This window comes from Solea solea, chromosome 20, assembly GCF_958295425.1.
Source record: "Solea solea chromosome 20, fSolSol10.1, whole genome shotgun sequence".
In the NCBI taxonomy this organism is placed as follows: Eukaryota; Metazoa; Chordata; class Actinopteri; order Pleuronectiformes; family Soleidae; genus Solea; species Solea solea.
The window spans coordinates 11937114-12009202 of record NC_081153.1 but is presented as its reverse complement, the minus strand read 5'-3'; the positions used below and the strand labels follow the sequence as shown (position 1 = coordinate 12009202).

Genomic DNA, 72089 nt, shown 5'->3' with positions numbered 1-72089 from the left:
TGTACAGTGTACGTTCCATAAAGACTGTTTGTCTCTCTGATTTGTTGCACACCTGCCACTCATCATGGGTAGATGCTCATGGAAGAGAAGGATTGTGGGAAAACCCAGGGCCCTGGGGTTGGTGTGTCATCATTGCTCAGTGTCTTTATACACACACACACACACACATGCAGGAAGACATGCGCACACACACACAAATGTCCCAGCAATCAGTTTGTGTGTGACATCACAGTTCTTGACAAAGACAAGCTGGCTCGGCAGTCTCAATTTTAACAAGCTCCAGCTGAGGGTGATCATAGGCCAATGTGTGTGTGTGTGTGTGTGTGTGAGGGAGTTGTGTTGGTACCCACAATGGCACAAGGCAGCCTGTATGTGTGTCTACTCCTTCATTTCCTGCTCCTGTGAGGCAGACCTTTCCTCTTACAGAACATGGCAGCTCACCATTGGGGGGGCAAATATTCCTGTTGTGCGAGTGTTGTGCGTGTGTGCGCGTGTGCGTGTGTGTGTGCGTTCTCTTACTAGTGGGAATGAAATGTCACACACACACACACACACACACAAAGAGGAATCAGTCGTACTTGTTGCTGATTGAGCAATGGCTCCACCCCCTCGTTCTCCTACCTCTACCTCTAATCCCTCCTCCTTTTCAAGTTCTCCTCAGCTGTGAGTGATTAAGTTGATCCAGTGGGTCGGGTGGGATGGGGGACAGGGGGGTGGTGGGGGGGAAACAGGGTACTCACTCACTGGCTGAGTAATGGCTTCCAGAGAACCCCGACTCCCTGGCTCTGTGCAGCACGAGGGCTAATCAGGAGTGACGGCTCGGCCCGTTTGGACAGTGTAAAGGCAGCCCTGCTCCTGTCAGGCACAGACATTGACAGCCCCCCCCCCCCTTTCCCTTCGCCACAGGACCCCCACTGCTAGACTGCTAGTTCCTGCCACAACCATCTGATGGTGAAATGTTAGGTAAAAAAAAGAGGACAGAAAGAAGAGGAAAAGCAAGAAGAGAGTATAATTCAAACAGATTTGAGGCTGAGAAAAAGAAAATGGAGCCAAAGACTATGGCGCACAGGGAGATACATGCAAGGTTCCGTACAGTGGTGTGGTTGGGGCGATGTGTTGGTTTCATGTTTGTGTGTCACATTGACTGTGTGTGTTTAATGGAACCTCTGAGCGGCTGGGGAAGCCCATCATGTTCATTTAACAGTATAGATCTCAGGCAAAAGCAATACTGGGGTTACCATGCCTATTTGTGGGTGTGTGCGTCAGTGTGTGTGTGTGTGCGTGCGTACTGTATGTGTTTGTTGTCGAGGTTTATGATGCGGTCTGCTGATTCGTGCTATTTCCACGGTGATTGGTTTCCATCACGCATCCGAGGGCTGAACCAATCGACAGTGCTCCCTCCTTCGCTGCGACCTGACTTCTTTTCATTTTTCAATTTCACTTTCATCAACCGTTGCTGCCTGTTTTTTCATTTTTCTATTTGCCGCTGATGACAGAAAATGTGTGAAGTGTGAAATTAGAAAGGGCGTGTGTAAATAATGGCGTGTAACACCGAGCACACACACACACACACACACACACACACACACACACGTGAACAAATGCATACGAACATGCGGACGCTGTTGCATAAGCCCGGAGACAAAACTCATTACCCTCAAACTGAGCGATGGGAAAAAGTGAACAAAATAAATAGACTGGCCTCCAAGTGACATAATTACAAACAGGGGATGATAGTGTGTATTTTTCTGTTGTGCAAAACATGCAAAAATCGGCCTGTGTTACTTTAAAGCACAGACCCAGACATTATGAGCAGAGTTTAAGTGTGTTATTTCATCCTTTTAGTTCTCTCTGTGAAGGAGCCCCTGTTCTGTGTCGCTCTTCGGCTCATACACACACACACACACACAGAAATACACATCTTGTCTCCCCCCCACCTGGATTTAACTGTCTGACAGAGTGAGATGTCGGCGTGGTGGAGGGCTGGAGAAGGAGGTCAGGGGCGCAAGGGCAATCAGGTCCCTCAGACGTCCATCAAAATGACAGCTACCCCTGCCTCATAACTCCCTGACCCACACCAAAACCTAGTTTCCCTCCTTTTCGCAGACACACACATTCACATGTGGGAACACACATACTGAAATACCAGGCCTAAAAAGTAGCCCCGCAGCGAAGGAGACCAGCTCTCCGCAATTAGGACATTCTGCGGTCATGAAATCATTCTGAAAATTAGCTCCAGGAAGCGAGAGGAGGGAGACGGAGTCCTAAAGAGAGACAAAAAGAAAGGGAAAAGAAATGAGAGTGAAAGAAAAAAGGGTGAAGTTAGGGGAGGAAGAAAGTGTTCTGGATCTCCTCAGCAGTCAAACGGACTGGCCACATGTGCTGGCGAAATGAGAATGAAAGAATTTAAAATGATCCCAGATAATGACGGCTGTAAAGATTAACAATTAATCCTCCGGCCTCCTGACATGTTAGATTTGGATCTGAAAGGGCTCTAAAGGGTCCGAAAGGGCTTCAACAAGCACTCCGTGAGCTAAATGACTCTGCGTGCATCTGTGTGCGTCTTAGCGTGTGTACCTCCGGTGGCTGACAGTGTCCAGGCCCCGAATCCTGACAGGAGAAGGAACCAGGGTTCGGATCTCAGCTCACGACTGAAGAGACCTGCTCTATGTTCACCATTCTTCCTCCACTTGGCTACAACGTCTGTTCTATTTTCTGCAGATCTGCAGTGCTCCTGTCACCACCGGTTTACCCTGCTTTGACCTTCTGCCATTACACAAACAGCATCTGCCAGCGATCAGCCCCTGACAAGCTCTAAGTAACACTGGGACAACATAACCCAGTGCCACCCACCCTCAGGCCATGCTGTCTCTATAAGCTAAGCATTTAAGAGATAGACTCGGAGTTCACTTGCTGCCGGCCAAATCTACTAACTTTAAAATAAATGGATGTGTGTCTAAGTGTGTGTGTGTGGACCCAGCTGTGGGCTGTTAGTGGCAAACTCTGCTCAGTAGGGAAGGGGCACCAGATGGTTGGCGGGATGGAACGATTGAAAGTTGAAAGGGAGAGGTGTAAATCGCAATTAGAGAAGACGAGGAAAAGCCTGCAGACTGGGGAAACTGCAGAGTGCAGCACCGCAGACATGATCCAAAGTACAACTTTTCCATCACCTCAATCCAGAAGTATCCTGCTGAGACGCACAAGCAATCACATCCAAGTAGACGCACAGTTGCTATGCAGTCAGTACACAGCAGCTCTACAAAGAGAAGTACTGTGGGCATGTATGTGAGGGCATGTGTGCCCGCGCTCATGCACCGCTGCAACTGCAAATGAAATCAGATCCTGAAATGTTCTACCCCCAGCAAGTTGCACAATTTCCTGACCGTTCCCATGCACGTCTGCTCGTCCGTGGGGGGGGGGGGGGGGGTGGGGTATTGGCAGGACACGCTGTTGCAAGGCATTTTAATTCAGATCTTGTATCGTTACAACAACGCATGTTTTTCTCGACGTGGGGAAACTTGACAGTCGAGCGAGGATCGCACGACCGGGGTGAGCTGCTAATCAAGCGATTGGAGAGGTTGGGAATTCCTTGGGAAAAGCAGACAATGGAGGCCATGCAGTGTTTTTTTGTGGTATCTGGAGCAGCAGGCGTTGGGAAATGAAGTTCAGCTGAAACCCCCCTCCCCCTACCACCACACACACACTGGCCAGAGAAGTTCTTGTCTTGATTAAAGGCCGTGCTCTTGTGGGATGTATGTTTCCGCTGATGACATGTCTCTTTCCCAGTCTTGTCAGCGCGTATAGACATGTTAACTTTTCTTCTGTGTGATGTTTTTGTGTGTATGTCCCCTTTTTGATTAGCTGCTGTTTCTTTCAGGTGTCCCTCGTTCCTCCTTGCTCTTTAATCAGAGTTCAGGCCCCTGTCGTAGCAGGAAGGAAACCCTGGTCTAGGAAGTGCCTGTCTGATACTGTGCAGCTGGCCTCGCTGTGGCCCCAGCGCCAATCGGACATCTATTCTTCTGAGGAAAAGGAAAACTGCCATTCCCATCCTTGGCTGTTCCCAAATCCAGTCGCTGTAGAATCCTGTCCTATAATGGAAGGTGTGGTTTCAGTGATTGACGTCTTGTTGATGGATGTGACAGAAACATACACAAGTTGCAGTCAATGACTCAACACCCCTGCATAAAATTTCCCATGGAATGTTTTTTGGAAGTCAAACTCGAGTTGCATTTGAAGTGCACCATGGGTCGCCAAGCCTCCACTTAGGCGCTGAGTGATGATGTCATACTTAGGAAACCACCACTGGGACAGCAGAAGGAAAATAAGAGCTGTTGCATGAAAAGAGGGGGAAAGACAGAGATTGGAGGCGACGGTTGTGATGGGAAAGCGTGTTTCTGGGCGTCGTGGCAGAGAGTGTGCAGTGCGGTTGCTGGCCAACTGAGGGTTTTTAATAAACGGCCTGTTGAAACATGACAGGAATATTAGGTGAAATCATGGTTGTTTTACTCTGATGACTGCACTGACTCCCTGAACCTAGCCCTTAGAGACAACGTAGATCAGGACAGGGTAAAAGCTCACACATGACACAGTTGGTTCCACAACATTTCCACAAGCTAGTGGGTTCATTCATGGCCATCAAAAACCCTCTCATTTCTTATATAAGCTTCCTGTTTGAGAGACAAGGGTGATTTGAGCAAAGGGCCTGTTTGATGATCAACCGGCATCTTAAAACCTTAACCACCAAAGCCGTAATCACACAAACAAATACTGTATCTTTCATGTGTATCCAGGCCTGATGAGCTTGTAATTGTGTTAGGATTAGTAGAACTGCTGGCAGAACAAGAAAGCTGAATCACAAGTAGAGCTTCATAAAAGATGTAAAAGTTTAAATGGCTTGACAAAATAACTGCAAAACCAAAAAAAAATATTCATGTAAATCCAGGTCAAATTGACCTTATTCCTAAGGTTCATATACTGTGAAGAAATTTAGAATCAAGCTTTGCAGGAGCATTAAAACAAAGGGTTTTCAAAGTTCTAATTTGAATGTCTCATTTATATTGGGTTCTTGATTAAAAGGAGAGAGCAGGCAGGAGGTTAGAGCCAGAGGCCACGCCCCCCCACCCCCACCCAGCAGCACATGCAGGCAAGAAAATAAACTAATAAGGGATGAAGCGGAACACAAGGAGAAATAAGGAGTGTGTAAATGAATTGAGTGGTTGTGATGTTTTCTAATTTGATTGTCGTTTTTGCTTGACTTCTTTGCACAGATTTGGTTGCTTAAATGTATTTTACCCTGCATTTGTGTGTTAGTAACAGCCCAAAACTAGAGTGTCCTGGAAAGTCACACACAACAGAAATTGTCTGTGCCACAGGTGCGTTCACAACAGCAGGAGAAAGTTGGAAATATCCAAGTGAGATGCTGCGCCTAGTTTGAGCATAGAGAAGGCTAGACGATTTTCAAATCTGATTGGATTTTAAAAAAACGTAGGAGACGACAGACGCGACAAACTTTGTCACCGATTTTCGACGTTTTAATCCTGAGAAAGCACAGGCTAAATGATCCAGTGAAGAGGCAGGACCTCACACTTGGCGTTTAATCAAACAATTTCAGGGAGGAGGTTCCAGGGATTTGGAGTCTCACAAAAAGTCACATGATTTAACGTGACTTCAGATTGTTAACAGACTCGGAGGCGGGCTGTCGGTGTCGTCAAGTAGCTGTTGTGTGTTGCGATGCTTTATGTTGAGAAATGCAAAAAAAAAAAAAAATTGTGGACGAAATCAAGGCCGAGAAGACAGAATCAACTCAGCTTGTACAATCACCGTGTTGAATACTTACGATTTAAGACTCTGATGACGTAAAATGTCATCTGTTAACCCTCACACTACAGGATAATTTGGCCAGATAATCTGTCAAATCAGCCTCAAATCTAAAGTCACCCACGGTTGTCGGAAGGGCCAGATCGGGATCGAATTATCCTCTTCTGTGGAGTGGGCTTAACCCACTTGTTTTGCTGCTATATCCTCACAATGACCTTTTGGACATCATCTGGAAATCTGACTATGGATGATCATGTCTGCAGTGACTTTCAAACATTTGTATCCTCACATAGTCCTTCCACATCATTTCAAGAAAATGCCTGTACATCAGTGCATTTCTCGGAAAACAGCTTTAAAAAGTTAAAGATCTTTCTTCAGGTCCCTCGTGGACTCTACTGATTCATCTACTGCAATCAGAAATCCTTGGAATAAATGCAGTTGTTCAGGGAAACCTTGTCAACAATGCAGATGCACCTTTGGTTAATTTAACATCATTTAAATTCTGCGGCTGTGGATGTTTTTTCCACCGCGCCACCTGTTCGGTCTGACCACGCCCTCAGGATCACAGATTTCATGCGTTTCACGCAGTGAGGGTGTCTCAGTCGAGCGACTGCTGAAACCATGGAAAACAGAACAAAACTGGGTATATACCACCACCACCCACACCACCCCCCCATGGCATGCTGCGTTTTCAAAGGCAATTTGGAGGACAGAGAGGATGCTGATGCGAGCAGAATGCAGCCTTGCCTCCTACCCCCGATCCCTAAACAGACGTATTATGCTGCTGTTAAGGTGAAGGGTGAGAGGTCAGAGGTGAGGTGAGGGTGTGGTGCTGCGGGGGGTGGGGGGGGGGAGACTTGCCTCTGGATGACAGCTCTCTCCTTCATCCGTAAGCCAGCTGCTGTATGTACACACACACACACACACGCATGCTGATATTCATGCATAAGCACACGCTATACATTAACCCACTCAGCCTCTGTCCCCTCAAGCTCCAATCACTTCAAACCGTTCTCAACGCAGACTTTTTCACAGTACGATGCATTATTCTCTGCAGGTGCCTCATGTCTTTACCAGATCTGTCCCGCAGACACACTCTGACATTTACTCACTCTGCTGCTCCCTCCATGAAGGCTGATGTATTTTATTAAACACGCACTGGCCCGTGGTTGATTGTGGTGCCACGCTGAGCCAAAATGGCACTTGAGTTGCAGCTGATAAGGGCCGTTATCAGTGCCACTGCAGGGCATCATGGATCTGAACTGTTAAGGGTGCTGAAAGGCTGTGAGAGGTACAGGCCTGAGGGGCAGATGTTAAACACACTGTGACTGAGGGGAGACAGAGCGAGAGACAAGGCTACTGTCAGAGCCTGACGGCAGCTCAAGCCTGGAGGAAAGGCTTCAGGACCTGCCATGGACAATGTGGGGATGAAGGAAGGAGGAATGATTTTGTTGTTTTATAGAGAACGAGTTCATCTTTCAAGATTGGGCCTCAAAGTGTTGAAACATCTGCACACTGCATCAAGTCTAATCAAGCTGTGATCAAAGATCTCACATCTCTGGAAAAGAAATTCTTGGAAATTTTGTGAAAAGAGGCCATAATCCTGAAACATTCCCCCCGGTGGTGTGATGTAGGTCTGAGCCATCAAGGTGATGAATATGAGCCTCGGCGCTGATCCGTGGGCCTGATCGACACGTGTGCTGGCCCGTGAGTGCTCCGAAGATCTCCCCTTCGCCTTCTCCTTCTCTGTCATCTCTCCGTCTCTCCCATGGTTTCCTCCCATGGTTTATTATTACGGTTTAATCGTTTCCATCTGCCTGTCAAGCCACCGGGTAGACTGCGCTCAGGAACAAAAGACAGCAATAGCAAGACAGAAAAAAGGCAGGAGGGATTTTTCCTTCCAACACAAACACATCTCCTCCCTCCCTTTTTCTGCTCTCCCAGTCTCTCGTCAGACCAAATCAAAATGCTGCAGAGTCACTTTTCTCTTTCGGTCCAGGATATTATAATTCAGCATGACTTCTGGATAGTTTCATGCACAATTTGGAATTCAGCCTCTCCAGGCAAGAAAATGGGATTCAAAATAGTGCCGTATTATTTTACTGTTTACTTATCAACGCTCTTGCCATCTCACACTCTCTCAGTTTCTTTTTGAGTCTTTGGACGCGTGAATGCACTTACACACAATGCACTTACGCGAGGAATTGGAAATGCTGTATACGCGTAGCGTTCTCAGAGAAGAAGAGGCTAACGGCATATAAACAGGAAAGCTTGTGTAACTTTGCTCCCAAATCGCACAGCGACGACCGGTAGCAATCAGCTGTGTTACAAAGGAACACGTTTGATGTGAACATCTCGGGTCAGTGGAGGGGCGAGGGAATACTCACTCAAACAAACCACACAGGACCCCCGAGATCTCTGATCTGGAATCAGATTAGTCCATCGCACCAATTACAGCCAATCAGAGCCGATTAAATCCAATTATGACCAATTATGGGTAATTAGAATGCCCCCGAGATTGATAGCTCAGAGAGATGGGGCAGCAGGCTGTCACTTTCAAGTAAGCGTGATACTCATCGTCATTGCTCCTTTGATCTCTCACTCCATCTTTGTCCAAAACATAGAGCTGGATCTTTTTTTAAAGGAGGCCTTCTGACTTCAAAAAGACTTCATGATAAGCAGAAAACCCATAAAAAATATAAATAACTCATCTCTATTCTCTTCTCGATTGCGTCCAAATTACGAAAGGTTCCTCAAGAGTGCAACACTGAAATGAACGACCAGCAATCTGCAGTGTGCCGTTACCACTTCCAGCTCAAAATGGTTTTCCTCGGCTGCTTTTCTAAGATGTATGACCACTCTGATTGTCAACCCTTTACCACAACACAATCCGCTCTTTCCACAGTTGGGTATTTTGGTAATGTGGTTTGCAAGCCTCAAGTAAGACGACGAAAAGACTTGCTTTTATTCCCGTCTCCATATCCTTTTCACGAGTAATATTCGTAAGACATCGAACGCCATACCCTCGCATATTTGTTGGTGTCCCTAAATGAATATTTTCACAATAGTTCAAGTCCTCTCACTGGGCGCTATGGAATGTCTGTGTCTTGTGTTGTCCTATGGATTTGAGTTTCTGACTGCCAGAGTGTTGATGTTTGACTTGGGTTTGATACGCGGCGTATGGACACATAACTCCGTCTCTTAGACTGTGCGCAGACGTGGAGAAATGTGGAAAACGAAGCTCGATTTCAGTTTAAACTCCAGCTGACATTCTTGAGCCCTGCAGGTCCATTGCCCTTGTCCATCAAGCCGCCGCGCTCCTGTCAGTCGAAAGTTCAACCCGCTGACCATGTCCCGTCCACCCTCTTGTTATCGGTCAGTCCACTTAAGGAAGTTATAACATGGCCTTTCATTTCAACAATTCTGTTTTCCATTCCACAGAGCAACTGATGTTATCATTCTGATTAAAATCGCTGCGCAGATATTCGGCTCTAATGGCTGACAGAGAATAACGAGGCCTGTTCCAGAAAAAGGCCTGCCAAGATAAAGTGAGTAAAGTGCAGAGCATAGTCTTTTGCCTTTTTGAACATTCTGAAGATTTAGATAATTACTACAAAATGCTCACATAAAAAGCCTCCCTCTGTTTCACTTCTGTCAGATTTCCAAGATAGTACCTGCAGGGTTTTCTTTGTGGATGTGAGCTCAGCACAATTGAAATACCCTCAGCCACAAATGCTACATGACGTGACCTAACTTTGCATGAACCTCATCATCAGATGAAAGTTGTTTTTGTTTTTTTTTTTTTACCATAATTAGTCCTGTTTCTGTGCTTGTCCCTTGACCTCTGACACATGCACGCTCAACATTTTCCTGCATTTTCCTTTTTTTTTGGGTCATATAAGTTCATATACTATCCGAGTGTGTTTGGACTTGGGGGGTTCAAAGGAAACACGGAGAATAAACAAACAGACTCGCAGAACCGTAGAAGGCTATGCACTGATTGCTTGGCTTAGTTTCGACTCTGCCCTGGTTTATTTGTCTATGTCACCGAGATAAACATCACAGTAAACCTTTGACAAGAAAAATGAACCCTAAAGGAAAGGAAGAATGCTCACACTGGTGAGCAGGAACCACTCACACATATACATGTGTTCACATGTGAAAACGCACCCACAAACACGCAGAGTCCCTCTACTTTACATAAGCACAAACACACACACACACACACACACACACACACATTCCTTCATGCTCTCCCCCCGGCCCCTGCAATGAAGAGAGCTCTTTAAGGGCTGTCAGTCAATGCTGGTCACCATGGAAGGGATTTGAGCTCGCAACAAAGACCCTTAAGAGTTTCTCACAAGGCAAAGCGAAGGCACACGGAGCAAAACAACAAAGACGGAGACAGGAACAGACAGTCAGAGACACATCGGAGCTCGTGAGGCACAGAGATTGACTGACTGAGCAAGTGAGATGCCACGCAGATGAAGATGGACTGAAAGGATGTGATGGACAAATGAGACAGAAACATATTGAGATAAAGAGGCTGGGAGGCAGAGTTGAAGGAGATTAGGCAAAGAGGGGAGAGATGCAACGGAGAGTCATTTTTCTGCTATCACCAGCGCAAGCCTCATTAAGCCCTGTTGGAAAACCTCTCCTCGCTAGCACATGCGTTTATGTCCAAAATAGCAAGTGAACACGCAGATCTGCAGTGCACAAAAACAAGCTTTTCCATTTTTCTTGTGTGAGTGGCGTTTGGTGGTTGGATGAGGTGGCAAAATAAAGGCAGAGGGAGCGTGGGACAGTGGGTCAAGAGGTGAGGGGTCAAGGGGTAGAAAGGGGGCCAGGGCAACAGGCCTGTGGTTCCAGGGTCACATGGGTGTGTGGGCCTTGGGCATAGTGCCAGGCTGAAAGGCACTTGGGTGGGCTGCAGAGAGAGGAGCATGGAGCGTGTGGTTGGAGGTCCGGGGGGTAAGGGTGGAGATACACACTGGAGGATTTCCTAAAGCCAACTGAGCATTAAAGTAACCCATCCATGTAATGTTTCAAAAATGTGATGCTCCAATAAAATCTCACTCCAAACCTTTGCCAAGAAACCTCAGCATCCGAGAGGAATTGCTCTGCGATGAGCAGAGAGACTTTTTTCTTTCAGGAAATGTTCAGGTGCAGAGAACGAGAAGAGTAGAGATTTATGCTCAGCACAAACAGTTTGACATAAAAATACCACCCTGAAGCTACTTCTGCTACTCAACTTGGTACTAAACTCAGTTTTTCTCTCAAACTGAGTTTCCTCTCGCACAACCTTTTTGACCAAGCAGAACTGAGAGGCAGTCAAGCTGTTTCTTCAGACTCACTGACACGGTGATAGAAAACAGCACAGAGCAGTGACAGACAGAGTGAAAAGGGAGAAAGAGAGGGGAGGAGGAGAGAGTTTGAAAAAAGGCAGAGGCTTTTCAGTGGGGGCGAAAAATACCCACAGAGAGACACAGAAAAAGAGCGAGACTTGTCGAAAAAAAAAGAGGGTGAGAAGATGAGGGAGAGCCAAACAGAGGGAAAGGAGAGGCCTGGCCAAGGAGAAGGAGAAAGAGTGAAGAGCAGTGCGGAAAAAGAGAAAGAGAATGAGTTAAAGAGATTACTTTCAGGTTCAGAGACGCTCTTTCTGGCTGCTTACTGGCTGTCACTCTGTGCCTTGCTCCAAGGGGGAGGGACGGCTGGCTCTCATTGGTGTCATTCACCTGTCAATTGGCCTGACAGGCGGACCACAGGGCCCCATGTTGTGGTGCGGAAACTGTCTGTCAGCCGCGCAGCAGCTGCACATGACATCATCCAAGATCAGGTTTGGAAAACTCATGCACGATGTGTGTGACAGAACATATGCGCACGCATGTTACATTTGGAGATTCAGAATACGGTAACGACACACCATCAGACCTCTGTGAGGCGATCGACGCACAGGTACAGTCGGCTTGACTCCCTGTGGACCACACCTCAAGGCCTTGCCAGTCTCCTGGCTGTCCTCCCCTCCACTTTGCTCCTATAAAGCCCTTGTTACTGGCAGGACAACAACCCGAGGACATCTGGACACCAGAATACAATCACACACACACACGCACGCGTATATCTGCGCATACGACAGCTGGACAGTTAGGCAGCCAAAGAGGAAAATGGAAGTGTTGTGCATTCATCTCAGCTGTAATTAGCCACACACACACACACACACATACATATGAAAAAGGAGACGAGTACATGAATAAACCCTGTCTTTGCTCACCTACACACACACAGGCACCAACAGGACACACACATACTGTAGCTCTCACTGCTGAGGGGAAAAAAACTGGCATCAAGACAGCACCCATCTGTTTTGAGCTAATTTAACATGGTCACTAAAACAAAAGAGACAAAGTCCCATCTTGTGAATAATGATGAAGTGACTGACCAGTGAAAAAACACTCTGAGTGCTTGTGTTTCCTTCTCTATTGGCTCACACTGAAGTGCTTTGGTTGGAACACTGGCACACATGAGCCTCAGTGATGTGAGCTCATTGGTTTATAGAGAGTGTGTGTGTGTGTGTGTGTGTGTGTGTGTACAGTATGTGTTGTGGAGTTTTCCTGCATGGGGCAAGAAAATGAATACACACTGGGATGTGTAGTGTCAGTGATGGTATGTATCGCAGTAGGAAGAATGATTTCTCACAGTCACACTGTCCAAAAGTCATTCTTAATGTCACTTTTCACACAATGACGAGTCACCCTTGCCGTGGTGCCGTTCATATGTGATGAAGGCAGCGGGAACTTTTCCTCACAACAGCAGGGAGAAGACGGAGCTTTGACACTTGTCTGTTCACCTGCTGCTTTCTCACATACAGCCTGTTTGAAAAAGCTCCAGAGAATTACTATTGCAACAGCACATCATCAGTAGGGTAAAACTAACCTGTAATTCAAGAAAAAATAAATAAATCAACACGTGAATTAAGCAGTATTGAGAGTATTCGTACTAATTAGATCATCAATAGTTTATAACCTAATGTTTGTGAGGTTATAAACAGGAAGGGCGTCCTCTGATAAACAAATCTGTTTTCACTTGCTGGACTTTTTCCTCTAATCTTTGATTTTTCGGTGAGAAATTGGATCAGTACATTAAGATGAACTGGAAACATGTGAGTCGCTGAAATGGAAAAACGCAATATTTAGTTGAGCTGTTGACAACTTATATTCACATCAAACTGCAGAAGTTGAAAAGAAAATTCAGCAATGTTAGATTTCAAGTTTGTTATATCATCCATTGAATAAACTCTTCATCTCAAAGTGTAACTGAACCCCCTTCTTCTGCAGATAACTCCTCCCAATGCCTAATTTAGAAGAATGCAGAAATCTGACAGTGAGTGGCAGCTGCTCGCACCGTGCGTCACATGGCGGAAAGAGAAAGGTAACAGAGCGGAAACAGACAACAGACGAAAGCATGGACTAAGGACGTTTGAATGCAGTAGCTGGTGTTTGACCAGAGAGACAGTCGATACGCCGATTGTTTATCACAACATGTATCATTTCAAACCCTACATTAAACTGTGGTCAACAAATGACATTACTCGATACCCTTACGCACTGGTTCTCACCTGTCAAACAGCTGAAGAGGAAGTATTCAAATCAAACATGTGCATGTGCCTCAAACATTGACTTGTCAGTTTTTGAGGAGCAATAACAAGAATGTATAGATCACTTATAGCTCCACTTCAGCCAAGTGCAAGATAAAAAATTATATATTAAAAAAAAAGAAAAGAAAACATTCTGTTAAAAGTACACTGTAATTTTACCATGACTTTGTTTGGAATATATATATATATATATATATATATATATATATATATATTTGTTTTTAAATAATTCTTTTCACTTTATACTTTCACTTGACAACACAGAGTCAGATTTATGTAACAGCTTTCGTCATTTGTTACTTTGATACTCTATACAATAGAGATACTATAACCTGTCTACGGTATATGATGTACTAATATAAAATGAACTGCTCACTAGTATTGAGATAGAAGTATTTTTATTTCGGTCTATATAACACACACACACACACACACACAGAGCAGACGAGGAAGCAGGAACTGTTGAACCATATCACAGTGACAGATATTATGACAGATGACTGTATCATCTGAGAGAGGAAATCCTTTTATCTTCTCTCTCTCTGTCTCTCTCTCTCTGTCTGTCTGTCTCTCTCTCTCTCTCTCTCTGTCTCACTGGTTTGTGTTTTTGTATTGGGGTCAAAAGGTGATATTGCAAAGGTTGTGGCAGAAAATAAAACAACACATTCTTACACTGACAGATGTAAGATGGACCTATTGATAACCTATCAGGTATTTCAATCTTGTGTTTTTTTTCAAACAAAAACAAGGGCAAAAATCAAAACAATGACGAATGCATAATTTTTTGAGAGTAAAAAAAAGAAGAAGTTTTCCGACGTTTGTCCAACTGTTGATATTAGAGGGCAAATGTTTATTGTCTTTTTATAACCTTGTTGACCTTTGCTTTATACCAATCACACACCACGCATGCAGACATTCTTGGTGGAGAACAGGCTGCTCTGCTGAATGTCCCCCCCCTCGGTCTGTGATGTGTTGCCTGCTGACAGATTTGTCCATTGGCGAGAGCGGCCAGGAGGCTGTCCATACACCATGACAGTCCCCAGATTCTCCGAGTGCCTTGCATGGACGCTCAGAGGGTTCAGAATGGTTGCCCGGACACTGTTGCTCACAGTGACATCTCACTCAAATCACATAAAGATGCTGCTCACAGAAGGACACCCGGCTATTTATATGAGGCTATATGTAACTTTCGAATGGAACGGCTTGATGTATGAGCAGAATGCGATCGGGCTGATGACTGTAAATTTGTGCTCTTATGGCAGTAACCTTTTGGAGTAATAAAAATGATACACGGCGCGGACAAAACCAGCAGTTTTTCGTTAGAACTGCTGAGTATGATTATTCCACTGTGGACACGAGCAGATAGCGCAAACCTTTTGTACAGATTTCTTTCGTTTTTTTTTGTTCTTTTTCTTCTTCTGTCTTCCCCTCATCTGTTTTTCCTCCTCGGTTCTGCAGCTTAGCATTATGCTGTTATTCCAGATGGCTTGGTGCTACATGAATAACAGACAGGAAGAATACTTCACTGAAAGTATGTCAGCATGCGGACATCATTATGGCAGCCTAGATCATTTAAGCTCCCCTAAAATTACCTCCAGGCCTCACAGAGAAAAATAATAAATGTGTGTGTGTGTGTGTGTGTGTGTGAGTGTGTGAAGGCTCACATGAATATGCTTCTGCATTTAGTATGGAACTCAGAATTTACCCGTTTCTGCGAACTCTCAACAACAAATCATACGTTTTGCGGCAACAATTACGTCCACATCAGGTTTGTGTGCCGGACTCTGTCGAGAGAAATAGATCAATTCAAAAAAAAACAAAAAACAAACTGAGACAGAGTCTCCGGGGTCGGGACAGACCACACGAGTGAAATATATGTTTTACATTCCTCTTCTGCTCACACTTTTATATCACTCAGATTGGTGGGGGGGAGTTCGCCTCCATGTGGGGCTCAGTCTCTCCCTAAATCTGTCTCCGGCGGGTCCTGAAAGTGCCCCTGTGCCAAATGAGCAGTGTAAAGCATGCCCCAAGGCATGGCCCACAACGACACCCAAACAGCATAGCTGTCAGCCCATGAGCCAATGCACTAAAACATGAGTGCAGCCGAACTGTTGGGTTTTATAGCCTACAACTCCTAGTCACAAGCCCTCTAATGCCCTGTTTAACAAGCTGAAAATCCTCCATTTATTCCCACTCCATCTCCCTTTAGGAGCTCCTCTATTACCCTTCACAAACAAAGACGGACTGAAATACATGGAGACGTGTAGCATCTATAGACGTGGGCACCGTCGCATGCTTGTAGTGTATTCATGCGACGCTGAGTGATTTTATAATTGGCAGCAAAGAGAAAAAAAACAAAACACCTCCTTAAAGGCACTTAGATCATAAATTGGCAACACAAGGCCAGTTTAATCCAGCCTGTAATATCCTTACAGGGAAACAAATGACCCTAAATCACTAAATAGAAGTGCAACATCATGAATTAGTTTTAAAGCAAAGGACAGTGAGTCTATTTAGCTTGACTCCCAAAATGGAACTGTACACATTTTAAAAGGTGCAAAGGTCCTGTTAAAGCATTTACCTGATGAAACACAGCTTGACCTTTAACCCTTCAACACCGAACGTATCACAGACGACACGTTTGTGCAAGCGCACTTTGCAATACCGTACTGACGTGACGGTTTGTGCTACCGGAAGAAAATCCAGCGGTTTCTGAAAGCTGAGAAGTTGCACGTCAAAGCCGACATGTGGTTATTACGGTACTGTCACTCGTGCTGTTGCAGGAAGCCGGCGAATCAGTGTCTTTGTCACCTGAGAGGAGAGAGAGTTTAAAAAGGAATTCAGTTTTTTGGTCTGTTTTTGCACATTGAGACAAAGACTCAAGCAAATGTTATTTATGTTTATTATGTGTCATACTGTGTATAAACCTTTTGGTTTTTCTTCGTTTTAAATTGTTAACACACTATTTTAACATGCAGTAAATTGTAAATAGCTACCAGATAGCGACGGTTATTCTGGAAAAACTTGTGTGTGAAAGGGTTCATTTGAGGTTTAGTGCAATTTGTCAGTGAGGGGACCAGTTACAGATTAAAAAAAAACAACATATTGCAATCTCTTTGTTCAGATTCACTAAAACTTGTTTTGCATATTGCTCATAAAGATGGTTTCAGTTAAAATGGAATTGGATGTGAATGGCCCTTAAATTTGCTAACTTCGTCTATCATCGTGGCACACTAAAAAAGCTACACAAACATCTATTGTTAATGACGCCGATTGAGCAACTTTCTATGGTTGGATGTGTTTCTGAACAGGCCGAGTGCATTAAATACAGTAAACTGTGCATGATGATGACGCACTTTTGGGTTAAAGCAGGAGAAGAAGGAAGTGATGGGGGGGAGGGAGACGAGGAGCGAAGAAAGGAGATAGCACTCTCTGCTGGGGTCTGCTGAGGATAGGGGTCACTCTCTCTCTGGACACAACAGATTGGATGAAGTCTTCATCGGCGTTACGCTCCACCAGTCACAGCTCAGTGAAACCAGCACCGTGTCCCCAGCACTCCCGCATCCCTCCTCCCCCCGTTCCACCAACAGTGTCACTCATGGAGGCTGAAGGGACCCAGGGAGTGCTTCATCATGGCTATTAGCTATGGGGATCAGTTGCTTTAAACAGGAGAGGCGGGGTATGTTTTTACAGCCTATCATGTAACAACTGCAAACGACTACCTTTGAAGTTTTGTCTCTATTGGTCCGATGTACGTCTCATTCGGCACAAATACCTAAATTACCTCGGCCTTGTGAACTATATGCATGAAAAAAAATAAAAAAAAATCTCCTATTGTATACGACTGTTTGGTTTTATGTTCATCATAGATTTCAAAGCGCTCTTTCCACTTCATTTCACTTTACAAGACATACTGTGGGGTCCCGGTTTACCATCGCTGGGAGAAGAAATGAAATCAATCTCGAATGCACGACACAACAAAACAATGAAAGCCCTGTGTTAAGCAGATCTGGCTCGCCGAGATGTTATAGTTTCCAACGAGGTTTTGTTTGCTTGTTTGTTCAGCCCTTTTTTCCGTGCTGAAACATAGGCAGTGGAAACATACAAACTGCACCGTCTCTGTGGCGTAACGAACCAGTGGTTGGAGTGGGGAGCAGGTTTTGGAAGCCAAATTGTTTTTCCCTCATAACGCCATCTGTTTTCTACTTCTCGACCATGGCAAATCGGGGGTCATCATCATTAATATGCGCGTTTGCTAGAAAGTCCTGCTCCTCGATTGCCACGAGTCCCAATCCATTTAACTTTATGTGAATGAATTAACACTTTCAAGTGAACTCGCTGTGCATCAAACTTTTTTTTTTTAGAATTTCGAAAGTCTCTCAAAGGGGAAAAGTATCATCAGACTTGAAGCTGAAAACTAAAAGATGGCCCAAATGGGAGCTTTAAAGTTTCAATTCCCCAAAGGTGTGTGGCAATTCTTGAAATCCTCACCATCATGTTTAAGGATGAGCCGCAACCCAAAACACAGACCGGAGTAGGCGAGCAAATCTTCACCAATACACCTCCAGAATGTTTTCTTTGTGCATGTGTTTACGACTTTGGGAAGACATGTTTATGTTCCACACCGTGACGGGACCAAAACCCTCATGAGTGCTATGATGTGGACAGGAAACTCTGAATCTCTCTCCCTCACAAACCTCATACACATTTTCCCCTCTCCTCACCCAGTTCTCTAAAAAAAACAGCCTTGACACGATCTGTGCCGAGGTGCTGGTAACTCGAGAGCAGACGGCCCGAACGCGGAGCGCCCGCGGAATCCCATGGCTGTGAAAGAGAGCCAGTCAGGGATCCAGTCCACACTGAAGTGGGTGGAAATCAATGGGATGGATGGTGGAGGGGGCCCACACAGGACCCACTTGGCCTGGGCCCCTGGCATGATAGACCCAGGCCATCTGGATAAGGGGCCAATGAGACTGACAGGGGAGCCCAGTGTTTGGGTTTTTGTGCCACAGCAAAGAGGGGCATTCACCACCCATCCGTTAAATTGGAGATTGAGTGGACTCTGGGTTTTTTTTTTTAATGGTGCTGGTGGTCAGGAGTTGTAGCGCGAGCACGCATGTACACCCGCAAAATCCTCCTCTCTTCTTATGGTCACACAAGTGCAGTATGGCTTCTGTAAACATCTGTCAGCCATTGCGCCTCCATTGTCCACCCCTCCTCCCCAGACCCCAGCAATTCACTCTGCTCTTTGACCTTCAGCCGAAGAGAGAGCAACTGTGACTTTTTGCCAATAGACTTCAATTCTCTGACAACAAAAGGCCAAGTCTGTTAATGGATACACTTGTGTTATCAAAACAGCAAATACTTGACTGGCCAATGCTTCATAGTCCAGGAAAGACTACATTAGTGACTAATGCAGAATGTAAGTGGAAAACCCCTCAGGTTATTTTTTAAAAAAAAGTACTATTTTCTTCTAACTCAATTTAAACTATGCCATATGCAGTTAAAATACTTTTTAACTGCATATGGCAGCTAGGAAACTCTACATAAACAAACTACAAAGCGATTACATAAACAGGTATAATTTTTAATCAATGAGGATGCTCTTTGTTCCAGATTAGTGAGCAATTTCTGCTGAACTAATGGGATTTGTCTGTGGTTTAGAGCAGCGGTTTTGTAAGTATTGCAACCCAATTCCCAATAAAAGTCAGTCAATATTTATTTTTGAAGGGGTGAACCAGGAGATATACTGTGTGTTTGATAAGTGACTCCTTTGACGTGTATATCATTTAAATACTTATATATAAATGTGACCAAATAAAAACATTTAGGTGGAGTTGATATGATTGCAGATATGAATCTTAAGTGAATGTTTTTCGTGACCCCCCCAGTCCTGACCCAGTCTCTGGGAATAACTGATTTAGACAATTCAATCTTTGATCTTTGATTAGCCACACTCATCTCACTCATTCTACCTCCCAAAGGTCCCAGAACCAGTGCCACCATGGACCACGAGGATACAGACCAGAGTCAGCTCATCAGCTATTTCACTCCAGCCTTTCTCTCTGGGGCCTCAGGTTTCCCCTCCAGCCCCGCTATGTTTCCCAAAAGCAGCCCCTGTAGGCCCTCCTCCCTCCCCACATCAATTACAGCCTTTCCCCTGTAGTGCAAACCCCTCCTTCTATGACCCCCGGGGGTTACAGAGTCAGGGAGGTCAGAGGTCGTTCTCCCCACAGCTACCCCAGGCATCTCTCAGAAGTTTCCGGCCTTGTGTCTGAAACCCTGCAGCCCTGCAGGGCAGCACCCACACGACCCTCGGGCTCCCTCTCTCCCGCTTTTAGCCAACAATGGTCTGATCCTGTCTGTCCTGTCTGTCAGGCTAATTGTTTTTCCTGGAAGAATTTGAATTTTCATCTGCATTTATGCATTCATGATGTATGATGCGTATGGCTCGGCCTGCTCAGTAATCTCCCAACAAAACTCTGCTATTGTTAGGCAATCACTGCTGTGATGCCACGAACAGAGAAAACTCATGATCCATTTTGTAGATTTCTACCAATAAAGGTCTTTGTTGAAACGTTAAAGGGCCACTTCACCCAAAAAATATTCTGTTCTTCTTTTTTACTGATTTACAGAGATAAATGTGTTTTGGATCATCAGACAGCGGCTCTGAGATACAAGTCACAATCCCACAGCAACAGAGAAAGACAAATTTCTTCCCTTTACAGAAACTAAAAGCCCTACACGTCTCTTCACTGTGTTTCTGTCAAATATAACAAAAAAATCTGTAAAAAAAAAAACAGGCTAAATTGAATCCAACTCTGTAATAGAATATGAATATAAACAAATGCAGAAGCAAGTTTATTCTTCACCATTTGTCAAATTCAGTGTGTTTGTAGATCAAAAACACACCCGATGTCACATTTATAGGACATATTTAATCAGAGTGATTAAATGATGGTGATGGTAAAAATTGATGGCCAATGGGAGAAAAGGGTTTATAGACCAGATCAGTTTCCTGGAAAAACAAATGTCTTATTGAGTAAAAGTGCCAAAACAGTCGAATGTCTAAATAGCGACTGCATGCATGTAATAGCAACCTTTATTTACCTTACACCTTTTAACATGTATTATTCATTTTTTCCAAAGACATGAGAGAAGATGTAGAGCTGCTTCTGAAATCAATTGCTCCGACTCAGTTGTAAATCGCGAATGGCCGCCAACGAGACGATGTAACGCTGCGCAGTGAACCCGGTTAAACAGCAAGTCGATGACTCAGGTCGCTTAGTTGACCGTGGAGTTTTGACGTGGAACTCGGCCTCACCGAGCACAACTGTGTTTCTGTCATAGTAGCCAGAACTCGCACTGTCAATACCAGACGCATTATCTCTAATGGGAGAGTCTGAGGGTGGAGGGAAGAGGAGACAGGGAATGAGAGGGAGGAAGAGAGAGAGAGGGAGAGATGCACACAGAGAGATTAGAGAGACGGTATCTCTATTGATTAACTGGAAGAGGACCTCCACTCCACCCTCTCCTGTCCAGACACACGGGGTAATAAGGACCACTCTTTTGCACTGCCCCCCCCCCCCCCCCCATCTCCTCTTCTCTCTCCTCTCTTCTTCCCTCACCCCAGCTAGAAAGCCTTTTAATCAGTTCCCTGGGGGAAACATAGATATGATATGGGAAAGAAAAAAAAGAGGGGAAGAAAGAGGGAGAAAAGGGAGACAGGGTGAGAGGAGTCCATTAGTGAAGTAGACACAATAGCTACAGGAACAGAGTGGACATGGGGAGGTTTCCTCTGGGCACAGGGGGGAAAAAAAGAGGCAGGAGCCATGATAAGCCTGAAAACATACACATCCTGTGTGCTTGTATATGTGTAATATAAGTTTTATCATTGCACATGAGGAGTATTTCAACATCCTTGCAGCACTATGATGGTGTGCACATGGAGTGTGTGTGTGTGTGTGTGTGTGTGTGTGTGTGTGTGTGTGTGTGTGTGTGTGCTGACCACGTCTGGGCTGACACAGTTCCAAAGTTACCAGGTCACATCATACAGAGCTGTTTTTTCTGCTTGGCCGGGGCCATTTTTCCCTCTGTTTATGTAGGGCCGTTCTGTTTTCTTTTCCAAAGGAGAAGGCTGCCAATCTCAGCAAGCCAGACCGACTTTATCAAGGCAGTCATCTCAGACTCTGACATCAAATCCATGACTGCTTCTCAGGCTGAAAAAAAAGAGGAAAATCTGTCAGCGCCTGCCTCTCTCTCCCTACTGCTGGCCTCTCAGTCTCTGGATTTGATATGAATGGTGAGAGAAAAGTAAAAACAGGGAGGAGAGAGTGAAGAAGAGATGTAAAAGCTGTTTGAGATTGAAGCAGCTTTTGATTATTTTTTTTAAAAATCTAATTGAGATATCACCGATCATAATCATGTCTCCACTCAGACAGAGGACCGTGAGGAGCTTCAGCGTTTCAATTAGTGAACAGTAAAAGTCAGGCCGTGTGATTCCCGAAGCTTAGACAGTGGCGCCCCCTTGTGTCCAAATACTACAGCACTTTTAACCAACCTTGCAAAATGACATGAGATATTTAAGACGGAGTTTGGAAATAAATGTCAGTGTTCTATATTTTACATGATTTAATATGCTTGTTTTGATACTGTCCATATTATCAAGCCAAACAAAAACTCTTTTTAAGGGGGTAATTTAATATTAAATATCGGTATATTTCGTCATTATTTCAATTCAGAACGATTCTGATGTAAAATCACTTCAATATGCTTCCACTGCGGGGCGCCACCGAGTCTGCCAGAGCGGCAACCATCATTCTTCTTATAATGGTGATTTGCGCTCTGTGATTGGTCTGTCGTGGCTGCTCAAGCTGGCGCGCTGAACTAATCGGAGCCCAGGACTGGAATACCTGCGTGTGATTGGCTCAGAGCAGATGTCAATCAAGCAGAGATGGGGTCTGGAGGAAGAAAGCGGCCAGTCTGTTGTTTTTCTCTCTGGAGGACAGAGCTCCGCTGTAGTTAACGCCGTACAGACACACACACACACACACACACACACAAACACAAACACACACACATTTGATAAGTTAAATTACATAATATTGAAATTAAATATAATTACTATTTATATTGCGTCCAAAAATACAATTCATATTTCTCTACTTCAATCAACGTAAAATCTAAAAAAAAAACGTTGGGTACGTTGAGTTATAATAAACCGTCATGTTCTTGCTTTAATTCACCAAAAGCCAAATTATGGAAAAGAAAAACACATTTATGTAGGCCTATTGTAATAATAATAATTATTATTATATAATTATATTATATAATTATATTATAATAATAATTATTATTATTATTATAATAATACTATTAATAATATATCAAATAAAAATGATGCATTTACCCTCTATGGATATACAATTATTATTAGTATATTATATATATATGATAGCTAATAGTATTAGGAAATCGAAAACAATTACCATAATGATGATACTTCTAATTGCATTTTGCGTTCATTAAATACAGCTGAATAACTTCTCACTTTAAAATATATCCAGTTATGTGTAAATATTTTATACATATATATATATATATATATATTTTTAAAGCAAATACAAACTAATTTAATTATAGGCTATTTATTAATAGTTGTAAAATTGCATTAGAACATGTTTACAATTTAGTTTGAACTAACAAAAATTAATTAATTCTCAATAGACAAATTTGCCAATCCTTACATAGATTATAAAAATGTTATTTTTTTCAAAAAATTCAGTTAAACAAAATACTAGTACAAGGGCAGGTTATACATATCTTTATTTATTCAAATGTCATTTTGAAGCATCTTTTGTGTTTTTTCACCGTTGAGATGTCTGTTTAATTAAAGGTTAGGTAAGTGGGTCAAATTAATTATGATTCAGTGGCACCCTGAAGAGAAAAGTGAAATATGTCTCAAATAATTTAGAAAGTAGTTAAATAAGAATAGGCAATAATAATAATAACAATAATAATAATAATAATAAAATAATAATAATACATAAATATATTTAATAATACATATTTTTTTTGTTTTTTAGGAATGACGTTAACTCATCACATCTAAAATATGGCCGAAATTTTAAACGTGATTAAATAAACCGATTGAAGGTGAGTTTATTGTGATTTCGTCGCTGGAAATACAGAGAACGAGAACAAAATAGTCCCATGGAAATCGCCTTGAGTTCCACTCCAAGATTTCCCGTGAGTCTTTGCGCGGCCCCAAATTTGTGTGCGCACGCGCAGTCGACTCCTCCACATATGGTAGAGCTGGACCAATCAGCTTCGTCCTCGGAGGAGCGTGAGGGGCTGATTTAAGAGATCTCCCCCAATAAATCTGTCACAACTTCACAAAGTTGATTTAAACGTGTTTCACGTCGTTATGAAAATACTTGTGGATTAATCAAAGGACTGCGCGCTGGCGTCACATCAGCTGGAGCAGATTACTCTTCACAGCTTTGTTAACGCGACTGATGGGATTCCTCTTTTTCCTTTCTTTCTTTTCCCCTCTCCTCGAACCACCAAGTGGATCCATGAAGCGCACCGCAGAGTGACACAGAGTGATTGTTAGGGGGGCTTTCTGTGATGTCTCTGTAACCATTACTAAGACTTAGACTACAATTATAAAGTTGTTTACTGTGTTGTCAGTGTAACATTTGTGCTGCTGCTGCTGCTGCTGGTGTGTAACAGTGTTACAGCTGCTTCCTGCAAGAACTGTGTATGTGTGCTGCAGCCATGTGACAGATGCTGAGGCTTCTGCAGCAGCACCACCACCACCACTTTCTTTCTATCCGTCTCTGTGTCTTTCTGTCTGTATGCATGTCTATGTGTCTTTCTGTATGTCTGTGTGTCTATGTGTCTTTCTGTATGTCTGTGTGTCTATGTGTCTTCCTGTATGTCTGTGTGTCTTTCTGTATGTCTGTGTGTCTGTCTGTCCTGCAGGATCACTCGCCTGAACTTGTTGTATTAGACATATAAAGATTTAAAGTGGCTATTTCTCAGGTAAAATCCTCATCCTACGTTGACAACGTGGTGTTTTGTCTATAGCTATTTAACAACGAAACGCAAAGAAATATACACCTTTCTTGTTAAATACATTATATTAAGTTATTACCTGTTATACGTGTTATGTTATGCTCGTAAATGTCAACATAAGTTAAATAATTTAGAATGATTTATATTTCTTTATGTATATTTGCATTTCGTCTATATTTTCTTGTATTTTATGATGTAAGATCTATCTATCTATCTATCTATCTATCTATCTATCTATCTATCTATCTATCTATCTTTTTCATTATCGTTGTTACCACCATTCGACAGCAGATGTCGCAATTGAGTCAGGTTACAAACTAAGTACTCACATTACATGTGGGCTGGGTTTCTTTTTTTGCATCATAGTCTACCACCCCTAGTGGAATGAAGCACATTTAGATTCTTATAATCTGAAGCAAGAATAACCTCACCTTAACCAAACTTCAGCGTTTAAATTCTGCATGAAGATATTACTAACAACAACAAAAATAATAATAATAAGCTCAGTGCATAATGAATACTTTTCTGGAATATATAAGATATATTTTAGTTTTTATTCAATTAAATGAATGCTTTTTGAAGCACTACTTGATATTAATTAGGCTAATGAATGCATTTTATATTTTTCTGTTTCAATAAAGGTAAAAACAAACAAACCGTGAGACCATTGTTTGTGTTAAATATTGTCTTGTGTGTGTTTGCGGTGTCTTCTGGGTCTGTTCTTGTGCTTTACCTCAAGGCTTTGCACAGGCCTTGGATGATTAGATATCAGCAATTGAGGGTCAGTGTGGACAGAAACACTGTGTGTATCAATGCATGCATGTTGTAAAATCACCCCTTTTTGAAGTTCTCTTTATTAATATTATTATTATTATCATTATTAATAATAATAATAATAATAATAATAATAATGATAATAATAATAATAAAATCATTATTATTATCATTGTTATTATTATCTCAGAGGGCCAATTGAAGCATAGCTAGCAACAACCAAAACAAATAAAAATAGACACAAACAACAATTACAATGACAGTGACGAGACAAGCAGCGACAGAAATGACTCATTCAGAGCATAATGGCAGCAACGACAAAATAATTCTCAAATCCAACCTGAATTCATCTACCATAGGATGACTGGGGTCAGCATAAACTGACCTGACCTTTAAAACCCTGAGCTTGTACATGTGAGTGAGATTATGACCAGTTTATATGCCACATATAAACTGGTCCTGTTCTCCTGAAGTGAAGGTTAAAACTAAATAAATTAAACATTTTCATAAAAGTTCGGTCAACACCAAAGTTGTGAAGCTTGTGAGGAAAGTACAAGCACTGGTGGGCTTTCTTGCAAACGGTGTCAGTGTGAAAGTCAAAGGTCAGTTTATTAGTTTATATAGTTGTCTTCATAGGAATACTATTATTTACTTCTTTTTTTTTATCTTCGTACCTTCTTCCAGGATTTTTGGTCATGGTTGTTGTCTACAGGAGGGATTCTGATTACATTTTCTGGAAGTGTAGGTTATGGCCAAAGTAAAATATGATCAGATTATCCACCGAAATCTTACCCAAAATCTGATCATAAGCACCCTTGAGTGTATTGACACTGTGGGAAGACTTGGTGGAGCTATGCACACTCAAGTTGTTTACAGTTTTTCTCAGTCGCTTTGGGGCTTTTCTCACATCACTATTAACATTTGCACAGCAATTAAAACAATTAGTGCAAACTGCAAAACCTAGTGGATAACCTGCAAAAGCACAAACATCACAACGGATATCATCCCTATGCAATGCAGCGAGGAAAGTATCTCCTGGAGTGGCAAATCCACCCTCTGCATGACTCGTCACATGCTGCATCCATGCTAGCTGAGAGCAATAGTTCAATTTAGGAGACATTTCCAGGAATTTGCTTGACAGAATTTGATAACTAGTTCAACAATTTTGTATGTAATGACTCAAGAAATGAAATGAAGATTAGTTTTATTGGGAACGCCTATTTAGCATCCATAACTATAGTTCATTTTGACTGACATGACATAAGGAAATGATAATGTTATAAAACAGCAGAGAATTCAATGAAAGCAACTGATACATGTCCAAAAGCATTTGCAATTTGTTCAGAGGAAGGAGAAATTGCTCCAATGATGTGCACAAATGACTAAATGTTGTGGAGGTTGAACTAATAGTTATGAGAATTTTCATTCTGATCTGAGAAAAGCACCAAAGCGACTGAGGAAAACGGTAATGTTGCAGTAGAATCTTAACTGTGTAGGATCCATATAAACATACAGTAGATATCAGTTTTCCTCAGAGGGTGCAACCCCTAAATGTTATCAATCAAAATTGTTTGAACATGCAAGCAAAGAAAATCCAATATAAAGCAATTATTGTCCGTTGAAAAGGCCAGTGATTTTAAACAATATCAGACTAGACTACAAAACAAATCCTGAAATAGGTTGACTCAAGGCCAAAGATAAGATGACCTAAGTAATGCAACATGTTTGTCTGAGAGGGACTTACATTTACATCTAATCATTAATTAAAAGTGTGTTTTGTGAACAATGTCCCTTCTATCTTTAAACTACAGTACAGAGATTACAAATTATACCCAAAATGTAACTTTTGAAAGATAAAATCCCCTCTTTTTCTTCTATTAACTATTGTGATAACTTAACTGAAATATAACATTGCCACACCATAAATATGCTCATAATAAAGTTAGTTAGATACATCACAGCCACATTGTATGAAAAGTGCTATACACATAGTCTAAATTGATTTGGTTTATATAATTGTATAATGATGCCATGTCTACATAATTTTAATTTTGAAATTGACCCATGTCATAGTTAACTTAATCTGGAAAGAAGCAAACTGTACTTAATAATAGACAATTAACAGATGTTTTAGATGTTCTGGGGGTAAAATGATGTGAAGATGACTGCCCTTTGTTGTCATGAACAGGTTTAACCAGGCAAACTACTGTAAGTTACCTCTAGGTGTCTGAGCCAAAGGGTCTGAGCACGAGGCAAATACCGCAATTACAGCCATATCCCATAACAATTCTTATAGCATCACTTAATTGCCGGAAACAAGACAGTACTTATAAGAATAATAGTATTTCAGTAGATTTAACGTTATTTTCTGATATTCTTCATGCAAAATAGGTAGACGTCATAAAAGAGGTGGGGCTTCCGGTAAGTAACAGCTGTGCCCTGCTCTCATTGGTCACATTTATGACTGACTGTCTTGTTGTCAAATCACGTTCTCGTGCGGTGAACGTTGGGGTCCAATCTGCATGAGTTACGCAAATCTGAAACCAAGTTTCCCCAGTAGCAGCAAGTAGGTGACAGGGTCTAGCCTTTCGATTTCTCTTTAAATCTCCAACCAAGTAATAGCACCAGGGAAGTTTTAATAGCGAGGAATCACCAGCGATTAATCCATCCACTGTAGCGGACTCAAGGGCAACGTGTTCGTCATGTTTGCGTCAAGAGGTTTCCGTTAATGGGTAATTAAAGCCGGTAGCTAACTGCTAAGCGCTAGCATAGCTATCTAAGCATTTCGCCGGTACAGGCGGACCTCTTTGTCTGACAGGGGAAGGCGTGCTCTTTTGTTCGGCTTTTCCTTTGTCCAGTGAGGGAAAGAGGAACTGTTTGGTCAGGATTTCACGACTATCCGCATTTCCGAAAGCATTTGGAAAATGCAAAAGGCTAAAAAATATTTCACAGAAGGCCTTATTCAGTTAACTATCTTACTGAGTTTGATTGGAGTGCGTGTGGACATCGACAGCTACTTAAGCGGCTACTACTCACCATTGATTGAAATTAACTTGGGTCCTAGCTCAGCCTACACCCAGACACCCTTTCATAATTTGAGAGACACTCTTGACGGATATAGTGTGCACCCCAAATGTCCCGAGTTGGACTATTTCTTTGCAAGCCGTCGGCTGCTAGACGAGGTGAGGACACTTGGCTCTCCCCGGTTCCCCACACAGTTGAGCGCATGGCTGGTTCACCAAGTATCTGCCGCTGACCAGGCTGACTGTGGGCCTTCAACAAACAACAACAACAACAACAGTAACAGTAGCAGCAGCAGTTCAGGGTTACAAAGCCCCGGGGATGGCGTCGGGGATGACCGTGAACACCTGCCTGACCCTGGCCAAGAGGTGTACCAAACTACTCATGAACTCGGACATGGGCCCTGTAGCGCTGGAGCCTGTGTGTTTCTTAAAGAGGCAAGTGTGTGAGTGTATACGGAGTGAAATATAAAGTTAAACAGACTGCATTAATCCACGTAAAATGACTGATAAACAAATGGATAAATCAGAATTCCAACTTCCCCAGTGATTACACGAACAGCTAATGTTATCACTAGCTAGCTAGCCACAACAGCCCAGGTTGCATAATAATATGGTGTCTTTCCAACAAACAGTTAATTATGTTGTCGCATTTCCTGATGAACAGCGTGATAGCACATACAATGTGCATTTACTTTCACATTTGTATGATTGCCTTCATGTCCTGTGTCTCAGCATGAAGTGCTTAGCTGTCTGCGGCACCTGTCACATTAAACAATGGAGGCTTAAGTGAAGAGACCAATGTTTTTGAGTTGCCCCACACTAGCACTTAAATACCTCACTTAACCCACATATTTTGATTGTAAATTGGAACATATGTGCACATTATGTTGTGTAAATGTCTGCACATTTATTGTAACTGCATTCTGTGTGACAGCCATTTTGTGTTTTTAAGTCTCTAATCACATCCAGACGTTTATGTTCAGTTCGAGTAATAATCCAGTTTTTCTTGCTCGGGGGTATAAACAGCTGCGTGGTGGCAGTTGTTGAAGACAATTGTGTAACTGTATCTCCTCTCTTCAGCCTCAACTGCCAGCTGTGAGCTTAGAGAGGTAGAAAGGCAAAGCCTAGATCCACACCCTCGTTGCTGACACAAAAGTGATAGTCCATATTTGAACACTGGCCTCTCCGAGGGTTTTTGTTCACATTGATACCATGATCTTAACAACTTTTATTCTTTACCCCTACTTTGTAAATTGAGTGACTACTAAAATGCTTGTAATTGTGTGGGTGGAATTGAGCTATGATATTTGACAGGGAAAAACAGTTTGTCTCCATTTAGTGGGCCAGCTGAAGCTGCTCCAGTCAGATTCAACATGCTCAGACAGAGCTTAAACAGAACTGTACTCGTGTGGTGTATATTTTGCAACTCACATTTATGTTTCAAAATTGATCCAGCAGTCATTTTCCTTTCAAATGAATTATAATGTTTTTGTGGCAGACTGCTGGTGACCAACATTATGTTGCACTGTATGTATCAGTATTGAATTGAGTAATCTTTTAAGAGGTATAGCCTCATTTATCATATACCAAATAAAAGTAAAGAAAAAAAAAATGTATTAGTCCAACTAAAACCGGTAAACTGAAGTCAGTCTGACTTTCTAAAAGTGAACACTCTTGAGACTCTGAGAGAATCCGAGTGGGAGTTGAGCTATTACTGCATGTATACCTACAGTCAAATCCTTGAGACTAAAGCTGGCCCAGGGGTTCTGTGCATGTGCTACAGTTCCTACACACAGGTAATACCAGGAAATAATTGAAGAAGCCAATGCAAAGAAGAATAAGACAATCCCAAAGTTCAGGCCGGCACATTTTTGGCCTAAGGAGGAGGTGGATTGTACACTTGAACATTTGCATATTCTAAAGTTAATAGACAGGATAGTGAGGAAGACTTGGACGAGTCATTGATGTGCTGACAGCCACATGGTAATCTGGAAACTGCCTCATACTAACAAGCTGGTCATGGGCATTTGACCACCTAGTTGAGTAGAGGTGGGCACACTAAAGTCAATAAATCAAATTTCCACCACTGCTTGTAAACAAGGACAATGGCTGTAGTCCAGTTGCTGTTCAACTGGACTACAGCCATTGTCCTTGTTTACAATCCTTGAGACTAAAGCTGGCCCAGGGGTTCTGTGCATGTGCTACAGTTCCTACACACAGGTAATACCAGGAAATAATTGAAGAAGCCAATGCAAAGAAGAATAAGACAATCCCAAAGTTCAGGCCGGCACATTTTTGGCCTAAGGAGGAGGTGGATTGTACACTTGAACATTTGCATATTCTAAAGTTAATAGACAGGATAGTGAGGAAGACTTGGACGAGTCATTGATGTGCTGACAGCCACATGGTAATCTGGAAACTGCCTCATACTAACAAGCTGGTCATGGGCATTTGACCACCTAGTTGAGTAGAGGTGGGCACACTAAAGTCAATAAATCAAATTTCCACCACTGCTTGTAAACAAGGACAATGGCTGTAGTCCAGTTGAACAGCATAGTCAAAATATAACCATAGCTCGACTTAGCTGTGCATGGAAATGTACCTACTTTCATTTTCTATGTAAATGCACCAACTCCTATATTTCTAATTTGTCCCAAAGGTATTTTTTTTTGACCTTTTGTTAATTTGAGTTCACTTCCTTCTGTGGTTAAAATTACTTTGTTTTAATAGAACACTAATCATTGTTTGATATATTCGGAATGGCTAGACTTTGGTCAGTGAGTCAAAAATGAACTGTAATTCAGGGTCTTTTGTGTGTTGACTAACAAACTGTCTGATTTGTTTTGTTTTTTCCTGTCAGGAAAATGATGTTAAAGTTAAAGAGGAGGAAGAACCTGCTCCAATCACTCAGCACACTCACAGTTCCACACTGGAACAAGAGGTATGATCCTGTTTGTCACAGCTCCCTTCGTCAGGTGCTTTGTAGCGTTGAAAAGTTGTTGTGACACTGCTGAAAATTGTTATACCAGAGGTTCAGTCTCACATGACTGTATCACACCTTGAACCAGTCTGATCCCAGTGCACTTTATGATTAGGTAAACCACATAATTACCATCTTGCACAGACTGCTTTTTTAGCCTCTTAAATTCAATAATAAAAAGCACATAATTATATTATTTAGTATTGCGTCAGTCTCTGATACTTGTTGCTAACAAATGCTGTGAATTTTGTGTTTTGTTTCAGAGTCTTTTTGAAGACATCACTGCGCTGTCCAACCCAGTTATCCACCATCCTCCTCCTATTGATATCGACCAGCACTGGAGCAATTTGCTCTCTCTGTCTGTCACCGACCTTGATGTAAGTTTGCTGTTCGTGTTTGTCACATCTTACAGTAATTTAGATGTTCTATGGTTCCATTCACATGTAGTCTCTTTTGCGGCCACATTTATTTTAAACGATGTTGTTATGACGTGCTTCTGCTCTGACACTTGTTTTTCTAGGCATGTCAGTAGCTCATTCAACGTACATTTGGTGAATCAACATTGACTTGTCATGTCTACAGCTCTCTCTTCCATGCAAATGTTTTTAGAAGCTAAATTTGAATGGCAGTAGTGTCTCATGGTGTTCCATGTGCTGTTTTTGCGTAGCTAAACTGTACGTCTCATTCTCAGGACTTGGACTCCCTTGTTGCGGATACAGACATCACAAGCGCAATCAGCCAGAATGTCAGTCTGCATGATGCTATGGTCACCTCTGCTGGGGTGTCTGGTGTGGCATCAGAAAGAGGAGAGGCCAGGCTAGTCACCCAACAAGGAACACTATTCCGACTGGAATCAATAGGCTCCTCCCACTCCGACGTCTCACCAGGGATGGCCCTGGGCCTGGCTGCTCTGCCATTTGCTTCAGTATGTAATTTAACTGAAAATGAGTCATCTCATAGTGCACTGGGTGGATGTCTGGATGAGGCAGTGTTTGACCAGATCAATCAGCTAGGTTTAGAAGGCCTAGACTCCATGGACTCTCAACTAATGAGCAGTTTTGGGAACATAGCCCCACATGCTCTTGAGGACCTGGACTCGGACTCTGGTCTCTCCTTGGAGAGCAGCTCTGGAGGCCCAATTTCCCCAGGTTGGTTAAAATCTCATAAAATACTTGTAGATTGCATCAATTCATACTTGCATACAGTTGTTATACATACATACAACACAATCATTATCTCTTCTCTTGTTCAGGGTCATCTGAAATGTCATCATCATCATCCAGCTCATACTGTGAGGATGAGTGTGGAGCAACTGGTTACAGTAGTGATGCGGATCTAGTCCCTTCAAAAGGCATTGCAGGCTACACGACAGCATGGTCACCTTTTGATCTGAGTGAGAGTGTGTGGCATGACCACAGCTATTCATCAACTGCTTTCCTGAACCAGCCTGCAGTCACACTGCACCACAAAGGCATCAAAGAGGAGCCTCTTAGCGACAGCGATGAGCAAACGCTAGATGACCGGGATATGAGTCGCGATGAGCTGCGTGCCCGTGCCATGTACATCCCATTCTCTGTTCTGCAGATTGTCAACATGCCTGTAGAGGAGTTTCTTGAGGTTCTTGATGGTCATGGCTTCTCTCCTGAACAGGTGAACCTCCTCAGGGACATCCGCAGGCGGGGGAAAAATAAATTGGCGGCACAAAATTGCCGCAAGCGCAAATTAGATGCCATTACAGGACTCCAGGAGGAGGTGGAAATGCTGCAAGCTCAAAGAGACAGGCTGCTAAGGGACAAGCAGGTTACAGCTAAGACTATGGGTGCTGTGAGCCAACAGATTAAGCAGCTGACCAGAGACGTTCTGGCGCGACTGAGAGATGGTTCAGGACAGCCTCTGAATCCAGAAAGATTCACCCTGCAGTGCGGGGCTAACGGTAGAGTAGCAGTTCAGCCATTAAGAAGACCTACTGTCACCACCTCAGCTGGCAACAAAACAGACAAGAGGAAGAAGGACAAAAGGCAGTGATGCTGTATTGCCAGCTAAGACTTAAAATTTCGAGATTTTTTTTTTTTGGAGGTTTCTGAACTTCTTTGCCTTACTCCAGTTTTGGGATCTCCTTTTATTAAAAGTGGGTGTGGATTCACCACTGTTGGGAGCCTAAGGGGCAAAAGGTGCAAAAAAAAATCTCTGTAAATAAAACATCTCATGGGGAAAATGTAGCTCAGACACTGGACATGCTTTACTCACCAAAGGTGATTGAAGGGAACAACTAAGCTGCTGGCAATGCTGACAGTCTCTTTTTGTGCCTGCTAAACATTAAAACCATTGTGTTTTTTTGTTTCTACTTTTAGACACTCGCATCTAAAATGTAACATCATCGGCCAGCATTGTGTCAGTTACTAAATAGAAATCTAGGAGGAGGATCTGTTGTTGTTTTTTTTCCACGTTATCTCACTTCTCAAGGTAATCAGTTTAGGAAGTGTGATTTGTATTTATTTAAGTTTTTGAGGTCCTGAAATGCTTATATGAACCACACAGCTGTCAATGGCAGTATCTTTTTTTCACAATGGAAACTTTATCTCAAAGTTCTAAGATTATTGTGACATAAAGTAAAGTTTACATATTTTTTCTCATTTTTGAGGGCATGTAGTGTGACGGTTTGTTCCTTTCTTTAAAGTTTGGTATGCCAATGATTGAATTGACAATAGCCTTCATTTGCATTTGATTTTGGTTGTTGTGTGTATATACATGCACATAACTAACAATATTTACAAGGCAACCATTTAATGTTTAAATTTAACATTGAGTAATTAACCCATAAGTAAAGTATTACGAGTTCTGACAAGATTATATTCTACCTCTTGCCTTAGTTAATAGATTTGGCTCAAATAGAACTGACCCTTTTGTAGGGGAGCTAAGTTGCACTCTTGCTAATGAATCTCTCGTTTTTAAAATGGCCCTCAATTGACCTAAACCACATTGTTCCTGAAAAAGAAAAAAAAAATACAATCACCAATTCTATTTAATAAGGTTTGAATGTTTCTTTTTATGTATTTGAGATTATCTGAGACTTTAAGCATTTAGTAGAAGTTGCCACAGACACATTGCTTTATACAGTAAGCAGATTGAGTGAATGAAATGGGGGAAGTTGCTTGCATGAAGTTGTTAATAATGTGGCTCCAATAATTTTCCTCCCAGTCCCTAACAAATGTGTATTAAAATCTACGGTTTGACCAAAAGTTTACTGTTTCTATACAAGCGTAGGGAACATTTTTTTTGCAGGTGTTCTTTCTGATTTGAAAATAAATAAAGTTATTCAATTGTGTCTCTCTTGTGCCACTACTTTGGCTTGGGTACCTTCCCATCTCAAACCCAGTGAGACACCCAGATCTGTGTTTGGGTGTTTTACATGTTCAAGATGAGATAAGATAGTCTTTTATTTGTCCACCAGTGGGCGAATTTACATTGTTACAGCAGCAAAGAACGTTTCAGTTATTCTGTTTTTAAAAGTCATGCATTTATGTCAGATGCTCATTAATATGTTCTGGTACAATATAAAATTCGTGCTATGGAAAGCGTGAGATTTTAAATCTGGCCTTGAGTCTTCTCCAAGGACTACATACCATAAGCACGGCATATACAACGAAGCGCGTTTTCCTCCGGGCTTCCGTAGGGGACTCAAGAATATAGCCGAAGTTTTCGCGCCCGTCCCCTGGACCTGCATACGAGAGATAAAGAGGAGGCAGACCGCGTGGTAAGGATCTGTGTTGTGCAATTTTTTTTTTTTGCATCAGTTAGTTAAAGTTTGAACCAGTTAACCGAACGACGGCAGCCTTGTCTTACAAGAGGACGTGTGTGGTGGAAGTCGCATAATGCAAAGAAAGAGTGAGTTTTTTTGCGTGAACACAGCGCTAGCTGCTTGCTATGTTTTCTTTACGACCGCGTACATTAGTTCATAGTCGGCGGATGCAAACATGTCTCAACAGTAACCTGCACTGCCCATGTCATGTTAACTTAAGCTAGCTATAATTAGAAGCGCCTATGTGACTAAATCATACTCGCAGGCCTGTAAAATACTCCTTGTGTTTTTTGTGTCGTGTCATGCCCGGTGATAGCTTTTCTGTTTATTTAAAAATACTGAGTGCATCTTGAAGTTTACTTTTTACACTGCTTGACTAACAGTAACGATGTGTTGCATATTGTAGAGACAAAGAAATGTTCTGTTATTATTCAGGCCTTGATGATATCGTCTTCAGTTAGCATCGCGGCTAACCTGCTAGCTCCCGTGGTGCACAGCGCTCGGCTAACTGACAATTCTTCACCCGGCATGTAAATAGTATCTTTGCAAGTTTAAACGAGCGCATTCTTGTAAATTACCGGGAAATTGTTATTGCCGTTATGGCAACGTCCTCTGTTGGAGGTTTAGGCCATGCTGGTGTCGTGTTTGTCCAATACTATATGGATTAACCCAGCCTCTGTGTGTCGGTGAGTCTGTATGCACTACACAAGCCTTATTTTTAATTTAATACTTGTGTTCTTGTTTTAGATCAAAACATGGGTAAAAAACAGAATATCAAGACCAGAAAGGATGGAGTGGAAACTCAGGAGGAACCTGAAGAATTTGTTGTTGAAAAAGTCTTGGACCAGCGTATTGTCAATGGGAAAGTTGAATTCTTCCTGAAGTGGAAAGGATTTACTGAGTGAGTTGCCTGGGACATCTGCTCCCCCTCCTGCTGAGCTGGAAGTACTTCCCTGGTATGGGGTTGTGACATGCTTTTGTCAATAATCTTTAATCCCGTTCAGTCCTGGTATTAATATTCACCCCGAATGTCTTGAATTGGTATTCATGTCTGATCAAAAACACATTGGTAAATGGTTTAGAGATGCATTTCCTTTTATGTATGAGCGCAATTTGTCTTTGGGATGTATTGGACTACCTCTTCAACTGATGACAGCTGACCCACTGCGATTTCACCTTATTTATGACACTTCATGATACCCATATGTTGACTTGGCCACCGCTATAATGTTAAAATGGATTAACAAATGATTGCTTTATTTCTAATTGCAAAAGCTATGTTAGGTAGCGCTTTGTTTCACTCACCTCCACCCACCCCCCTTTTCCCTCTTTCTTTACCATAAAGATACCATAAAATACCTCTCGCATAAAGACACAGATGCACACATACTGACGCTAGACACACCTGTATAGTCAGACTCATTACAAACATTTTTGTCCATGTGAATAGACATGATGTCCATATGTGTTTACATATCGGGCAGAGACTTGAGATGTGGTCACAGGAGACCCATCAAGGACGCATGTTTATGCCAGGTATGAACAGTCGTACTTAACCCTGCCCACTTGAAATCAGCTCTTTCAGGGCAGATGTTAATGCCAGGTCTGAACGGGAGCCATTGTGGTTGCATGAAGTGACTAAAATTTTGCATGCAGTATAGCCTCCTCTTCACCTTAATGCTTAGTTTTATTTGATGTGTTGAGATGCAAATGACCTTCCTGTACATGTAGGTCTGACAACACATGGGAGCCAGAGGAGAACCTGGATTGTCCTGAGTTGATCTCAGCATTTCTGGAAGCACAGAAGAACATTAAAGAGAAGCCTGCTGCTGTGAAGAGGAAGGCATCAACAGATGAGCCAGAGACAGAGGCAAAGAAGAAAGAAGTAAGTTCACTTGTCTCCCTAAACATTTTATTAATAGAAATCCTTCACATTAAGGACTGTCTGTAAAAACTGAGGCAAACATTTTATTACCTTGTTGCTCAGGGCACTCAAAAATGCCAAACAGCAGTTCAACACCTTACTGAAGCTCTTAATGTAGTGGTTTCATTTGTGTGAGCTTTATTCCTGAACCTTGGAGTAACATGGGATCAGAATCATTCTTGTTTCAAACTGTTCCAGCAAAGCATTTTTCTGGCCTTGACCCTGATCCTTCAGTGACTTTGTTGATCCAATTTAAACGTCATGGTTAAAGTTCTTAAGAATAAACAGAAAATGGCCACAAACCATTGACATCACTGATTTTTGTTGTCACTACTTCCAGCCTGAAAAACCACGCGGCTTTGCAAGAAACCTTGAGCCAGAACGGATCATTGGCGCAACAGACAGTAGTGGGGAGTTGATGTTCTTGATGAAGTGGTGAGTCCAGAGTGAACTAAACTGTATCTCAAAACTGGTATTAGTATGCACTATTGCATTTTTTTTTTTTGGTGTGAAATGATTCATCTCTGTATTGTTTAGTATATCACAAAGTTTTAAAGTACATAAAATGTATAGAGAACATAGGTCTGTGGCTGTTGTGATGTACTTTGCCTTTTCTTTCCTAGGAAAGACTCTGATGAAGCAGATTTGGTCCCATCCCGTGAGGCGAACACCCGCTGTCCTCAGGTGGTCATTTCCTTCTATGAGGAGAGACTGACATGGCATTCCTGTCCAGAGGATGAAGCGCAGTAGTACCTTCCTATGACCCCTATGAGTCCTTTGCACCACTTAGGACCTTTTCCTCAGGAGTGAAGTTTCTTCTCTGGCATGCCTTTTGTAGTTTTAGCTTGCTTGGTTATTTTTGAAGATGTTTCACGACTTGAAATGTACAGAAGTAGAGGAGAGCTATGTTGTTGCACGCACTAGCTGAACAGATTGTGAGAAAACGGGTGGTGGCGGTGGTGTGGAACTGTACCATGATTGAAGCTTGTGCTGTTAGAATTGTTTAGGTGATGGCAGCTTAGAAACCACTCCCATCAAGACCTGTAAGGCATACCTGGTCAGATTTTGTACATTCAACTCTTAGTCTGTTAAACTGTCAATCACCACCATTACAGCTCAACATTTTTTTTTCTTTTTTTTTTCTATACTAGTACAAATTGTTTGTTTTCTAAATGTGCATTTTGTAAACTTTGTTTGTAAATATTATTTGAAGTTCTAATAAAGGTTTTATGTGACCAAATTCCACAGCTTAGTTTTTATGGTTTCAAGAAAATGTGTATTAAAATTGGAAACATTAATACATGTTTAGATTTAGCTGTAAACCTTGTTTGTATGCAAATTAGAGCTTTCAAGTCATTGTTTCCTATTTCCACAGTTGAAACTTGTTTTTTCTCAGCTGATCCCTCACATGCCCAGGGAACATCTGACATGATCCGTCATGGATTATGTGTTCTTCGTCCATAAAGGTCAATTGTGAGGTTAGTTTTGACAGTGTGTCTAAATTTATGCTTCACGTGTAAGATTTTAAATATTGGACTGTTGTGATTGTTTTGTTTTTCCCGAAGTGGCATTTTTGAATAAAGCAATAAAGCATCAATCAATGTGAAACATTTTGTAATAGCAGGGATTAGTTTTGGGCAGTAATATATTATTACTTCCAGAAATGAGTAGTGTAAGTAATTACAATTTACAAAATGGTAGTACAGCTGCCAAGGAAAGCGAGGTTAGGTCACTGCATTGTGTGATCAGGGAGAAAGTGTTGTTTGAGAGATGACAGGATTGTAGATATGGATTCCAGACCTTTATACAATGATAATATTTCTATGTTAACTACCTTTTAGTGTCTTGGATCCAGAATCTAAGTTTATTTTCAGATGGAAAATTACAATGAAATTCCTCAAACAATTCTGAAATGACTAATAAATATGTTCGCCTGACATGTTTAAGTGCAAAAAATAGCAGCAAATGTTATCCCATTGACAGATGAATTCACGTCATTCTGTTTGTAACAACAGCGCCACAGTCACCTGGGCCATGTGGCATTCATAAAAAGCATTAAGTTTGTGATTGCCGAGACACAGAAGCAGCAGCGTATGGTTTCCTTTAGACATGTTTTCTAAGGAAAAGACATTCTATGTGACACCTTAAATGGCATCAAATGATCTTGATTGAATCAAACTTCTAATCAGTGCAGTTCAGTCAGCACTGGTATGCAAATCTTCTCTTGGGGTGTCAGCACAAGGTTATACCTCTCACCCAGAAATAGTATGTTCAATAACAGAAGTTATTCAAGACTTTTAAATTGACATTTATAACATTTCATAAAATATATTTGAGTTTGCTCCTCGTAATAACAGCATAGCCACAATGTACAATTCTGCAGTTTACAAATGATTTTGTATTACAGTGTCTGGTATACAAGGGTCGCCTTGTGACACCCAGTGACCGGAGGAATCATGTTTTTGGTGGACGGAAACTCTACAAGCAACCAGTTGGACTGAAGGATGAACTGATGAGAATCCAGTGGTCAAAAGGACAAGATCACTGACCTCACGTTGTGACAAAGGTGATATATTAAGAACACCCTGGGGAAGATTAATTATGTGTGGCAGAAACATTAAATTTGACTCGGGGATCACCTGATTAGAAGTGGGTGGTTTTTATACCTAATGAACGTGTGTCCTTAAAAACACCCTCGGGGAATTCATCACTGGCACAAATGTTCACATATACATCCACGTGAACTCTGTCTGAGTAGAAAAAGGTGGCCCCACAAACCTCCTCAACATTAAATTCTCTTTAATTCAACAAGCTCAAGGAGTCTTGAGACGACGGTCGTTAATGAAAGTTGTTCTTATAGCTAATCATTACTGTATTTAAATTAGGGAACTTTATCTGGTGATTTCACTGATGATAAAAAAAACAACCTTTATATTCAAATGAGCAAACCTTTGCCCTCCTTAGTACTTTTACCTCCTGTAGAGGAATATATGCACTACAGTAATGGTAAAGTCTAAGTAACAATATTTATTTAACCCTCCACTCCTTGGCTTGGATAGAATCTCCTTAATTCTATATAGGTAAGAAGTATTTTTGTAAATGTCGTTGATAATAACACTGACCAGTGCAGTAATGCGTGCTCCATCTGACAGTTTGGTAACTTTAAATTCAAAATCTACATTGTTTTAAGTATACAATTATGTGGTGATGTTTGTAGGGTGTTTGTCATTGCATAATGTTCTCTGTAAGAGGAACATTCTTTGTCTTTCAATGGTCTGTTAAAGCAATACCAAACTGTGAAATTCATTTATGCAACGTATTCTGACACTTAATTTATGAAAATAGAAACACCACGCCACAGAATGTGTATTAAATGAGCGAGGGTGTTTTAGTTCTTTTGCTTTAAGGGAAAGTGACTGCTTTACATTTTTGTTGACCTAAACTAGCATTAGCATGTATGTGTTACTGACTATTTTTTCAGTTTAAATGTTATTTTACCCCTCCACCTCTTCTCCATCACATGACCTCCTCCCACCAGGTGAAACCATTTAAACTGATTAGTGACCGGTGCGCGTGGAGGCTGCACACACACACACCACGTTTCTCTCAAGCGGGGTATTTGGACCCTTTTCTGTCTGCGCTTTTGTTTTTTAAGTCTTTTTTATAATTATTGTTTTGCAAAAGTGTATTTTATTACCCCGTTTGTTTCCTGCCCGGGGCAAAAGGAGTCGTGGACAAGCCTCGAGGCAGAGTTCACACTGGGTCGTTACAGCAGCAGCAGCAGCAGCAGTGTTATATAATCGGCAGTAACAATCAGTTCAGACAGAGCTGAGCTCGAAGCTGCTACGCTGCAACCCGATCACTGCTTAGGAAGCCCAAAGAGGAAAAGGTAGGAAAATAATGACATTGGTTGGTATTTGTAATGTTTTTGACACTGTTATAGTTATTATTATTATTTTTTTTTTTTTTATGATTAACAAACATGTATCTCATGTAAAAGCTGTTTTGCTTCTGAAGTTTTTCCTGTGAATCTTAGTTACCTACATCAATTTGTTTTTAAATCATTGGCATTGGCTGTAGATTGTGTTGTTTTTGTGTAGTTTACATGAATGTATAGCTGTTCGGTGTAGTTGTGATACTCAGCACTCCTACATAGTTATTTTTTCATCACTGCTGCTGACATGAGCACTTTGTTTTAGCTGTGCTTTTAGGATCATAAATCACATAAAGTGTTTTAACTGGTTGTAATTGCAGTCCCAATATCACAATATCTAACACAAGTAAATAATGCAGTTCCCCATCTTGGATATTATGTGGAACAAGTGATTTTCCTTAAACCCAAAGACTTTGTTCGTCACTGTACAGTGTTGTAGCCATAAACAATCAACAGCGTCATGTGCAAAGACAGTCTGTACTATCTGTACGTCATCACATTACATGGTATAATCTCTAAAGGTATATGCTGCTTGAGGAATACAGTGTGATCACTAATTGCATAACCCCTGCTCTTTGTTTCTATGGGATCCACGTGAGGTCAGTGAAATCGTGTCTTTAGTCACTGAAGCCCTTTAGATATACACGTCATGTAAATACAATGAATGTGTATAGAGCTGGCTGCATTTCTGCCTGTAGTGTGCCAGAAAACGCTTGCCCATTGTTTGTAACTTTGGTCCCTGAGTCCAAATTAAGTTGTTTGGGGCCAAAAAAAATTGCCTTTGCAAGCAAAATTCCCTTCCTTTGCCCCTTTGTTCCCATTAATGCTGCATCAGCGCCAAATGTTTGGACTTTTGAGTCCTGAAAGTATTAAATGTCAACTAGGCTGTTTTTACTTTACATCACAACTCCTGCATTGAAACAATTGACTTATTGGTGGTTCTTTCGTTATGAAAATAAATTGAAGTGAAAATAAGTGGTGTTTTCTCTCCACAGGAAGCTAAGATAAGACTATCGCAAGCTACAACAAATCACTGAGTTTTAACGTAGCTTGTTTCCTTACAGGTTTGTGTGTACCAGCATGGACAGTATGCTGGAAAACCTCTCAAAAAATGTAAGTGGTCATGCATACGCCTCACTCAGTTTCCAGCAACAAATCCAAACATTTCATGTCAAGCTGCTCCCTTTATATTTGTGCTGATCTCTTCTTTTTGACTCTTGCAGGAGTTTATCAGTATTTGTGTCCGGGATCCAAGGCTCCAGAAAGAAGACCTGTGGCACACGCATGTTGACTACGATATCTGTTTACATGTAAGGTGTATGCGGCACCTTTTAGGGAGGGACGGGGATGTTTGTCTGCAAGCTTGCGTCTTCGAGTTCATGCCTAACGTCTATACTTAAATCTCTTTGCAGACAAATAGCATGTGTTTCCGAAAGAAGGCTTCCTGTGTGAGGCGGCGTTACAGTGAATTTGTGTGGCTGCGTCATTGTCTGGAACAGAATGCCCTCATCATGTATGTCACACTTTTTATTGGTTTATCAGCTATGACAAATGCATTATATATACATAAGTTGCATAATAAAAGCTACTTTATCATTGTTGTAGCATTGTTAACTTTTACTCTTGAATATTCATTTCAACATATACACCACCTCTGCAACAGTTAAAAGACAAATTGAAGTGTGTAGACTCGTATAGCACTGTTGTATTAGACTACACAGATATACATTAAAACCTTTATGTACTTTTTTTCTCTTGATATTCCTACCAGGCAATTACCAAAGTTGCCACCCTGGAACCCTTTCTTCAGTCTGAAGAATAGAGAGCAGGTCTCACAGAGGATGAAGGGCCTACAAGAGTTTTTAGAAGGGTGAGTTGCTCTGAAGTTAAAACCAAATCAACTTCTTTCAACTTTTTATGTGAAGTCTTTTTTTTATTTATTTTTTAATCTAAATTAATTATTTTACATCCTGACACACATTTTTTTTATTTTTACCTTGGATTTCTATGTTGACATTGCCACATTTTCCCTTCTCCAGTGTTCTTCATACGCCGTTCTTGTTATCAGACAGTCGGCTCCATCTGTTCCTCCAGTCCAACCTCAGCATCACAAAGATAGAGAGGTGTGCTCTTGGTAGGACCAGGTACACGGTGGCTGAAGCCATACAACGTTCCAACCTGGATTGCATCACAATAGAGGACAAGGGCTCCTGTGACTCCGACTGTGAAAGGTCCGAGCGCTGACATCTTGGTTAATGTTAAAGATCAGTTCTCAGTCTATATTGAACTGATCGTTCTTTTTATTTATTTTTTTCTCGGCAGCTCTTCGTCGTCTGGCTTGGGACAAAGTGTGGACTCTATGATGCGAGATAGCCCACTCCCCTGCTTTGAGTCCTGACGGGCTGAGAGTTGTTTACCTGACAGAACTTCTCACCCTCACGTACTAAGTCTTGATGCTCTGTTGTTTTACCCCCATGTGGCTTTCTTTTTGTACATGGATGCATTGACTGTTTTCTCCTCCAACCATCAAAAGCAAAAAAATCCATTTCGTCTCGTTAACTCCATTACTCTCCCCTTAGCATTTGTTTTAATAGTGGGTCTCTTAAAGCATGTACTTGAGTCATTTGAATGTAGTGGAGTACTTGAATGTGTTGGGAAAAAAAAATATTTTTCTTGTTTTTAAATGTATAGTTAACCTACACTTGCAATGACAATGTCTTTAATTTTTTTTTGTATATATATATATTTTTATCAGCACTGTGGCTAGCAAGGGATGTTTTGACTTTTAAAAAAAAAAACAAAAAACTTTTATCACTTGTTATTGGATAAATAAACTTTTTTGAAGAAAACAACTCATTTGACACCTTGGCCCAAAACATGTCTTTGTGACCTACAGTACATTCATGATGCACTGTTCAAACAGCCCAGTAGGGGGAGTGAAGACATAAGACTTTTATCTTAATGTATACAGTAGAGGTATTGATCACTGCTGACAAAGATGATCCAGTTGTCTGTACTGTTGTGAAGGTGTAATATTACAATAAGTATATGTTAAGAATCTGCTGCATGTGCATTATGGTAATAATTAGATTGGTATTTCTGTCACAGATTTTCTCTACCTTTTTTAGTGGCTGAAAATGTAAACTAATACAATCATGTGTGCATTGGTATCTTATTACAGCTGCACAAAACTGTTCACTTAATGAACGTTTGTCATAAGGACTTAATGAATGAAGGAATTTTAATATTAATGACAGTCAAAAAGGTATATCGGGTTAACAATTCAAATATTTCTGATCTACAGTCTGTCCGGTCAAATGGCAAATACAAAAAAAATGCAAATCTGTCTAAAAAGTAGATACACTAAGTGATTTGGGGGTCACATGGTTAAATCACCTGTGTAGAAAAATAAAGCAAAATTGAGATAATAAAAAAAGGTAAAGAAATGTTTAAAACCAAGCAAAAACCCAAATCTTGACTGAAAAAGTGCCGAGTGATAAAGTCTCATCAGGCAAAGACTATACAGCCAATTCACTACTATCTAACTGAAAAAAATTATACATATCTGGAGTGTGAATGGCTTTGACAAATGGAGAAACGTCTTGTTTTCATTTGTGCAAATCCCAAATGTCTCCAGTTGGATGTTTGTGATATGCACATGGAACTACAGTGCAGTCTCACACAGCAAACCTGCAATTCTCCGTCAAACCTTCATGAAGGTTACGCTGTGGACAGTTAATGTACCAATGTGCTTTCTAGGTTTCAACATCTAAGGCGACGGTCACATCTCAGCCCTGTCACCACTTTCCCAGGTGAGACGATCTAATTAAAGTAAGACAGCAAATTAATTTAACTATTACAGACTGATCTTGGGAATCACCTGAAGATAAACAAGACAGTGTCAAATTGTGTGTGTTATAGGGATCAGTGTGGAAGCATAGATGGGGGAAGAGACACGAGTGCACATGTGATGGACAGCTGATGAAAGCAACAAAGACTCATTAAATGAGAAAGCGGCTGACCACTGCCTCAGCCAAACTGCTGGACTGATGTGCGCCGGGCCCACCAGTAAACCCGGGCCTGTCTCTGTCCTCTTCTCTCCATCCCCTGGATGGTGCTGTCTCCCCGTGCGCACGAGCCATAATGAAGCTGTCAATGGCTTCACGAGCCAGCTACTGAGCTGTACACACATGGAAAACAGACCCAGATACGTACATATACAGCATCTGAAAACACGCTGACAACTGTGAATACACCCACCCACACACATACAATATATACTGTATATATGCCCTGGTGGTAGCGTTTTAGATGAATGAACCTTCTCTGTTTTCCTCATCCTGTCATTTTCTTAGTCCCACTGGTTTGTGGTTGGAGCTCTCCATCTCCGTTTGCTGTAAAGGCTGACCTTATCACTGTGCCCCATGGCAGGCATACAGCATGACACAGACACACATACACAAGTACACACACACAAACTGTTTGGTTCAGAGCCAGTGAATTTTCTGACAAAATGAAATGCAACTGTGGCAACGTGTGTGTGTGTATGTGTGCATATACCCAGCTCTTTATAGGGGAGAGGATCTCACATTTGGATATTGAGTATTCGCAGTACATGTCTATTTCAGCTCAGTAATTTATAACTCAATTTCCAGTGTGCACTGATGCGCTTCATACCTCCAAAACACCAAACAAAGCCCAAACCCAATTGTATTTCAAAGCAATTAGAGTGTCCAGTGAGTTGTGAACGAGCCACGTTGTGGTGGCTCTGGGCCCGTGTGATATTTTTAATTGTTAATTTTCTGTCACATTAGTCAACTCCAGCGCCTCTGGCCAGGTGACCGAGCTCCTGCAGGCAACACATAAAATGACTCGGAACACATTCTCAGCTTTTTGATGCAGTGTCGTGGATGGTGTTTTTATGTGTGTGTGTGGGGGGGGGGGGAAGGTGACTGCCATGTGTGATGAGTTAAATGACCACGTCTTATATTATATTTACTGCTGTTTTATGGCAGGGATCTTTCTAATGCTTTTCAATATATGTGGCGGCCATCAATATTAGCATTAGTTTATGAGTCTAAATTATTAGCTCATTTAGAGTTTCACCTGAAGCCACAGTGGAATGACTTCACCTCCCTCACCCTACAAAAGCCAGCAATGGCAAAATCCATATGAGCAATTAGCCTGTGCAACTCTCCCCCTGACCATGTGCTTATTTTGTGTCTTTCCATCACTCTTCCTTTTTACTCTTTTAATTTTCTGTTCTTCTTCCTCCCTATAGGCTGCTACTTTAATTAGCAGCGATTCTCTCTTGTTATACCGTGTATTCCTCTTGCTGACATCGCAGGCCTGGCCCACTGTACCTCAGCTGTCTAACTGTTGACGAAGGAGGCCTGGGTCTTGACCTCTCAGCCTCCCCCCCCATTCCTCTCTACTCCCTATTTTTTTTTTATTTTTTTTTTTTACATCAGGTGATGGTTGGGTCAAAGGCTGTGACTTGCTTTGTATTTGTGATTATTACCTTTAAAGTGCTACTGCACAGTGCATCATTAAAAGTCAATGCATCTTACTCTCCCTCACTCACCCCACCATTGCACATCTAGAACACATGCACACATACCCACATACACACACACCCATTTTGCAAGCTCTTTGCACATCACCAGCCATTTACCAGCTAAAATATGACCCATGCGTAGATAAATGTCACAGGGCCATCTATCTGGGAGTGTTAAAAGTTGGCTAATGGAGATGACATATTAGCAGCCCAAATGACTGCCATAAAAACTCTCGCCATACCTAACAGTGCCGCCCGGCCTCTGTGACTGCAACAAGATATGGCACTGGCACTGCAAGTATCTGTCTGCAGGAAGATGGAGAGGAGTGGAGGGTGATGATCCACATGGCATTCATTTGATTCAACAAATTCTCTGGATTCACTTCCCTTAAGAAGTGATTGGGGAGGTAAACGTAGCATCTTTTCTGAGGGGTACACATGTTATTTATATAACATCATAGTGATTTAATGATTATAACACGTCACCTTTGGCCTTTCACAGAATACTTGAGCCAGGCCGGCCTCATGTCGATGTTCGTGTGGGTCAATAGAACAGCTGTAATCAGTACCGCGCTCCAGTTCTGTGTGAACATCCTCCACAGGTATGCGCTCACCTCACTCTCCTCCTCTTTCATCACTCCTATCTCTTTATTAATTACCGTTCTCTATCCATGCGTGTCTTTCTCTCTCTGAGTGAATGGAGCAGTTGTAATTGCTTCTCTCTGGAGCAGTTAGAAGCAGCACAAAGGAACCGTATAGAAACCACATTTGCATTCACGATGAGCTGAGATGGCGAGGAGGGAGGGAGGGAGGGAGGGAGCACGCAGTGCCCTCCTGCCCTATACTGAGCAGCTCCACTTACACACTCTCACTTTCTCTTCTTCCTTCCCTCCTTCTTTCATCCATTGTCTCCCTCTTTCCATCCCTCCCTCCCCCTTATCTACTCCCACCATCCCCACCTCCTCCCTTTCACAGCGTGGCTCCCCTTGCATTGTCTTTCCAGAGAGTTCCAAGGTCGACGGGAGCTTGCTCATCAGAGCAGGGTATTGTACACTTAGCGCCGGAATGGACAAGCTAATTTGAGTGAGGGAGTGTGTGCATGTGTGTGTGTGTTTGTGTATGACCTGAGGCCTGCATTCGTGAGCCAAAATGTGCAGAAATATGTGAGTGGACATTGTGTGTGTGTGTGTGTGTGGGTGCGTGCGTGTGGCAGTATTTCTAATGGCTGGTAAAAAGGGGTGAAGGAGAGGCGACTGTAATTAATAACTCAAAACCTCAGAATTGCAGTTTTTATAACCGCCAATATCTCACCACCTCTCAGACCTATGTCATCATTCTCACTCACTCCCGTGGAGCAAGCACACACACACACACCAACTCCTCTGGGCTCTTCTTTTCCAGCTTGATAAGCAATTCTCGTTTGTTTCAGCCTTTTGATCAATACAGTTAAAACGCCAAACCAAGCATAATTAGGTCTGAGATGGCTCCCACTGTGACTGAATGGGCTTCACCTAGGGAGGTGCTTGCCATTACTATCATCATTCCACGTGTGTGTATGTGCGTGCGCTCGAACCCCGCACAGCGTGATCTAATAGAATTGACAAAGTGCACATCAGGACGTAGATTAAAGGAGAAACCCTCAGCTATGGCTTGATTTTAGCAGGTGATGGAGTTGCCCATTCGCCGTGCCTTCGCTCACCTCCATCTTCATCCCCGTAATCATTTAGACAACCTTAACAGTGCATCTTTGCCAACAGCTTCATTTCAATATGTTGTAGGCCACCTCGATCATTTTTATTGGTTTATTTACTCAAAACAATACCTAGATGGAGACCAGAGAGGTCATAAATTGTCTGCAATTACCATTATACACAGTGAAATGACTCTCTTTTGTGCTCTAACCTAGGCTGAGAACCTTAGTGAAATTAATCCCAGACAGGGAAGGGAGGACCATTTCAGGCACTTGATACACATCAAATGTATTCTATCATCCATTTACATAACTAAACCTCAATGAAGATCCCCGTGTATCAATCCGGTGGACGAGATTCAAAATGTGATGGCTCCGAAATAAAAATACAGAAGCTGAACATGAGCGGAATCCTTTAGGAGCCGATGTGCTTTTTGCAGATTTGGATCAACTGCAATGAATTGGAACAAATTAGTAGCCAGTGTGGCTGCCATCTTTCATCTCTTTCTGCACTTTCAAGGTCGAGAAAGAGGAGCTGTTTCTCTCCAGGGTCAGTGAGGATGCTCATGGAGAAATGTGTGCAAGGGCAGATGCCAGGGACAGGGTTATGTCAACAAGACAACAAGACTGCAGTTTGGTTGAACGGCCTCTTAAAAGATAGAGCACAGGAAGACGATATCTCAATTCTGATCACGCTTGTGTTTGTGTGTGTGTGTGTTTGTGTGCGTGCAGTGCATAGTGTCGGGAGGGTTGCACAGGTGTCTATGAGGAAAAGAGAGAAAGAAAGAGAAGGAGATCCAAAGTATTGCTGCTGTTGGGGGGGGAGTCTCTTCAGACTAGAGGTGTTGTGCATGTGCATGTGTCTACAAGCAGTCTGTGAGAGTGTGTGTGTCTGTGTGTGAGTGTGTGTGTGTGTGTCTGTGCGTCAGGGAGGATGCGTGGCTGGTGGAGGATTTAGACCCATCATAAAGGAATTCTCCCCCTCAGCCCGTAGCTCATCCCGACACTTTTATGCCTTTTTATTTTCAGGCCCATTGCAACCAGGCCCAGAGATGTGATTTATACTGCCTGGCAGCATGGGCACTGCAGCAAGAAAGACAGATGGAAGGAGGGAGGAGAGGAGAGGAGAGGAGAGAAGAGGAGGAAGGGGAAGGGAGTGGGGTGGGGGTTGGAGGTTCACGGGAGTTGTCGGGGGAAGGAGGGGAAGTGTTGTGTGCGTGGATGGTGGGGTAATAAAAAAAAGGAAGGATGACGGAGGTGGGGTCAGAGGAAGAAGAGGAGAAAAAAGAGGGAAGAGGGCTGAGAAAGGCAAAAGGAGAATTGGAGGAGACTTCTCCTTTTGTGGCGAGAAGCGCTCCTCATCTCCGTCTCGTCTTCTCTTCTGCTCTGCCATATCTTCACCTCTACATTTCTCTCTCTAATGAGTTATTGGCCCTGTCTGACTCAGGAAGAGGAGCCCCATCTCTCCACCACACTGGCGCCCTATATCACCCTCCTTCGTAAACCCTCCTCCACCATCCCCTCCACTCCTTCACCCTCAGGCTCCCGGGACACTCCTCCTTCTCCTCCTGCTCGCCTGAGGTGTGTGAAATATTCATGGGACTCCCATTGATTGGGAACGGGAGGTACAGGGGGTGGGAAAGCATCTGACAGGCTCAAGTCTGAGTGCAAGGAGACCACCGCCCACAAAGAGACAGCTCACTTACACTTTACATGGAAGGGGAAGGGATGGGTGGGGAGCAGGAGATGGGGAGACAGGTAGACAAAGGAGGAGGACAGAGGTGGAAGGGTTGTGCAGTAGGAGGCAGGTGAATGCCATAGAGGGAAGAAGAAGGGGATTGTGATGCTGTATGCAGTTGTGTGTTTGTGTGTGTGTGTGTGTGTGTGTGACACCTGCCTGCCAGTGTGGCCGTTGTGCTGTCTCTGTGCTGTAACATCTCTCTCTGTCATCCAGCTGCCTGAGAGGAGATGAGCTGCCATGCTGACTGTCATTCATCCATCACAAAAGACACACACACACACACCCACACACACGCACGCACACACACAGACACATGCACACACACGCACACATTCTGCTTGTGATTCCAAGCAGAACATGCTTTCCTTTCATCTAAATTTCCACTTAAACAAAACAGCTTTTTGCTCTGAGATGATACATTTCTCTCCCCTCCTCTCATCCTGTTTCTATTCCATTCCAGACCACAACTGTCACAAATGAATTCTCCAACGGGCTTTGCCTCCCAAATTCGACTCTAAATGAGAACTGCCTTTGGTTTATTGCCCCATTAATTTGTGGTTATTTACCACAGATATTTCAAATTTGATACTGAAGCACTCGTGTCTGTCTTGAGTCGTGCCGTGGAAAAGAGGAACACACTGGTGTTGAAAACATTGGAACAATCTACTCCACCACCAGGGTCAGTGCTAACATCAGCTGGGGTTAATTGTAAGGATCATAAAAATGGCTCATATTCTAATTGAATTCTAATTACTTTTGTCATTAATTTAATGGGGCCATTTATAATGTCCCAACAACAGAACTATGTACTTTGCATATACCATTTTGTGGAAGCAGATATAGGCATACATCTATACGTATGCATGTGTTACTAGAGCTAAAATATATAACACAGCATGATGGAACTGTGGTCGTACGCTCTCCATAACTCTAACATCAAAACTGACATGATTCTTTCTGGTATGAAAAGCAAGTGCAGGTATGTTGGAGTTCATCTCGATGACCTTGCCTATAAAATTACAAGCTATAGGGTTATAAAAGTAAGATACATTTAATCTTACCACCAATATTAACAATACGTCTGTCTCCAGTAAACTTCCTGCCCAATGGTCTTTACAGAGATTATATATATCTATGTATATAAAACCATTTTGTAAAATAGCTCCAAGTCGTAGTAAACACTACTCAAAAAGGAGTAAATCATACATTTGTTATTGTGTATTTGGCTGTGTGTTAATGCTGGGGCACACATGATATATTTTGGTGTTATGGATCAACAATTCCATAACATTTCAACATAATGTGATCTGCGAGAGATCCGACCTTTGCACCGTTGTTTATGGCTTTAGGGAACACTGGGCTGTAATGGGAATGGTTGACCAATTGAGGACGCTTCTGAAAGGTTGCAATCCTAGCCTTGGCAACAACTGCTTATGCCAGATGGTATGAAAGGAAAGTGTTGGATTCATCAGCAGCGCTTTCGAAAAACAAGAGAGTCTTCATCCCAAAACTGAGACTGATCATTCTCATGGCTGTGGTCAACCTCTGGTTCATCGGCAGACTCATAACTCTTTTAACTAATTAAAGACCTGAGAGTGGATGTTGTTAGTGCATCACTGACGATGCATCATCATTGCAAATATCAGTAAATGATAATAAAATAGACCAGACACACACCTCCAAATGCATAAAGCTGTGTTTACATCTTCTCTCAGTTCTTCTCTTGGTCTCAAACCCACACGCTGCCACACTTACACCAGTGGAAAACCAATACAAACATCTATCTCAGTGTCTCTTTCCACTCGCCTGATCCCACGGGGAGGGGGGCACTTGTGATCTCAGAAAGGTCAAACGAGTCTTCTCTATCTTTTAGAGAGTTTTTACGTGGAAGCTGCTCGCCTGGTGACGTGATTCTGTCGATGGGGATGACGTCCTTGCTTCTTCTCGCGTCACCACCTGTGGAATTGCAAGTTATGCTTATCAAGTAGCATAAACAGCTGGGTATACGGTGGCCTGTTGTTTCTGTGGAATGTTTCTGCAACTCATTCATAGCATTTATTTCGTAGTCCACAGACCAACCCCTGCATAGTTTTTTGTTTTTTTAATCATTACAGTCACTTTGCACTGGACTTTCCACTTTGCACAATTTATGACGGCTCTAATTGTTCACTGCTCCTGCGTCATGGTACGTATCTTTGAATGTACAAACACGTGCTGCGCTGTTTCTTCAACCGTACTCGTCGTCCGAGGCCTAACAGCCCTTGCTGGCGTGATGAATTTGATAAATCCTCTTATCGCCCCGGGAGACAATTAAAGAGCATGTGACAGGGGTCCCTATCTCCGCTCTCCTCCTGTAGCGCTTCATTTAGAAGCCATTTGTCTCCTCTATGGATTTCCTATTTTTAATGGCATGCGTATGCAGGGGTCGGGGCCGTGCTGAATAATAGATGCCTTTCGCTCCTTCTCTCTCCCTTTCATTCCTTCTCTCCCTCTTTCTCTCTCTCTCATTTCCTCATCTCTGGGCCCCATGGGAAGGTGTCAGAGTCACTCTGGAAACCAAGATGCTGAGCTCCTGGCGCTCTCCAGATTCTGGCAGGAGGCTATTCAATCTAGTGGACAAGACTTTTGGTGAAAGCCAGCGGCAGACAGTGAGCTGATATCAACGGGCAAAACGTTAACCCTCAGCCTCCCCCCCCCCCTTCCTCCTTCCCCATATCCTCAGTAAAGGGCGTTTATCACAGAAAACGGGCTGCTGCGCAGTGAGGTGATATATCGCCCTGGTCGAGCGTGAATGAATAGACTAGTAATTATCCTGTTAAAAGGGTGGCCAGACAAAGAGAGAGCCTCGCTATAATTTAAATTGTTTTGTTTCCCCCACAGTCGAAGCCGGGCCTGCTGACTGACATCAGGGAATGGGAAAAGTGAGCCTATTTATAGCCTGAGACGTTCAGCTAATTGTAGAATTTAATAAGGTTTCTGGAAGAGTGGATTCTGTAAAAGCCAGCGGCCTGCACCTCCTCTCTGCTCTGCTCTTATATCTCCCGTCTTTCTTTGCCTTCGCAGTTTTGATTGCTCTCATACTTTGTGTCTGCATCTTTCCCATGACAGTGATATCTTGCTATCTTTTATCCCCCCCTATCTCCTCCCTCTTTTTGTGTATCATGACCTCTCCCCCCTTGCCTCACCTCCCAACAGCCCCTCAATTTTTCTCCCCCTCCCTCATCCTGTTATCTCCTATCACTTAAAATCTGGCTTAGACTAATACTCCTCTCAGTTTTCTTGCACAACTCTGATTGTGTGATTCTCAGTATGTCACAGTGGTTTAAGGTGTGCGTGGATGTGTGTGTGTGCGCGTGTGTTTGTGTGTGTGTTTTGTCTGGTGTGTGTGAGACAGGGGTAATTGAGCTCAGAGGGTTTTCTGTCTTTGGTGGCAGAGGGGAAATTGGAATCTTCAGAATCCATTAGAGAGACCCTCTCGCAGTGTGTGTGTGTGTGTGTGTGTGGGGGGGGGTTTTGTGTGTTGGTGCATCATGTCTGCATATTTGGCGGCTCGTGTGTTGTGAGTATCAATATAGCAGTGACAGCGCGGATGAAAGAAACTCCAGAGATGAAATTGAAAAGTCACAAATTAACTGAAACCATCTTGTTTGTTGGCGTTATGTGCGTCGCAGATTGTGTTTGTGTGTGTGTGTGTGTGTGCAGTTTGTATACGCTGGCTCTCTGACATTCACTGACTGACTTCCTTTATAGACTATAGTAAGAATGGAAGAGAGAGAGGAGAGAGGTGAAACAGCAGGTAGTCAACAGCAGATGGTCTCTGGCTTCCTCCCTGCAGAGCTATCACTCTCCCTGTCTTTCTGCACTCCTGCCAGTTTTTCCCCGTATCACATGTTGTATAATGTGTCGTCTCACCTTCTGCATTCTTTGTCACGTATACAATTTTGATCAAATTCATGTTCGATCTTGACATTGACATTGTGTATTCATCTTCTACCTCTTTATCCTCCACATGAGGGTCGCGGGGGTGTCGCTGGTCGCCAGTCCATCATAAGGCCAGAGACAACCATCCACTCTCACACTCCAACCTTAGAGTGTCCAAAAATCGGAGAACCTAGAGGAAACCCAAACCCTTGCTGCAAAGGTAAGAGTGCTAACCTCTACACCAACCGTGTGACCAAAATGATCCAAACAGTGATCATATATTATTCTATACTGTGCTAAAAAGATACAAACAAACAAGTATATCTACCGCATTGGCTTCCAATCATTTGGACAGCCTATAAACAAAGCATTATACCCTACCCTAACCATCGTCAGTTAATGGCAAACCCTCGTCTTCATCCAAATCCAATTAATGAATCCCTCTAAATGGAGAAAAAGAGACAATGCAGATGCAGCTTTTTGTCGCATGAGCAGTCGGTGAAAATAGAATTTGTGTGAATCACAGTCACGAGATCTAAACTCGGTCCATCACCTTAAATAACCCTTTAGTTTATCAGCTAATCTTTCTCAGGTTTTGAGGCTTCGTCATTTCGAATGGCAACAAACCACGAGAAGAAAGTGATGTTACTCTGTGAAGGTTCTCAGTCATTCAGGTCTTCTGTAGTCTGGACAGCTAACTCCAGTCGCTTACAGCCGACGACGCTACTCTTTAAGTGAATCTTACATTAAATAATTATTCTGTATGGACCTTGTCATCTTTAACGTTCTCATAAATGTCCTTTACATGGGAAATAATCCCAAGAGAAGACTCAGACAAAGACTGAAAAGTATGAATTCTTACTTTCTTGTCACTTGAAGTGATGGACAGGGGTTTAATTTAAAGAGCAAAGTGTAGGTTTTTGAGGGAAATGAGCTTTAATTAATACAGTTGCACTGAAAGCACTGTAGTCACAGCTTCTTAAATGACCTCTTTGTGTGTGTGTGTGTGTGTGTGTGTGTTGATGATTTAATACATACCACTGTGTCTTTAGAATCAGATTATGTTGCTAACTGTAATTTGACATGAAACTACATCCATACAAATACAAGTAGGGACACACTGTTTTCGTATATATAGTGTGTGTGTGTGTGTGTGTGTGTGTGTGTGTGTGTGTAATGATTAGCCTTCTCTTAATGGGAAAATAACGTCAGAGCCACTGGGACATTTAATCCATCTGAGCTGATTCTGTTTCCATCACAGCTATTGATCAACTCCAGTGACAAATCAACAGGGGGCTACTTTGTGTGTTTGTGTGTGTTTGTGTGTGTTTGTGTGTGTGGTGATGGGACTACCTTACGCAGCATTTTACTATGTCACAGACCAAACGCCTAATGATGCAACAGTAGCCTCATACTTTACTTTTTCTTTGTCTCATCCTCTCCCTCACTCCTTCATTGGTTTTCACCTCTTCTCTTGTTTTGTCTCTGTTTTCAGGCTCACACTTATCCTCCCTCTCTCTCTCTCTCTCCCTCTCTCTCTCTCTCTCTCTCTCTCTCTCTCTCTCTCAGTCCTCTCAGTCGTTAAGTGGTATTGGCTTTAAAAGGGCAGCAAATCAGTTGCTGATTAATACTGAATTTTTGGGGCCATTTGTCTGCACAGTTGCCCCTGTCTGTGACACAGCCCCACCCCCCCCACCCCCCACTTTTCTACCTCCCTCACTCTCTCCCTCTCTTTCTCCCGCTCTCCTGCTCTCTCTCTCTCTGCAGTGATGAATGACCAGCTGATTGCCGAGGGATTAGAGTCGTCACGGTTACCTGTGCCTTGACAAAGTGGTCCTGATTGGTGACCGAGGCACTTTGGGGTGATGAGGGGGGGTTAGTATATGGGGGGTGGGGGGGGGGTTGGGTCACATCACAAAATGAACTAGTGTGTGTGTTTGTATGTGTGGTCAGTTTGAGCTGAAGGTTTGTGTGGTCTGTATTTCCACAAGCAGGGTTAGAGTACACACTTTATTGGGTTTGTTGTTGTGTGTGATTAGGGCCATGGCTCCACTCTCTCTGTGTGTGTGTGTGTGTGTGTGTGTGTGTGTGTGTGTTTGACTGGGGCAGGGGTGAGATCCTGCCCTCTCTTAGACACTGATTCTGTGCGACAGAGATTGGCGAGGTCCCGGCAGCAATGTGACCACACTGACACCCGAGTACCTGGTAAACGGGCGCTAGTGGACACTGATGAATTGGCACTCGGAGGAATCGAACGCAGGCCTAATCAGTGCATGGATCCCCCTGCAGCAACATTTTTCAGTTTTGTCCTGCCTTATCAGGTGCAGCGTGTCAGCTCTGTCACATCCCATTGGTCCAGCCTCTCTGTTTCTCACACACGTCGCTGATTAGGTGCATTACAAATGATCAAGCAGGGGGCTATGATTTCTGCATTAGCCCCGTGTGTTCAAGGGTAAGTGTGCATTTGTATGTGCAGGATCGCTTGAATGACTGGCCTGTTTATGACTAATCACGTTTAAAGCAGGTCATTTTTTGCATTCAGGTTCCTGTGGACATCATACACATCCTCGTTGATGAGGCATGTAAGTATATTTCTGGTTGAGGTGGCTCGTGAGGAAGGATCCCCTGGATCCTGACCCCGAACATCATGTAAACAAATTGGAGCATAAAGCAGCTTTAAGGAATATACTATAGAGAGAAGTGTCCATTCAGAAGGGACATTCTGATTAAATGGAAAATGTTTGTATACAGGAGTGACACTGAATAGTTCATCACATACTGTATGAACCCATCCCAAGAGACTCATTCCCCCTAGTTCACTTCACTCCTTTAGCTTTTCACTCTTGTCTTCCACAGTCAATGTCTCCCAGAGATGCAGTCACTGCCCGTCTTTCCAACTGCCCATCTTCTGCTCTTTCAGGTAGGTCAACCCTCCGTGTGCTCTTATCACTAACACAGGTCAAACCATGCGCCCGCTTTGAAGTACAAACTGTTTCCATTCCTGTGAGAGCCTCAGAGTATCCGTTGAAAAGAATGTGTTCACATTTCCCGGACCACCTTCAAACGTGTTCAGAGTGATTTAGAGCTGCGCGAATTATGGCGCAATATTTTCTCTGTAGGTTTCTGTACGAACACGGAATGGGACAAGCCTGAGAGCTGCGTGTTTGTGATATAGTGTCACTCAGAACAGATGTTAATATCGGGTCTGAGTGGGATTTTTCATCGAGTGAATGGGGACACGGGAAAATGATAACATCTACATAAACAGGCAGACTAAACCTGAGCTGTAGAAGAACTCCTCTCATTACTTTGTCGATTGGTATGATTTTTCTGCTCCTTGTTCTCATATATTTGAATTACTGTGAATTAGCTTTATGTTTTTCTTCCTTATTTGTAACATACAGTAATACAGTAATTCAGTTAATGCCTATTTTAAAGGCAGGGTTGCTGGAAGAATAACTGCGGACAATTAACATACTTTGAGCTCCTCTCATCAGATGAGCACACACAGATGCACTTAATTCATATTAGACAGATAACCCAAGGCAATCTTTTTATCTTGATTTCTCGAGGTACTGTGTGCTTCTTTATGTGTTACTTGATGTGGTCTTTTTTAGACTCCTGTCCACTGTAGCTTTAGCAAAAAAAAAGGCCAGCTAGAAGTAAAACAGTGAAAAATCTGCTTAAAATAGAAAAATCTGTCACAGAATAAAAGATTTATATGCAATCATGTTTAAAAACAGAAATATCCATTTTGAAAGCCAGATGCTATAACTGGGTAGACGGGAGAATTTAGTCATCTGTTTGCAGAGAAATAATACGAATATTTTCATAGCAGGATTAAAAGTAGCCTATGTTGAGGGTTTTTGAAACACCTACTCTAAGGTTTATAATGTGCTCATGATTATTTTACCACTACTAGTCTCAACAACAGAGCCTTGTAACTTGAAGTTGTGACTTGAAAATTATATTTTCCTCTTGAACACAGGATTTCCTGAGGAGGCGTACAGGAAGAGAGAGAGAGAGAGAGAGAAGGCCAGAGAAAGACAAAAGGAGAGGGGTCTTCTCTGGTCGGTTTGTCTGAAAATCTGTCAGAGAGGGGGATCCTGCAGGAGATGGAGGAAGAGGAGGGAGGAGGGAGGAGAAGATCCCTCCTGTCCCTTCAGGCTACAGACGGATGAAGGATGGAAAGATGGAGAGACGAAGTGATGTGTAGTTTGGTTAGAAGATGATTATGTCAGGGCAGTAGAGGCTGAGGAAGAGCCTTGACTAATTATACTCATCTATTACAGGCACAATTAAAACCTGGCTAATTTACTGCAGCCTGACGCTCGCACATCCAGCTGATTTATACCAGGGCTCAATGACACCCGGAGGACACTCTCTCACCCAAACGCATAGACTTGCATGAACACCGAGGAGGAGAGAAACTCAAGGAGACACATGGATACGTTCCCTGTATTCTTTCCTTTAACTACCTGTGTTACAAATGATGCCATTTATTGACCGGCGGGTTCACTGTCTCCAAGAAGTTACGACACAGGCGATGAGATTGAAAGTGTTAACAACAGACCGTTTGACTTGGCTGATAATTTGACTTGTCTCGAGACCCGGTCACACCAACATAAACACGCCCGTGTTTAATGGCGACATTAAGGGTCCTTCAGATCATTTCTCATTTCCACTTGTGGCTGTGGTTTCATTGATATAAAAATGAAGGTCCACGTTAGTCCACTGCTCTATGAATGCTTACTCGATATCACATTCCAGTGGCAGTGATTTCTCTCTGGGTGTTTGCCCCCACATGTATGTCTTTGTGCTCTTTGAGTGATGAGCTGTGCGGGTATGGGCCCTGGAAGAGCTCGCATACGCTCTCTTTAAGGTTCTTCATTATCATGTTATTTGACCAAAACTGTGTTGTGCTACATGGAGCATGCACGGTTGCTGCGTGCAGCCCACGTAATCACATAGCGGTATAGGGTGCTCGCTTACATCTGCATGGTGCCGTCACGGACATGAGCGGATGATGACATTTACATCATTTAGAATGCTGCCTCAAACTGGCCCAGCCAGTGAATCTGCTCATGGGGCCAAAGTTATTAAATTATTAAACACATTTTTAACCTCAATAAATGGGAGTCAGCGTTTTCTGAACATCTTTCTTGCTTTTTATATTGTCACAGCTCCAACTCGCTCTCCCTCTTTCATTTAGGAGTGTATCTGTTGATTGAAACAGTGTGGACAGTGGGCGGGGATGGAAAAAGAAAATGTCAGCAATTTGTTTGCTCTCCTATGGTTTGTCAAGGTGTGAGGTTGGCTCCACCTTCTCACAGGATGGGCCATGTCTGTCTGAATTTGCTCCTCCCCCAAAATTTATCAATCAGTGCAAAAATCTTGGCAGTGTATCCGCCCATTGATGGTGGCTCTACCAATAAAAAACTCCTCTCTCTCTCTCTCTCACTCCCACTCTCTCTCTCTCTCTCTCTCTCTCAGCAGCCCTCAGGTGATGCAGCACTTAAAGGGTTAAGTCGGCAGCGTGCTAGATCTCTGCAGAGGTGACAGATGCTTCCTATCCCACCCAGCACCACAGGGGAACTGGAGACACTCGGAATACCAATGAGCCACCGTCTGACACACACACACAAACACAAGCAATGCACATGTGGGCATAAATATTCATACGTGAGTGCACAGGGATCACTAATGTACCCAAAACATGCACCCAACCCGCATGCATATGCTCAGATGAACACTATATGTACCTGCTGGGCTAAATAAAGGGTGTCATATTTATGATAATCATCTGTATGCACATCAAATTAAGGCCTTCCTGCGTTGTACGACCGGCGTTAAAACAAATAGACGCGCATGGCTCCCTTTCCAGCAGGAGTCAGGCAGATGTGATCCTTTTGTCTCAACACATGACCTGCTATAGAGGGGCCGCTGCAGAAGCAGACACACACACACACACACACACACACACTCATGCGGACACATTTAAACATATGGTCCGCACATAGCATAATGCACACAAGCAGAAGCATGCACACGCTATAAAAGTGACAGCTGTCGTTATGATGGAGCACTCGGGGAAGGGGAAGTGAAGGCTTAGCCACCGCGCAACATGGTGTCGAGAAGACCTGCTATTCATTTTCAGCTTAATATGTTCCAGCCCATTGGCAAAACATTGCAGCATATAATGTAAGCAATTTCATATGCGCACACCACTCCTCACAGCTCTCTCTCTGAAGCGCCGGGCAAAATGAAGAGACCAGATTTAGCTGATGGTTGACTGACTTCAAAAATAACACACAGCTTGTGAGTGTGTAAAGGAAATGTCTGCTTGGATTTGTGTGCTCGTCTGTGTGTGTGTGTGTATATACATGTCTCCATTAGGTTGTAAGGACAAAATGCGTTCATTGTGAGGACATGATGTTGTGAGGACATTTTAGCAGGTCCTCAAACCTTCAAAGGGCCTTTTGAGGGTTTAAGACTTTTGTTATACTTAATAGAGACGGTTCAGGGTTGTGTAAGGGGGCTGGGGAATGTCTGAGAGTCCTCACAGCTATGGAGAAACAAGTGCATGTGTGAGAGAGTACATACTGTATGTGCGTGCGCCTGTTTTTGGATGATGTGTGCATGCATGATAATTAATCTGGTGCCATCCATGTCTCTGTTCTGCATCTCTGCACATTTGGTCTCCATCGCCGTGTCGCTTAATTGTGGTGTTTACCCACCAAAGCAGCACAGATGATCAGCAGAGCGACACCGGATGAATGTCTCCACCACCATAGATGTAAATATGTGTAACTCTTTTGCACACACACACTTGCCATTTAGCAGTAATCCTCTCTTTGAAAACATTTAGTTTACACATCCATGTGCACATGATGCCAGTGCCATGTCTCCACTCTGTGACAGAAAATACCCCCGTATACACCCACGTGTGCACACAGACACACACATGCACAAACAAACACAGTGAGCCCCAGCCGGTCCCCTAGCATCTTTATATGGGTAAATAAATGGTGTGCTTGGCAGTGGGTAAATGCGTGTGCTCTCAGCCTGCAGGCCCAGATGGCAGCCCAGTCGTTTGCTTTGCCTTGTTTTGTTTAATTACTACAATCAACTCTCTATTTCTTCAATTAATCACCAGCAACCTGTTCCATTAGTCTCTCTCTCTCTCACACACACACACTCACTAGTCTCTTTGTACTTGTGGGACAGTCATACACAGACCTAACCCTAAAACCAAATCTTGTCCCTAAAAGGTGCCATTTGAAGTAGTGAGGTGAGGACCTGCTGATATGTCCTCACCTCAATAATTATGAGCCAAAATATGTCCCCACAACCTATTTAAGTCACAAACACAGGCCTATACAGACACACACGTGGTGCATGGATGTAAATACCACATACATACAACTGTCGCCTCTGTCGACTTGTCATTTTAAACAATTAAACTTCATATGAACCTCGTGACGATGAGAGAAGGCACAGAAAACAAGGCACAGTGGCTCACAGTGATGGGATGGAGGGATGGAGAGAGAGAGGAGGAGGAGTGGAGTGTGTGGAGCATCACGGCAGCGTGGATGGAGGTGGCTGACAGCAGCCGGGCACACGAGAATAACGGGGCGGAAAGCACTTCATTACGTCCTTTTATTCCGTTATAATCACCGCGCGGCCATCACTCCTCTGCGACACCGGGGCCCAGGCACTGACACCAGGATTGATGCACCGGAAACGCGGGGCTCCTGCAAAACAATAAACAACACCATTAACCAACGTGGCCCCGTCGACGCAGTAAACAGTTCATATTAATTATATTGCGCCCGAAGCGCGCCTCCATGTTGCATTTAATCCGCCCTAATATGACGACAGCCTCGAAGATTGTCAATTAGCCCTCGGTTTTATGTGTAGATGATCACGGATGCAGGTTTAGCCGCTTGTAATAGAATTAGATGGAATCAATTTGGAACACAAAGCGAGACAAAGATTAATTGAAATACAAGCGGGCCAAAGTAATTTTTATCATCAACCAACGATGTGCAAGTAAACATTTAATACACACACACACACACACACACACACACTGTGGAAGCTGAGCAGAGAGTGAGTGAGTGAGTGTGTGACACTGAGGGGCCACAGTGAGGATGCAGGAAATCACTGGTGCCTGTTAAAACAAGTCTAATCACACTTTTATCAAAGCGTGGATGTGGCTTCTTCCTCCCACGGTGACCCCACGGTCTCTGTGCTGAGGTTTCAGTAACCTAGATGTAACATTATGGCACTGTTCAAATCTAATCACTGCTCACAGCAGCACTCTGCGGCCAAGGATATAGTGGCTTAGTGCTTGTCATCTACTGCCATCTACAGGTGAAAGTGTGAAACTGCCACTGCGTAAACCCCCAAGAATCCGTGTCATCTTTTCCATTTGGCCCTATTGGATTTTTTTTTTCTTTTTTGGTAATATTTGGAGACATATCAACCATGCATATTATATCATGCTACAGTGCCTTTGCCTTTTATTAGATTTTTTTGTAGTTGTTTTACCATTTCCAATTGGTTTTGTTTGTTTTCTTTTAAATTTTGGTATGCAAGTGTTAGTTATCTTTCAAACCTATTCACTAACCTTTCCCTCTGTCTTTCTTTATGTTTTTTTTCTTTTTTGTTTAACTCCGTGACCATTTAACATTAAACAGAAAAGCACAACTCACTATTACTGTCATTATCATCATCATCATACTTAAGAACAAGCTCTATTTTCAAGGCTGCTATAATATATACACATACATATAGATAGATAGATAGATAGATAGATAGATGGACAGACAGATATATCTGAATAAACAAAACTCCTTGTCAATCTGCCTGCTTCATTGTCAGACAATGATGGTTATTAACCACATTATATAGACATTATACTATATAGAATTACATATAAAAACAGGAAATAAAGATTAAACAAAACCCATGTGTAAATATCTGCACCAGTGTAAGAGTCCTGGTGTTTCTCACTGATAGCCCACTTCCTGCCTGTCTTTCCTAACGATTTTAAAGATTATAATAAAGAGAAGAAGAGAATTAGTATGTCTACCGTTGTTGTCATCACCATCACAATCATTATCATCATAACATTCATTATTCATTGCCAGTAAATGGTTGCTGTGGTGCCTCGCATCATTTGAATATTCCAGTTATTGCAGGCAGCTCTTGTTTCAGGGCAAAACTTCAATCCATGTGTTGAAGCGCTGCACATCATGTAACCTCTAAAAGTGTGTGTGTGTGTGTGTTTGTAATATGAACAGATTTCATTACCACCCCCAGTGGAGAGATCCGTACATGTGTTGACATTAATCAGCCTTCAGTTAAGAGGATTTTGACATTAAAAAAACAAAACTGTAAATGTAAATTGTAAGATTTCTTATCTCACCTTCAACAGACGCTTGAAAAGTCTCTTTTAAAAAGCTAAAATGAAGTCAGATGCTTGTTTTTCCCCCCCCTGTAATGATTTACAAGCCTACTTCCGCACCACGCTCTGGGCAAAGTTATTTTCTCTGCGCTCTTTGACCTCACTAAAGCAGCAATATTCAGAAAAAATATAGGCGCGGGACTGACCTACTCAAAGCCCTATATGTAAATTCCCAAAACCATTAAGAGTTTGAAGTCTATTAAAGTGGAATGTAAAAGGGAAACATGGGAGTGCACTGAGGAGAATGCACAATGATATCACGAGGAAACAATGCACTGATTGTGTTTGTTCTCAGATGGATTGAATAGCAGGGAGGGATCTTTTTGTTTGACCGCATTATAAACAAACTGTGAAACGATCCAGCAGAAAGATGCAGCTCGGGCCATGAGGGAAACACTATCCCCCACGCTATTAACAAGATATGTAAATATTGTGATGTTGGAAACTGGTGGGAAAGCTCATGTCAAACATTTTTCCTGGTGGAGAATGTGATGTGGAGGTTTTCTCCACTTGTTTGCCGTTCCTCGCTCTGTAATCCTCAGACTTTGCTTTATGCAGCACAGAGAGTAAGAAATTCAAATCAGAGCTCAGTCTTTCAGTGGTGAGGACAAAACATATCACTAAATAGAAAATGTTGAGTGCCTGTCTCTTATCACATTAAGTGGACACAGTAAGACAGACTTTGGCCAACGTTACTGTGCGACACTCATACCCAAGCCCAATAAAATGTGGCCTTGGCCTATAAATGCAACACACACACACACACACGGTCCAATAAAGTGACCTTTGGCCTCTTTCCCCCCCATCTATCTATCTATCTATCTATCTATCTATCTATCTATCTATCTATCTATCTATCTATCTATCTATCTATCTATCTATCTATCTATCAATCGACTTTTTACAGCTTCACAGAAAGTTTCTCGATAGCTGATGATGATTAAAAAAAAAGCTCTTAAATAAAGATACGCTGCCATTTTATTTTCGCAATTTCACAAGGATGAATGTTAATATACAATCATTTATTCTCAATTGCTGACGGTTACAAGATACCATTTATTTCTTTTAATTTTTTTTATATTTTACATTTGACTCAATTGTTTTTTATTTCTATTTGGATTGTTTGCACAGTACTTTGGTGAACTGGGATTGTTTTTGAATGTGCTTAATATAGATGTAACCCTTTATTAAGCATACAGTATGCACACTAAGTAGAAATGAATATGATGTGGATATTGACCTATAACAATGTTTTTGACAGCATTTAGACATATTCTTATAAACTCTCACCAGCCACAACATGCGGCGTCGTTTCACTTTATCGTCGGTAGATGGCAGACTTGAATGACTAATTGTTTTGAGGGACAGGGGAGCGCGCCTGGGACTCCAGGGAGCGCGCACCCGGCTGCTGCCTCCCTGCCTCCCTGCCTCCATCGCTGCCTGCCGATTCGCCCGCTTCCGTGCGTCGTGTCGCAGGCGTGCCGTGCCCGGGTGAAGAGTTCACAGTGCGGGCTCGTCAGTGGATGATGCGGAGCCCATGTCAGTGCCTAATTTCATTTTGCAGCGTGGTGAGAGCGACATGTTACATTACAGTGAGGGGACTCATAGAAAGAAAGCAGGCCAATAAACAAAAGTAACGGGCTCCCCCTCATTTATAACTATTAGGAACACTTAACCTTATGTCAGGTTATGGTTATATATTATATAAACCCAGAGGCCATTTACTGCTATGTTTTATTGAGAGACTGGATACTGAATCATGGATATTAGATTTAAAAAAAAATTACATATTTTATTGAGTCTATTTGCATCTTTTTACTGTCCCCCCCCCCCCCCCCCCACACACACACACACACACACACATACACAGAGTAAAATGCACTGATATAGTCATCTCTTGCTGATGCCGATATCAGCTGATGTTGATGACACTGGCTCTGACAAGGTCAGTGTTCTGTTATGCCACAAAAAGGTCCGAAGAGGTAACAAATATACAAGTAAACACACGCACACATGCACACATTTCCTTAACCTAATCCTAACCTAATTCTCAACCTAGTACTCATTATTCTAACTCATGTGTGACAGGAAGTGAAGACCATGCAAAATGTGAAAATGTCTTCACCATCCCAAAATGAAAATGGTCTGAAAAGGTATGCACACACACACACACACACACACACACAGAGACACACAATGTAAAATGCAATGACACATTTCATTTCACTTTTACTGATACTGTTGAGCAGCCAACCTGCTCACTCCAAAGTCAACGCATGTGTCCAATGTTTCATCCAAAAATAAAGTTAGACTTACCCATAGACCCTATACTCCACAGAGAGAGAGAGAGAGAGAGAGAGAGAGAGAGAGAGAGAGGGGGTACCACTGTGTCCTTCATTGTAAAGATGCTCTTGAATGATAATGGTCAGTAGGGAGCACTCTGTATGATTATAATGAGGCAATCTCCTGTGAGTTATATCATGATTGGTTCATATGAATCATGTGTTGTATACAAACATTTATATTGATAAAGTCTATACTCTGAGATGCACTAGAAATGTTTTTGGTTTTTTTGGTTAGAGACAAACTAGCCTCAGGTGAAAGAATAGTTGCGGGTTAGGGTTATTTTATCTGTATTTTGTTAATATATGCAAATAAACAAGCTGTATTTTTCATGAGTCAGATGTTTCTCTGTTTTGATGCAAAAAAAAAACAAACGCAATTCAACAAACCAAATGATTAGTGTAAAGAGAAACTAACAAAAGAGAAAATGTGCATTCTGGGAAAAATATATGGGATAAAAACTCAAAAGACTGAAGTCTGTAAGGCTCAACGTTTACTGCACTTACAGTAAAAGTCCATGTTGTCTCATTTTAATACTGAGTTGACAGTATCTTGTTTTAAATGAAGTTTTAGAAAAAAAAAAATGGAGTCTTTTATAATTTTTTGTTTTATTTGTATAGCACCTCATTACAACATACATTATTTTAAAGCACTGTACATAGTAAGGCAGAAACCTTTACAATGTTATAAAGAGAGAAGAAACCCCCAACAATTAACACAATGATCAAACACTAGGCATCAGAGGAGAGGAAAAAACTCCCTTTTAACAGGAATAAATCTCACACAATCAAAGATGTGCAGCATCTGCCTTGACCGGTTGGAGAATATGAAAGACGGATGCAAAGTAGAAAGAGAAGAGAGACCATGCAGGAGCAGATATATAACAACTGTATCAAGTTATAGTTTTAGACAGGACAGTTCTAAATCAGTTATGACATGTTTATAGCACCACAATGTACTTCATACAGGCAGCAGCAAAAAATAAACCAATATCAACTTTAATTATAGCATAATAATAATGACCATAATACCACTGCTAGTGATAATAATAATAGCCTAAAAGGAAGAGGAAGAAGCTCTAATAATAAAAAGAAGTTTACATTTTTCATACTAACACTATAACATGATCCTTTACAATCACAGTGGCTGAGGTTTTGCAGAGACACATGTGAGTTTCTGGCTGCATGTTCCACATTTTCTCCAGTAGTTGGCAGCAGAGGACTAAAGCTGTGAGTCATGGCTTCATCCCTCTGAAGCTCACTCATATCTCTTCCCCTGCCTGTGTATTTTCATCTCTAATGTCACATTTCATATGCTAGTGAGTTGCATATATTGTCGCTGCAAGCGAGGCATTTTGAGTGAATGTGTAGCACATTAGTCTGAGGAATGATTGTGTTGTTTTCTTTTAACACAATAGTAACACAAAAAAAACATAATGAGAAATAATTTAGTCTAGTGGGAGTAAAAAAAAAAAAATACCTTAACCATCACAACTAAGTGCCTAATCCTAACCTTTACCCTAACCCTAACCCTAACCTAAACCCAATTCTAATCCTAACCCTAAAACCAGGTCTTAACCCCCCAAAAAACCCTCTAAAGAAGTGAGGACCAGCCAAAATATCCTCACGCCGTATGGTTTATACCAGGGGTGTCAAACTCATTTTAGTTCAGGGGTCACATACAGCGCAATTTGATCTCAAGTGGGCTGGACCAGTTATAATAATCTATAACAACAACTCCAAATGTTTCTCTTTGTTTTGCAATTAGTGAAGTATATTTTTACAAAACATGTTATGAAAAACCTGACATTTTATGCCTAAGTTTTCCATTTACACATGTGCATTACAACTTACAGATCACAGTGGATCTACGAAGGCACAAACAAATTTAGTCACAGTTATCTGGAACTGAAAATTATTGTATTTAACATTATGATCATAATGTGACATTTTCACAATTTCATCCTGTGGGCCGCATCGGACCCTCCGGTGAGCCAGTACTGGCCCGCGGGCCGTGCGTTTGACAGCACGGCCCTGGTCATAAGATTTGGGGTCCTCACAAAGCGACACATACAAGAACACACACACATGCACACAAAGGAAGAGGACAGTGAGACAGATACCACAGGCTGTGCTGTATGTGTCACCAGTCTGACCCAGACTGCACTTCCTGCTCACCAGACAACTATCACCCTGTCGTGGCACACACACAAACACACACACACACACACACACACTGGTAGGAGAACTGACACCAGATGGAGGTGCTGACACAGACAAAGCTGATAACGGGGTTCCCCTCATCATTCCCACTTACACCCTGACAACTGTGGGCCTCACACACACACACACACACACATGTGCGCGCACACACACGCGCGTAAACCTAAGTGTATTATCTGTGGTCATCTGCCCTCGCCGGCGTCACTCTCCTGTCCCCTTATCAGCACCTCCTTGCCCCGAGCTGTAATGCTTAGCCTCCTGAGAGAGACACAGAAGAGACAGTAAGACTCGAAGAGTCACAAGGAGGATTGTGTGTGTGTGTGCGTGTGTGTGCGCGCACACACATACAGTTTGTGTTTGTGTAGTAACCAGAGAGAGTTGTTGTAGACGGCTGGTGAAAGGATCGACGTGGAAAGATAGTGTGGGTGCAGAGGGCAGCAGACAGACACAGAGAAGCTGTGAGAGGATGGCAAATGAATCTGCAGAGGATGTGTGGTCTGATTACGGAGGTGAAAGCATTACCAGCCAGATGTGCTACACCTCTGTGTCGCTCCCCAGCTTCTGCTGTAGTTCTGCTCTATTTCTGTCTCTCTGCTGCAGTCTGTACTTGGTCTTTTCTCACTTATTTTGACTCCTGGCCCTTTGCTGTTCTCTGTATCCTTCCTGCTGCAGGGCCCCCCCCCCCCCTTCATTCCTTCATTCCCTCCGACAGCCGTTTTCAGTCTCCTTTCCCTCGCGTTCCCATCCCGTCAAAAAAGATATTAGGGAGTAAAGCACTGTGTCAGTCTTTGGCAAAGACGATGTAAGCATGAGTATGTCATGTGTATAACTTAATCTTTCTCCCCCCCCCCCACTTCAGCGTTGTACTGTATCTCACTGGTCCCTCACCACCACCTCCACCTCTGACCATTTAGCTCTAACAAGTGCTCTCATAGTTAATGAAATTTCCCTGTCTCTGCTCAAATTTCTGCGATTAATCTTACTGTCCCCTCTCCCACTTCTCATGCCCTCACCTCTTAATAACATCCCTCCTCTCCTCAGAGAAACTAGAATCCCTGCCTTCACTTCCTTCCCCCCTCTCCTTCTCCCATCCATCCTCCTTCTTTTCCCCTTTTCTTTTAATTTGCTTGTGTGTAATCATATGCACAGGAGAAGAGGACAAAAGGGAGGCGAAGGGCTCAGCCAACATTTGCCCAAGGCTCTGCAGCCTGGATCAATAAGTGGTCTTAAGTTTATCTGATTTTTATCAGCGGAGCCGACAGGGGGGCAGGTCGATGGGCTGTGCCCGCGTCAAGTTGACCTTTTCAGGGACGACGGTGAGAGAGCTGCCCCTGGGACCCCTGTGGTCCCCCGTCACTGTCTGACTGGCACAAGTCTGTTGGGCTCAACGACAAAGTCTGCAGAGACGTCTATATCAGAGCCCGGCGTGGCTGACAGGGCCTGGCTGTTGTATTTATAAACTGTCCTTTGGCTGTGACACTTTGCCAATGATCGGGCCGTAATTTATGCAGGAAAATCTCCTTGGTGCAAAAATGAAAGCTAATAGAGTCATTAGCCACTAATTCGAGTCGGGATACCTTGTATAAATTGGCTCACTTTGTAAAGCCCTCCCTCGATAATGCTCCCCCTCTAACAACACCCCCCTCCCTGTCTCTCTCTCTCTCTCTCTCATCTGTCACCCTCAACATAGCATAACATCATACACACTCTGAGCACACACCTTATTTTACCACCTAAATGGTTGATGGTGTGTGTTTGTTTAATAGTGTGTGATACCTAATGAGCATGTGTGTGTGTGTGTGTGAGGTACATGTGTCTCCACCTCTGTGACTGTGTTACATAAAATATACATATCCAATGAGATGTTTCACGGGAAACAAACGAGTGTGTGGATGTCTTTGTGTATGAGCATTTCTTCCCTCTATGTGCTGCTGCTGCCATATTGCTCTCCACGCCCAGCGCTGTTAGTGCTGATGTGTTACTGTGCCGCCTGATGGCTAATTATGACATTAAATGTTTATGAGCATTGATCAGCGATAGCCCCAAAGTGAGAGCCATTTCATATCCTCACTGGCCGCTGCTTAACGGCATACTGATGGATGCACAATGATCCTCGATACGACGCTACGGGGAGACCTGCACACGCTGCATATCAACACACAGTCATGGGAAAGACGGATACGGGGCTGTTTGTCGGCCACACTTTAAAAAAGAGTCATTTGAACCATTTGCTACATTTTTATGACTTATATATTTTTTTTTGTGACTAGGTAGAGCAAAGAGTGGAGAAAACAAACAGGCAAAGTGAAACCTGATCATGAAGGAACACTCAGTGGCAGGTATGGCCTTCCTTTACATGATTTGTCAAGCTGCCATTTTCCTTTTCTCATTCTCTCTGAGCTGCTCCCATGAGTGGGTATATATGTTTAACTAGCACTAATATAAGCTGGAGTGTTAATGGATGTTAAATGTTTATCAACCTCACCGCGATGATACGGGTGTCGAAACCGCTCTCTCCATTTTCTGTGTCTACAGTTACCGTGTGGGACCTCAGAGGAAACTTTGCTGAAAGTGCCTATAAACCACAGTATCTCAGCACATTGGAGACATTATATTTGTATCCACTGCCAACAGAGCAAACAAAGAGGTACGCAGAGAGTGGATTACATATAAGCAAGTAGAAAGTAACATGTATGTGGCATGTCTGGATTTTTTTGTAGTTTTTGCAGAATATTTTTGTGTTTTTGTGTGTTTCCTGGATGAAGCGTATATACAGTACTGAGCTGCACAAGACAGAACATGAACAGCCTCTAAAGTTTAACTGTAACTTCAGCTGAAACCACATACCGTATGCTGAATGTGGCCAGTGGTGGAATATTGGGGAGCTCCCAGGTGTGGGTATGTCTGAGTGAAAGCTCGTGGAATGGGATATAGCAGAAAAAATAAAAATAAATAACATGCACACTCAGCAATGTTCTTCTCAGGATTGAAAAAAAAAAAAGTTGCAGAAAAAAAAAAAAAACCTGACTTATTTTATTAGACTTTGAATGTTTCAGTAGAGGCAGGGGAGGCGAACTTGAGTTTAACACAAGAGTACGTGTTGGGCTTTGCAGACACGCGGCCCTATGTGCTATACGTCATCAGCGGAATCAGCGGCTGTGGTGTCCAACTGCAGTCACATTAAGGTTTGCTACCAAGCTGGCAAAACACCGTGCCTATGGTGTGAGTTATGGGAAGTCTGAGCAGGCTTTCCATTTGAGTTAGAGTGGAGTTAAAGCCAGGTATGACAAATGCACAAGCGCTTCAAGAGAAGATCCAAAATTGCTTCATGTTTTCCCTGGAAAAGCTCACCGTCCTGACAGCGGGCCCAGGAAACATCCCACACACCCTGTAACAGCAGGCGGCAGATGGAAAAGGCAACATGGAATTTAAAAGAAAAAAAAAAGAAAAAAAGTCCATGTCCAAGTATTCTGGGAGGCACATATGGGAATAGGATCCCAGACCTTACTCTTCATTAAGATAGTTCATCATCTCTATTGTTAAAGAAACAAAAGCGCGTTTGGTTTAAATTGGAGAGCTCACGAGATAGGGCTTCTCAGATGTTCATTATTAATCTGATCATCTAAATCAAAAGTGTTTTCCAAAACTTTCCATATGTGGGGACCCATTTTTAAAAGTTTGTCATCAATCATGACAAGAGCATACTAATTTACAGCCATATCTGTAACATCTAATATCATTTTGATTTGGTAAATTTCCAAGAGATGTTTGGTAAATCATTGAAAACTTCATTTTATGCACGTTATTTAAAACACACACACACATAAATCTTAACTAAAAGTTTGGGAAAATTCAGCAAATTTATTAGGTCAACCACAACCCATCTTTGGGTCCCAACCCTGTCTTTAGGAATCACTGATCTAAATGTCTACAATGTGAGAAAAAAGGGGTTTAAAATAACATTACTCTTTCATTTGTGCTTACAAATGTGATCCAAGAGCTTAAGGTAGCTACCATTGAACGCGGGGTGCTTTAACATGCAAACAAACTTCTGCATCTGACTTCAAGGAATAGAGAGATGAATAATTAAGACAATCCAATTACTTAATTATTTCATTAATCATGTGCTCACAAATTTCCTTCCCCTCCATTCGTCATG

At 42.4% G+C, this 72089-nt stretch overlaps 3 protein-coding genes across 5 annotated transcripts; all 3 read left to right on the top strand.

Moving 5' to 3' along the window:
- Nucleotides 1-27851: 27851 nt before the first annotated feature.
- On the top strand, nt 27852-34652 carry nfe2l3 (nfe2 like bZIP transcription factor 3). Its single transcript, XM_058619747.1, has 5 exons — nt 27852-28782; nt 31208-31288; nt 31591-31704; nt 32019-32475; nt 32580-34652. The coding sequence occupies exons 1-5, from the start codon at nt 28249-28251 to the stop codon at nt 33350-33352; spliced, it is 1959 nt and encodes a 652-aa protein (XP_058475730.1). The 5' UTR covers nt 27852-28248; the 3' UTR covers nt 33353-34652.
- A 297-nt stretch (nt 34653-34949) lies between these two features.
- Nucleotides 34950-38647, top strand: cbx3a (chromobox homolog 3a (HP1 gamma homolog, Drosophila)). 2 transcript variants are annotated; one of them, XM_058620102.1, is made up of 5 exons: nt 34950-35081; nt 35874-36027; nt 36858-37011; nt 37391-37485; nt 37674-38647. In XM_058620102.1, the coding sequence occupies exons 2-5, from the start codon at nt 35882-35884 to the stop codon at nt 37798-37800; spliced, it is 522 nt and encodes a 173-aa protein (XP_058476085.1). In that variant the 5' UTR covers nt 34950-35081; nt 35874-35881; the 3' UTR covers nt 37801-38647. The 2 variants fall into 2 exon arrangements, with proteins under 2 accessions (XP_058476085.1, XP_058476084.1); XM_058620101.1 differs by having other exon boundaries at nt 35071-35212.
- A 1395-nt stretch (nt 38648-40042) lies between these two features.
- Nucleotides 40043-43845, top strand: snx10a (sorting nexin 10a). 2 transcript variants are annotated; one of them, XM_058619326.1, is made up of 9 exons: nt 40055-40130; nt 40589-40665; nt 40776-40939; nt 42049-42097; nt 42208-42294; nt 42397-42497; nt 42756-42854; nt 43024-43215; nt 43307-43845. In XM_058619326.1, exons 4-9 carry the CDS (start codon nt 42065-42067, stop codon nt 43380-43382), a joined length of 588 nt encoding a protein of 195 aa, XP_058475309.1. In that variant the 5' UTR covers nt 40055-40130; nt 40589-40665; nt 40776-40939; nt 42049-42064; the 3' UTR covers nt 43383-43845. The 2 variants fall into 2 exon arrangements, with proteins under 2 accessions (XP_058475310.1, XP_058475309.1); XM_058619327.1 differs by lacking the exon at nt 40589-40665 and having other exon boundaries at nt 40043-40130.
- The last annotated feature ends 28244 nt before the right edge of the window (nt 43846-72089 follow it).

What these genes read in the sequence shown, in the direction of transcription:
- cbx3a (XM_058620101.1), top strand. An exon ending in CAGAGGCAAAGAAGAAAGAA is followed by an intron (nt 37,012 to 37,390) that starts GTAAGTTCACTT and finishes CACTACTTCCAG; the next exon opens with CCTGAAAAACCACGCGGCTT. An exon ending in TTGATGTTCTTGATGAAGTG is followed by an intron (nt 37,486 to 37,673) that starts GTGAGTCCAGAG and finishes TTTCTTTCCTAG; the next exon opens with GAAAGACTCTGATGAAGCAG.
- snx10a (XM_058619327.1), top strand. Translation starts at nt 42,065, where the DNA reads ATGGACAGTATGCTGGAAAACCTCTCAAAAAAT. An exon ending in GAACAGAATGCCCTCATCAT is followed by an intron (nt 42,498 to 42,755) that starts GTATGTCACACT and finishes TATTCCTACCAG; the next exon opens with GCAATTACCAAAGTTGCCAC. An exon ending in TGTGACTCCGACTGTGAAAG is followed by an intron (nt 43,216 to 43,306) that starts GTCCGAGCGCTG and finishes TTTTCTCGGCAG; the next exon opens with CTCTTCGTCGTCTGGCTTGG.
- nfe2l3 (XM_058619747.1), top strand. Translation starts at nt 28,249, where the DNA reads ATGCAAAAGGCTAAAAAATATTTCACAGAAGGCCTTATTCAGTTAACT. An exon ending in TGTCTGTCACCGACCTTGAT is followed by an intron (nt 31,705 to 32,018) that starts GTAAGTTTGCTG and finishes TCTCATTCTCAG; the next exon opens with GACTTGGACTCCCTTGTTGC. An exon ending in TGGAGGCCCAATTTCCCCAG is followed by an intron (nt 32,476 to 32,579) that starts GTTGGTTAAAAT and finishes TCTCTTGTTCAG; the next exon opens with GGTCATCTGAAATGTCATCA.